The following is a 72,089-nucleotide window of genomic DNA, read 5'->3' as shown; positions in this document are numbered from 1 at the left end:
TCAGTTCAGACTCGTGCCTTTTGCTTAAATGGTGTAAATCAGTTCAGTAGTTCCTGAGATATTCAAAAGGCCAAAAATTATTATTTTTTTTTTTAAATCACGGGATGCGCTTAGCATAGCATCCCGCTCCCGAAAAAAAAACAAAGCACGGACTCCCACGCTTCGTTTACAATAAGCCCCCGGGGGCCAAGTCCCGGGGGCAATGTTTTATAGTAATGGGGGCCCAGAGGGGCCCCCCAGCCCCGGGGACTGCCACCCCCCGGGGCTTTTGTAAAATATGTTGGGGGGCTCTCAGCCCCCCCAGCCCGGGGACCGCCACCCCCCGGGGCTTTGTAGAAAATGGTTGGGGGGCTCAAAGGCCCCTCCAAGCCCCGGGGACCGCCACTCCCCGGGGCTTTATTTACATATTTGCGGGGGGCTCATGGCCCCCCCGCAGCCCCGGGGACCCCCACCCCCCGGGGCTTGCTTAAAAATTAACTTAATAAATAACTTGTGTGGGGGGGCTCGAGCCCCCCCACACGCCCCAGGGACCGCCACCTCCCTGGGCACTAAATATTTTATATAGGGGGTCCGTTACGGACCCCAAGCCACGGGGACCAAATTAAGTGTGAGGGGGGCCGCGTGGCCCCCCCTGGAGCCAATGATGGCCCTGGGGACCGCCACCCCCCAGGGCCGGCTCCTGCAGTGTCCGGGGGTGCCTTGCTGCTCCCACCCTGCCATTGCAAACTGCTTTGCTTCATTGAAGCGAGAGCAAGGAAACCTGCTCTCGCTTCATTGAAGCAAAGCAGATTGCTTTTCCACATGGGGAGCAGCATGTTAGCTGCTCCCCATGTGGAAAAGCAATGCCGGCTCCCGCAGGAAGCGGGAGCCGGCTGGGACCGTGGGGGGATTTCTCTAAAATTAGCCGAACTACGAATTCCGATTTACTTACCTGTTATCAGGAGAGACCTCAGTGCTGCATGTTTAAGCCCAGTACTTATCCTGAAAAGTAATTCTAGGCGTACTTACCAGTAACTTGAATTTCCTTCCATAGGATATCATTGCCTCCCACCCCTGTTCCTGTTTAATAGTACTCCCGTGAGTCATGGAGCTGAGGAGCTCGTGGATGAAGCACCCGCTTGCCTGTGAGAGGTACCTGACCTGAGAAAGATGTTGGCAGCCTACTCAGCAAGCCCCAAATTTCAAAGACTGTAATCTCTACTGATGACGGTTAAAGAAACAGAAACGCGTGTCTAGAGATCAGCACTATCTGCGCCAACTGTGGCGAAACACTCAAACACTCTTGAAGCAAGCAAGTAACCGAAACTGCATTTACCACAATGCCAGAGGTGAATCTTGTTGGGAGGTGAAGCGGTGTGCTCCCACCCATGTTCCTGCTTAATAGTACTCCTGTGAGTCATTGAGCTGACGAGCTCGTGGATGAAGCACCCGCATGCCTGTGAGAGGTAACTGATCTGAGAAAGATGTTGGCAGCCTACTCAGCAAACCCCAAATTTCAAAGACTGTAATCTCTACTGATGATGGTTAAAGAACCAGAAACACGTGTCTAGAGTTCAGCACTATCTGAGCCAACTGTGGCGAAACACTCAAACACTCTTGAAGCAAGCAAGTAACCGAAACTGCATTTACCACAATGCCAGGGGCGAACCTTGCTGGGAGGTGAAGCGGTGTGCTCCCACCCCTGTTCCTGTTTAATAGTACTCCCATGAGTCATTGAGCTGACGAGCTCATGGATGAAGCACCCGCATGCCTGTGAGAGGTACCTGACCTGAGAAAGATGTTGGCAGCCTACTCAGCAAACCCCACATTTGAAAGACTGTAATCTCTACCTATGACAGTTAAAGAACCAGAACCACATGTCTAGATTTCAGCACTATCTGCGCCAACTGTGACAAAACACTCGAACACTCCTGAAGCAAGCAAGTAACTGAAACTGCATTTACCACAATACCTGACCTGAGAAATATGTTGACAGCATTCTCAGCAAACCCCACATTTGAAGGACTGTAATCTCTACTGATGACGGTTAAAGAACCAGAACCACGTGTCTAGAGATCAGCACTATCTGCGCCAACTGTGACAAAACACTCGAACACTCCTGAAGCAAGCAAGTAACTGAAACTGCATTTACCACAATGCCAGGGGCGAACCTTGCTGGGAGGTGTAGCGGTGAGCTCCCACCCCTGTTCCTGTTTAATAGTACTCCCGTGAACATGGAGAGACCTCAGTGCTGCATCTTTGAGCCCAGTACTGAGCGTGAAAAGTAATTTTAACCGTACTTACTAGTAACTCGAATTTCCTTCCATAGGCTAACATTGGCTGGTTTCACTTGGAAATTTTTTTAAGTGTGCAGTTTTGGAACTTTAAAATATTCATCTAAATTCAATCGCACTACAAATTCCGATGTATTCACCTGTTATCAGGAGAGACCTCAGTGCTGCATCTTTCAGCCCAGTACTGATTCTGAAAAGTAATTCTAACACTTATAAATTCACCCAGGCACTCTCCTTGCAGTATTCTAATCATTCAGTCAGCATCCAAGTACTCATGCAGCGAGCCAGGCATTAGCACATGGACTGCCTCAAACCCCTATCCACTATGCATGCAGTATCCTAACTAACCAGCACACTTATAGTTCTGCACTTATACATTCAACAAAAAAAAACAATATTTCAGTTTCAATATTTTAAAAAACATTTTTATTTCCATTTATATTAAAAATGTATAATGTAATTTAAAAAATAAAATATGTAAAAATAAACAGTTTAAAAACTGTAAAAATCAGTATAAAAAATATATATAACTATTATTGCATTTGAAAAACCTTCGAAATTCACTGAAAAAACATAGGTTTCAGACATGTTTTAGTTAGGAATTAGCATTTAAAAAACCTTAGAAATTCACTGAAAAAACCATAGGTTTCAGGGCTGTTATAGTTAGCTGGACATTTCACTCGCACAAAACCATTGAAATTCCTCCGTTATAGTTAGTTGTACTCACTATAACTCGCGCGCCCACAATCCACTGATGATGATGTCACATATTACATCATTCATGACATGGTCAGTGACATCACTGATGACATGTTATAGTTAGAAATTATCATTTAAAAAAACGTAGAAATTCACTGAAAAAGCTATAGGTTTCAGGGACGTTATAATTAGTTGGACATTTCCATCATACAAAACCAGAGAAATTCCCCCCGTTATAGTTAGTTCAGCTAACTATAACTCGAGCCCCCGCAATGCACTACTGATGACGTCACATATTACATCATTCATGACATGGTCAGTGACATCACTGATGACATCACTGATGACATCTCAAATAACCTCACTGATTACATCACTGATGACATCATCCAGTGCCTGTGTTTTTCTTTGAAGTTTAAATATGTATTATATATAGGCTGTCCGGATTTTTCATAGTTGACGGGGGAGAGGAGCTGTTGTGGACTGCCGTCTCTCTGACTGCGGCCGCACCCGAGTACTTCACAGGTCTTTAAAAAGACCATTTAGATAACGAGGCTTTGTTGTTCTTTCGCCCCTTCTCAGAGCCCCTGTTGGCGGGGCTGAGCGAAGAAACGGTCTTCATTGCCAGGTTTATGCAGATCATCGCGGCACCGGAGCGACCTGTCGGACCTGACCGCCAAAGGCTGTGGTGCTGCTGGGATCGCTTGAGCGAGGCGATTTGTTGGAACAACTGAGTGCACTCTTTCCCCTTCTGCCCTGGAGCTGTGTTGGTGCCTCGGTGTGTGGATCGCCGTGTAGACCCCCCCCCCCCGTGGTGGCGGGCGTCTAGGGGGCCCTGACAGCCAACGGGGAGCCTAAAGAAGCGAAGATGAGGCGGTGAGTGCGTAGCGGGCCCCGGAGCTAACTTGCCTCCCTGAGCAGCGGCTGCCGCGATGCGCGATCCGCGCCCCCACAGTGACAGGTCTGGCGGGAGGCGGACTGCCCAGTTAATCCCGTTTTTTTAAATATGCGCGATTCCCCGGCTTCATTGAACTGAGGAAGGTGTGGCTTACACACAGCGGGTTACGGCTTCTACATCATCGAGTCCCTTGAAGAGATTCCCGACACACCTGTTCTGTTGTAGTAGTACCATCATAGATTTGTAAAACTCGCCCTCCTCCTCTCTGGAAGAAACAGAGATGGTTAATAGAGAATTAATTTCCCTAGCTAATACTACCACTGGCACGGGATTCCCTGCAGCCCCTAGGGGGTCGGGCACTCGGGAACTGCTGCTATCATTGGGCGACGAGCGGGGCTCAGGGTCACTGTTCTATGGGGCACTTAAAAGAGAGTTGGGCAGACTATTCCGGCGTAGGAAGCCTGGAGGAGGAGATGTGTAGATGATATGAATGAGAGAGTGGAGGAAGCCTGCGCACTTACCCGGAGGGTGTCTTGTAATGCCAGGTTCATATTAATGTGTTTTAATTACTTGCATCACATTTATCGGACACCGATTAAATTGAGCAGAATGTATGCTGGCAGGACTGCGGACTGCCCAAGGTGTGGAGCGGTGGCGGCCTTCTTTCTACATGTGGCCTGTCTGTCCATCGGTACAGGCATTCTGGACGGTTGTTCAGGGGAGAGGGTGACATGGGTTGATTAATGACAACTATAAGACTGGTGGCAGCAGGGTGGCTTGGTGGGAGACCTCCCTCCATGGCCATATGGTGCAGGGATACATCTGAGTGGGCCGGGGCGGGGGAACAGCACATCCGGATGACTAGGATGAACAAGAACGTGGGGGAGTGTCTGGGCGGGGTAATTGGAGGCTTTTCAGGAGATCGAGGAAGTAACAGGAGACTTGAATGCGTGAGTTGAGTCTGGAGAAGGGAGTGTTGCAGGGGAAAGTACATGGGGAGGTCAGGGGTGGGTGATGGAACTGTGGAGGTGTTGGGTGCTGCTTGCTGGGAACGAGGAGTGACTTAGCGATTTCAATGGGGGGTGCAGCACGGAGGAGTCCTCTGGGCAGTCGGTGACATATAAGAACAAGATGTCAACATCTGTGACTTGATGTAGAGAGGGGGATGGGCCTACCTGGGAAATGTTGGCAAAGATTAATATAGACATGGTGTTGTTGACTTTGTTCGTGCTGAACAGTTATGTACCAGTGAAAACAATTTCTTTTTTTAAAGTACTACCGCTGGCTCGGTAAAAAAGAACTGAGGTAACTGCCACTTACTGGGCATGGTGGGTTACTTGTGGGCTGTGAGCCCTTAAAGGCACACTCTTTTCATATCTGCAGAGTTGCAGCCTAGAAGTGTACATTGTCCTATTCCTTCTTCATCTTTTTCCTTTAAATTTACACAACTAATTCACGAATCTCCATATTAATCATAACCTGGATACAGAAATCAGGGCAGTGGGGCCTGCAACCTAAAAGACCAATCAAGAGTTTTGTGATGCCAGAAAGAAGGGACTACTTGGCACCCAAGAGTTTTGGAACATAGGGAGCGTTTGGAAATATAGTTAATTCATGTCTTCATAATGATTTCAAGGCAGGTTTTATGGGGGCGGTCTGTTAACAATGCAGAGACTCTCAAATCGAACGGATGGCACATTAATGAGCCTCGGGGTCGCGTCCACATCCTGTGATTCTGGGCAAATCACTTAATCTCCCCGTTCCTGAATGTGTAATGTAAATACGGTGCTCATGTAAAGCGCTCCAATACCTTCGGGTCGAGTTTGCGCTATATAACATATGCAAAAAATAAAATAAAATAATGAAGGGAATAAAGCCCTATGGTAATGGGGTATTCTCATGGCCTCGCCACTGTGGTCCAGATCATATGATGGCAACTGAAGGAGACCTAGCTTGGCAGCATTGCCATACGTAAAATCTTCCAACTCCGTGTCACCTTATACATTGCTTTTTAGGGTTTTGCACTCACAAAGAGTACTACTTTGCTCAGTGTTATACCATGCAATATCAAAACCAGGCTAGTAAATGTGGCTCGTGTTTACAAATCTTGACTTCAGTGCCGAATTGCTATAGCGGTGCCTGTGAGTTCTCAAACAAATTATAACCCGGTAGCTCAGCAGCCAGGGCTATGCTGCAAAATCAATCTTTGCAAACCCTTCTAATCCTGCACAACACAGTCAAGTCTCATACAAACAGCACATCCATCCCCGGGTGGGATCTCTCTTGGGGGACTAGTGCCTACGCACACTGGGCTCATGAGCGAAACTGTCTCTTCTTCAGAGGGTGTAAGTAAGGTAAACCTCTCTTCCAGGTATCAATTCACTTTAATAACAATACAAATGGTAGCGACTCTGGAACACAGACTTTAACTTCCAACTTGCTGAGTGACCAATTCACCCGTTCATTTAAAACAAGCATTTGCAATGCAATAGGTCTCACATTTAAGGGTGTTTGAGCTATTGACATTGCAAATAACAATGCCTTAAATTTTTGTTTTAGTTTTTAAAACATAAATAAAAGGCTTTGTCATTTACAATGCGAATAGCTTAAACTTGCAGAAATGCGAGACCCATTGCATTGCAAATGCTTGTTAAATCTGAGCTGCAGAATCAAAGGACAATGGAAAGTATTTCCTGACTGTATTAAGCTTCTGAAAAGTAGAGCACTATACAATTTCTGAAGAAAAATGGAAAAAGCAATAATAAAAGCAAAGCGTTCCATAAACACCGGTAAAACACTGTTTCAGTTGATTTTTATTGCGCTAAAATGAGTAACCACTGAAAAGCACTGTTTTTTTGAGGTATTGAAATCACTGGAAAACACTGAAAAAACACCACCAGAATTTCCCAAAAATAGAAACTGAAAACAGGAAAGCCTAATTATATATATGCCAAGGTGAATTGAAGAATGAGTGGACGAATAAGTGTCTGAATGGAGGATTTAGTAGGTGCGTGACTGACTGTTTAAGTGAGTGATTAAACGTGTCTTACTAAATACATGGGTTAGTGACTAAACAGTGTGAATGTCTGTATCAGTCTGTCTGTTGTTTTATAAGCTGCTGCATGGGTTGCTCTGTAGCCACATGAGTGTCTACATGGGTTATCGATTGGTTGCCTGAGTATTTGTATGTGTTCCTGTGTGTGTGTGTGTGTGTGTGTGTGTGGGTGGGTGGGAGGTATGTGAGTCTGTGCATAGATGTTTGAGTGGTTGATTCACTGTGTGTATGGGTTCAAGAGTGCATGTGGAAACAGCTGTATGGGTGGGTAAGTGTGTGTATGGGTGTGTTGGTGAGTGAATGGCTGTCTCAATGGTACATGTCCAAGTAACTACATATGTAAATGGCAGTGTACGTGAAAGTTGAAGCATTTAAATGACTACACATGAGATTCAGTGATTGTGAGAGTGGCTGTAAGGATGAGTGTGTACTTGTATCAGTGATTGTAGAAGAGAGTAAATATGCATTTGTTTCTGTTTGAATAAGTGATTTGGTGTGTGTATAACTGTATAGGTCAGTAAATGGAAGTGTAACTGATTATTTGCATGACTGACTAGGTGTCTGAGAGTTACTCTGGATGAGTGGTGGTGCATGAGTGTCTGTATAGGTTTATGAGTGCATATGATAGTGTTCTACTGATGAGTGACTGCATGTATGAGTGATTGAATGGGTGAATGAGTGGATATGTTTTGAGACCTAGGAATCAGTGAGTGCGTATGTAGTAACTGGTATTGGTGTGTCGATGGTTTTGAAAATGGTAGTCTGTATATTACAGTGGGTGTATCAAAGGTTATATTAGAGTGTGAGGAGGTGGATCAGATTTTCACGAGGATGATGCCGTCAGTGATGTCATCAGTGATGTCACTGACCATGTCATGAATGACGTAATATGTGACATCATCAGCAGTGCATTGTGGGGCGCGAGTTATAGTTAGCTGAACTAAATATAATGTGGGAATTTCTCTGGTTTTGTATGAGAGAAATGTTCAACCAACTTTAACGTCCCTGAAATATATGTTTTTTTCAGTGAATTTCTAAGGTTTTTAAATGCTAATTTATAACTATAACGTGCCTGAAACATATGTTTTTGTCAGTGAATTTCAAAGTATTTTTTAAATAAAACTTTCTTGCTATAATGTCCCTGAATCCTGTGTTGTTTTCAGTGAATTTCAAAGGTTTTTTAATTGCTAATTTTTAAGTATAATGTTTACAATACCTTTCTTTTTTTATGTAATTCCTTTTTTTTTTGTGATATTTTGGAATTGTAATGTCGTTTAATTATTTATTTATTTTTCAAAATTATGTAATGTCTTCTGTGTTCTAATATATATATATATATTTATTTATTTATTTTTAGGAAAAAGTCGCGCACCCATCGTGTACCCATCTCGGTGGGTGCGCGGATTCAAGCCGCAATATTACTAAAGTCGTAAAGGATGCGTGTTTGGTGTGCGATGGGTGCGCGGTGTCTGGCCCCGCGTAATGTCATATGTGTATGGGATCGCTTCGTGTGTGCATTTGGTGTGCGACAGGTGTGGGGTGCCTGGCCCTGCATAACGTCATATACATATGGGATCACGCCGGGTGCAGGACCCCTGCACATTTTTGTAATGATTTTACACTATATGTATTTAACTTTAATGTATACATGAGGGCAAGATATTTTCTAAACTATTTAAAATATATTTGTACTAAACCTATATTATTGTTAAATATATTTTCGTGAATTCGAGTCGGGTGCGCTGGTTGTGCGCCGGGTGCACGACTCCCATCTGACTTTAGAAGACAGCATTTGATTGGTTTATAAGGTTTCCCATTCTAAGAGTTGAAGGATCCCACCCACTTTATTCATTCACTCTGCAGCTTCACAGGAGTGACACCTGTTATGTTCTTGCAGCTAGTCTGTACATTTTTGGGGTGTTTTTTGGAAAGAGTTGGAAATGGCTTCATCCAATCCTCAACAAGAACATACTTCTGATGACAAAGAGATAGAAGGACCACCTCCCAAAAAGAGACCACAATTCATCGTCTGGAAATTTTTCACTATCCCAGATGGTGAAAAGAGAGTCAACGCAAGGAAGGTCAGTTGTACTCTCTGTCTACTGATTTTGTCTAGAGGTAGTGACAAAAAATACTCTTGTGGAACGTCGAGCATGTACGAGCACCTCCAGACAATCCACCCCAGACATTTTGCACGGGAGCAGATGTGACGTGAACAAGAAAATATGCAACAAGGTGACCAGGGAGCTGGTCCCAGCACTTCAGGAACGTCAAGTACATCATCTCGAGGGCCGGACATACGCTCAGAGTTTGGAAACTTAAAACAGCTATGCATATAATACAACACCATCCTATATTGTGGTGAACAATCTGTGGATGCTGTTTGTCCTGCAGCAAGGAACTATAGCTGCTAATTTTTTTTGTTTTTGGAATGATTTTAGAATTCCAAAAGTTAGGACTTTAGCCTGTTGCTTTTTTCGGTTTTACAAAAACACATAAAAAAATTACAATATAGTTTAAAAACACAACAAAAATGTAAAAACAAAACAGAAGAAAAAAAGAGTTCTTTTCAGAATTACATTATCTGGTTTAAAAAGAGAAATAACTGCATGCTAATGTCTGCATGATTGCTGGAGTATATGTGTTGAGCATGATTGATTCAAAGAGTGCATGGGTAGCGCATGGTAATTGTATGAGTGCATTAGTACTGCCTACATGATTGTACAAGCGCATCTTTAATCCGTGAGTTATTGCATGAGTGGATGGATAATACGTGGGTGATTGCATTAGTATATAAGTGGTGGTTGAGTGATTGAAAGAGTGTGAATGAGCAGTGTCAATGTGGTTACAGGAATGCATGGATCGTGCACATGTGATTGTAGCTGTGAAGTGTTATTGCCTGGGTCACTGCATGAGTACATGGGTAGTGACTGGATGATTAGAGTACTGCAAAGAGACTGCATAGTGAATTTATAATTGGGTGGGTATTGACGGAGTGATTGGATTAGTACATGGTAGTGGCTGGGTGATTGAAGAAGTGCATGGAGAGTGACAGTGTGATTGCTGGAGTGCATGGTTAGTACCTGGGAATATGAACGTGTAAATGAGCAGTGTGTAGGTAGTTAGAGGACTGCATGGGTAGTGCCCATGTGATTGTAGCACTACATGTGTTCGTGCGTGGGTGATTGTATGGGTACATGGGTAGTGACTGGATGATTGTACTGCAAGGAGAGTGTATGGTGAATTTATAAGTGCTTGCATATTGATGGAGTGATTGGATTAGTTTATTGTACTGGCTGGGTAACTGGAGGAGTGCACATGGAGTAACAGTGTGATTGCGGGAGTGCATGGTTAGTACCTGAGAATATGTGTAAATGAGCAGTGTGTAGAGGACTGCATGGGTTCTACACATGTGATTGTGGCACTGCATGTGTTAGTGTCTGGGTCATTGTATGAGTTCATAGGTACTGATTAGATGATTAGAGTACTGCAAAGAGAGTGTATGGTGAATTCATAAGTGCTTGGGTATTGACGGAGTGATTGGATAGTAAATGGAACTAGCTAGGTGATTGGAGAAGTGTACGGGGACTCACAGGAGGGTTGCTGGAGTGCATGGGTACTACGTGAGTAATTGAAGGAGAGCATCAGCAGTATCTAGAAAGGTTAGAAGACTGCATGGGTAGCACACAGTTGATTGTAGCAATGCATGTGTTAGTACCTGGGTCATTGCATGAGTACATAGGTAGTGACTGGATGATTGCAGTGCTGCAAGGAGAGTGCGTATTAAAATTTATAAGTGCTTGAGTATTGGCAGAATGATTGGATATGTACATGGTGCTGGATGGGTGATTGGAGGAGTGACAGGGCCATGGCTGGATTGGAAGGGTAGTCCTCAAGGGATTGTAGTAGTATGAATTACTGCCTGGGTCATTGCATGAGTACATAGTTGCTGACTGGATGATTAGAGTACTGCAAAGTGAGTGCATAGTGAATTCATAACTGCTTGGGTATTGGCAAGGTGATTGGATAAGTACATGGTACTAGCTGGGTGATTGGAAGAGTGCATGGGGACTGACAGGGGGATTACTGGAGTGCATGGGTATTACCTGAGTAATTGGAGGAGTGCATGAGCAGTTTTTAGGTGGTTAGAAGAGTGCATGGGTTGTAGACAGTTGATTGTAACAGTGCATGTGTTAGTGCCTGGGTCATTGCATGAGTACATATATAGTGACTGGATGATTAGAGTACTGCAAAGAGAGTGCTTGGTCAATTTATAAATGCTTGAGTATTGGTGGAGTGATTGGATAAGTATGTTATGCCCTGCATAGTATTTTAATATCTTGCAGTTTCCCAGTTCTCCTGCTGTTCAGCCACAGCAAGTGTTTGGAGTAGAATGTTGAGAATGCTGTGATGCATAGAACGTTGGGAGTCTGACTGGGTGACAGATGACAGTTACAGATGGGCTGAGCAGCAGGCAGGCTGCTCCTGGTGGGGTTAGATACTACCAAGGGGGTTTGATACATCAAAGGTGTTTGCTGTGACATTGTACCAAGGACTGACCACTGGGCTAACCTACTTACCTTATCCAGTTACTTGTTCTAGCTGTTTGATGTACCTGTGAACCAACTTGCTGTACAACTGGAATAAAGGTACTGAAGATCTTACATGGCTGACAGCGTCTACTTCATGTGAGAGTACAACATATTTTTGGCGACGAGCGAGAGTTGGAAATGTACTCACTGCCTGGGAGATGGTACAGTAGCAAGAAGAAGAAAGAAGAAGAAATTTCTTACAGCGCAACTAAAGAAGTAACTCAAGATGTCACTAGCAACAGAAGAAAGTGGCACAGCACTCTTCGCTACCCCACCAGTGTCCTGCACATCGGACAGCCCCAACGACAGAGTGCTGTACAGTCTGGTTGTGTGTACACCTTCAAGTACTGCATCTGCATGTAATGTTTACGTCTTGAAAATGATTCTTTATTGGTTTACATGGTACTCTGGCGCAGATAACCTCAAGATTTACGTGTACAGCTGTTCAGCGCCAATTGGGAGGTGTTTGAAGGATCACCGTGAAGGCAACAGGTTTACACAATGGGTGCTGACGTTACCCTGGGTCGAAGTATGACCGCGAAGGAAACAGGTATACACGAGGTGTGTTGACTTTACACATGATCTGGCACAATTGAGTCTCTTTTCAGCAAAAGGTCAGCGGGGGATGTTTGCTACGCTGTCACGTCACACGAGGGTGAGCATGGCATAGTGACTCTAACGATGATGTCTGCACAAGGTTTTAGTGGCGTCTGCACAGCCACAAGGAGATGCGTGTATCTGGAGCATTGGGACTCTCACAAGAATGGTCGCTTGGAGGTTCATGTCCCAGTTCTGATGTCAACATTTTGTTTTTGGTCACACAAATGAAGTTTGCTGCGTGTGGGGGCTGAAGTGATATTTATCGCGCTCCCAGCCATCCACTTTTCTTGGACGGAGGCATCGCTTTGGCTTGGGACGGTGAGACATTTTAATTTATTATTTATTTGGCGTTTGAGGCACTGCTTTGGACATCGTCAGTTAAACCATGTACGGTTTAAACAGGTTTGCGCGAGCCTCTTTCAGCGCATAACTGCCATTTACCTGCATCGTGACGACTCCTGCTCTGCGCGATCCTCTGTGACGCCTGCTCTAGCCTGAGTGATAGCTCGACTTGTTTTGGTGCATGTTGATGCCGGGAGCCACCCGGTGCGGCGTGAAAAAACGTGCCGCCATCTATGGAAACAAATTTTTCCTCAGTTTGTGATTGCCAATCACGCATATCGCCAACCGCGTCTCTGTCTGTTGGATTATTTTCAATAAAGTTTGAGGAGTCATGCTGACAGGTTCGCCGCCGTCGCGCGACGATGTTCTTCACTCTGGCGCGACGATGCTCTTCACTCTGGTGTGAACTTTCACGGTGGTCTTCTGGATTCTAGGTCTTGTTTATTTACGTGTTGTTTCTAATTTGTCTTCAAGCATGCCATGTGTTGATTTTGTAGTTTTTTTAGGTAATTTGTTCCAGCAGTGTGCCTTCTTTTTCTGTGCAATGTGTTGGGGGCAATGTCAAAATTTTAACATGTCTTGTGTTTTGAACATGTCTTGTTCCTCAAAGTGTTTTCACAATGGATGTGCTTACAGTCAGTGCTTTCTATGCCTGGTTTGGTTAGTGAGAGTAAGTTTGAGGTGTTTTGTCCTCAGTGGTTCAATTACCACAGGTTTAGTGCCCTTACGCAAGGGATGCCCTATTAGAGTTGTTAATGGGCAGTGGTTACACGTTCCCTTATTTTAGGGATGGGTATGGGTTTGGTTCTAGTTCCTTCCCATTTAGAGTTATTGGAACCCCTGCTCTGGGGTGGGTATGTGGTCATGTTACACATTAAGCGGTACACGCGGCCTGTTTATTGAGGCGAGTTGGTGAGTGAGATTTCTACTCACAGTTCCCATTTTATAGGGATGGTCATGGTCTGGGTACGAGCCCCTTTCCATAGTGCGTAACACGCAGCCTTTACTAAGGTGAGTTATGGGTGTTGTTCCCATTAAAGGTTTACAGATTAGTTCCTTTTGGTAACCCGGACGCGGGTCATGTTTTCTTGGTTTCCACCAGTTAACATAACATTTTACCCTTTCAGGGTTGGTTTAGATTTATGGGTACGGTTCCCCTACACAGGGTGTATCTTCTAGTTATATGGTCCCATATTCATTGTTAAAGTCTTAGACCCTTGCATTAGGGTGGACTTTAGGGTCATAATCCCGAGTTTTGTACCTCACAAGAGGAGTGAAGGTTTGCTTTTAGTCATCTTCACAACGTAGGTGAGTTTCCTTATGCTAGGAACTGTGTTTTTCATTTGTTCCCTTTCTTTAGAGTTGGTATGTGTCGGATGGGTCCCATGTTTTTCTAGGTCAATCCTACTCAGGATGTGCATGCATGGGAGTTAGACTCGAATACAGTGGAAAGGTGGTTACCTTTTGTCTAACGCGATGACACTTTCTCATTTTTGTTTTTGGGAGAGGATGGGTTGTTATACTCAATTTTTACTATTGTTGTATTTTATCCGTTCTCTACTTTGAATGGTTCATTATCTCTCGTGATGTTCTTATTTGAACATCCCTGGTTTTGATTCATTCTTTTCTTGGGTAATTTTGCTATGTTTGAGACTTGGCAATATGTGCTTTATGCGGGTTTGTTCCCCTTTTGCTATATGCTACCTATTGTCTCAATCTATTGTATTTATTTAATTACTAGTGTATTTTCTTTTGTGTATGGCTTGCTCATATTGCATGGTTGCATTTCCATAGTACAAATGTCACTTTTGTTTTTCATTTTAAAAGAAGGGGGATATGTTATGCCCTGCATAGTATTTTAATATCTTGCAGTTTCCCAGTTCTCCTGCTGTTCAGCCACAGCGAGTGTTTGGAGTAGAATGTTGAGAATGCTGTGATGCATAGAACGTTGGGAGTCTGACTGGGTGACAGATGACAGTTACAGATGGGCTGAGCAGCAGGCAGGCTGCTCCTGGTGGGGTTAGATACTACCAAGGGGGTTTGATACATCAAAGGTGTTTGCTGTGACATTGTACCAAGGACTGACCACTGGGCTAACCTACTTACCTTATCCAGTTACTTGTTCTAGCTGTTTGATGTACCTGTGAACCAACTTGCTGTACAACTGGAATAAAGGTACTGAAGATCTTACATGGCTGACAGCGTCTACTTCATGTGAGAGTACAACAAAGTACATGGTGCAAGATGGAGGAATGCATGGGAAGTGACAGGGGGATTGCTGGAGTACATGGGTACTACCTGGGTAATTGGAGGAGTGAATTAGTAGTGAGTAGGTGGTTAGAGAACTGTATGGGTAGTGCACAGGTGATTGTAGCAGTGGATGGGTAGTGCTTGGGTGACTTAATCTTACCTGTTTTGAAGTAGATATTAAACTGATTGAAACATTTTTTTTGTAATGTAAATTAAAAAAAAATTGAACTTTAGTAGTAAGAACTGTAAAAAGGAACATAACATTATTTTACAATTACATAACATATTCAGTTTGCCTTTTTTGCTATCTTCAGATTCTATTGAATTTCACCATACACAATGATTTCAATTTTGATCATCAGTTGACAGCGGGTAAAAAAATACATTCAATAAGATTGTTAAAAAAAACAAATCTGTGTTCAAAATAGCTACAACAAATTCAACTATCTATTTACATTTTCACAAATGAACAGCCTCATTAACATTGTTTATAATACAAAGATCAAATATATCAGCACCTTCTTTTGAACACAATTTTCCAAATGCAATATCAAAGAACAGAATCAATAATTCAAACCGTATTCTCAACACCTTCCCAATAGACCGAATGATGTTTCTAAAAACATTTGCATTAAGGATATCCAAGATAAACTTCTGAATTCAGATGGACATCTTCCCAATAGGCCGAATGATATGTCTGAAATCATTTGTAGTGAAAATATCCAAAATATATTCAGTAATTTATGTTGACATCTTCTCAGAATATTAGATATGAATTTGGTAATTCATTAGGCAACCGACATTTGAACTCTAAATGTGCATCATTGCAAAGTGTCCATCCTTTATTGCATTTTAAATACACAGTATAGTGTCCAGATGTTGAAGTAGGTCCATCGTGGAAAACAATAGCCACTGTTTTAAAAGTTTTTCCTGAAATTGACACTTGACCTGCCACACATTTTGTAATTTTGGTTTCCAATTTTGTTCCATCTGCTCTACAACGTTGCAGCATTAAAATTATATATTGTCCACATTTTTCTATAAATTATGTTGACAACATTTCCAATTTGCACTGAGTACATTCCATATCTTGATTAGCTGATTTCACTAATTCATTGAAAGACACTGTTTTGCAATCTGGTATTGTCAAATGTATGAATCGTTCAGTGTCTATTTTAGTGGTAGATGAAAATGAACAGCTGTCACATGTATGATCCCATCAGTAACGTAGTCCAAACAGATTTTCAATTTGTATTCCTTCATCTTCCAATACTGCAAGCATAAACATAAGAAATTCCTGAGCGTCTTGCTGTACATTCTGTGTAAATTGTGAGGAACCAGAACATGTATCCACATTATTACGCACGCCAGAAGCAGTATGAATTGTCGTTTTATCAGTTTTCAACTTTTCATAAACATAATGTAACAAAGAACAGAATCTTTTTCCTCGATTTTCCATAATTGCATGCTGTAGATTTTCTAAAAAAAAAAACCACTACGTTCACGATTACATTAGCATAGCAGTTGATACCTGAACTATTTTCTAACTAATATCCTACAATATTAGCAACCATGTCCACTTCCAATTTCTTTCCTGCCTCATCATTCTTTTCAGCTCTTTTCTTCTTTGTAACCTCACTAGAATGTTTCTCATATTTTTGTTTTGGACTTATGAAATGTTTTTCATAAATAGGATATTCACCTAAGTTAGGAGCATGGAGTCATCTTAACCTATTGTACTCTTTTACACAATTTACATCTGCACTAACTTTTTCCTCATCAAAATCAATCAAATACAATCCAGATAATGTTCTTACTCGATACAATGCAACATATGCCATACCCTCTTTAAACACAGAACTTCCAATATTTACCAAAGCACTGTCAACACTTCAACCTTGAGATTTATCAATGGTAACTGATTATGCTAAACAAACAGGAAACTGTTTTCTATGAACATACAAATCTTTTACAAGCAAGAAAAGAACACCACAATGTGCAATCTGTTTCACCTCTTCAATCTGATCAAATTTAATCTTAAAAAATTCAATTCCATCTCTATTTGGATAACTAACAAAGTCAACAACTTTCCCCATTGCTCCATTTACTAAACCTTTCTCAACATCTAAATTACGCCGTGATATTACCCGATAGTTTAAAGATACATACAAGGTCTTTTCCAAACCAGCAGTCTTAGATATTGATTTTTCCAAAGAGTTTAAATTTAACTGTATTTTCTCTGACAGAAGAATAGTTACTCCTTCAAGTTCTATTTTATCAGTGACTACCATTTTCATTATCGGTTGTTTCTCCAGTTTCAACAGTTCTTCATTGAATGTAGAGCATTCTTTCAGTGTTGTCATAAGGCAAATGATAGACTTCTTTTCTGCAATTTTTTGGTAGATAGTTTCAGGTGCAATATTTTCTATTGGAAACAAGTTTGTTAGTAGTCGACTTTCTAAAGCTTCTTTGCCATCTTTTGTTAAGACACCAATTCTAATATTTTGGAGAATGTTTCCATTATCATTGTCATCTGCTTATCACATGTTCCTAATAAGTTCTTTATATTCAAAATAAGTCCAAATGTTCACATTTCCAATACTTCTGAATGATGTTTTTAGTGCCTTCATGAAGAAGGGTGTTAAAAACTGGTTGGCCTTTCACAGGTGTGAGAGATAGTAGATCACTGAATACAATTACATATTTTCCTCTATATAAAACATCGTAATTTGTTTTTAAAATCTGTTGCATTCTCAAATGTACAAACGCAAGCATTAAGTTTGAGACTATGTTCGCCTCATCAGTGATCAGAAGTTTCATTTTCCTTCGTACTCTTGAAACTTCCAAACGAGCTTCTCCAGAAAGCTTGTGATATTCCAACTTATTTTCATGTTCTACTGGTAACATAAGTAAATGATGTAATAAAATCCCTTTGATAATGTGTGCAGCTAATCCAGTTGGAGCAGTTACTACACACAATAAATGTGAATCCGTTGTTTTCTGTAGATAACTTGACAAACATTTAATCAAGAAACTTTTTCCTGTACCAGCTTGCCCACTGATGTACACAAGAATAGGTTTAAATTATGTACATTGGCAAACACTCTTTTCATGTAGTATTCGGTGTTCTATTTGTTGTGTAACTTGATGATATATTTCTTTCTGTTCAGTATTCAGTTGTTCTTCTAAGTTTTTCACATCAATATTGTCCTGTTGTGCTTGTTGCATCACTGTTTCCACTTTACTCATTGCTATTGCCACTTCATTTTCAAGTATGGCTTCTCCTAGTGGATCTTGACTTTGTGCAGCAGAACTCTGACTATCTTGAGAACTATCTTTAGCTATTTCAGCTGCAATAGTACTTTCTTGATTAATCTCTTCGTTCAACATTTGTAGATAATTTGGAAAAATTGTACATTCAATGCTATCTTTACATGCATTGAAAGAATCTTCATAGCAGTCAAATTCTCCAAGTAATTCCATTTCACTCTGCCAAGGTTTGGAGAGTTGCAGAAGAGCTAAATAGAAACACTCCCTTTTATCTGGAGTATCGCAACTTAGTTTCCTGTGATTAATCAAATTTCCTTTGGCATGTTTTACCAAGCATCCTTCAGATCCAATTACAGCATATTTTCATACATTTATATTTTCCGTAACTTTTTTTTAAAGCTGTAATGTTGCAGTACTTCATACAGACATTCTATTTGGATAGTACGTATCCAACATATTTGTTTTAAGAATATCTGTACTTTCTGAATCATTCAATGCTAAGTATTCAACTTCTTGTACAGATTTCAAAACTCGATTTCGTGTCGCAGCAAGACCTAGACTTATCCAGATGATTCCTCTTGACTAAGAATATAAACTTGCAGTTATCAATCGATCCGAACATTCATAGGATTCAATTTCTCAATGTGAAAGCATCTTCAAGCTGAAGCTGTACAATTTTTTGCTAAGTGTCTTCTCTTGTGAAATGTCTTCCCACATTTCTTTCAATTCTGTCTTCTCAGATTTCGTAATATATGATGTAACATAGCGAGCAAAGCAATTGAGTTATCTGCAACATATTGCATGTCCATATTTGCATTCCACATCGTCAAAATCACTGGATTGTAATCATTAATGTACTTTGATTCTTCTTCTTTTTATATTATAAGTATTTTTTTGTGATTTTCGAGTGATAGTATGCCTCACTGCTGACATAAAACTGTTCACTCTTCCTCTGGAAATTACTGGACGTGGAAAAGCAAATCGACATTTTGTGTAAAAGTTTTCCTTTGACTTGTATTTCCGTCGACAATATTTTCCACATCGATGATTTTGAAACCGTAAAACTTGCTGTCTCAAGTTGTTTCCTGCTTTTTCTTTTGATATGGTACAGGTAACATATTGTTCAATAAAAGACAGAACAGTCACATCACTGTCATTTCCAAATTTTGGTGCATTCTTGATCCATACCATATGAATATGAGGTGCACCTTTAGCTTGATATTCCTTTCTCAAAAAGAAATCAATAACTTCGCCAATAGGTGGATTCTTTTTATTACAGATGAAAGACATCATAAATTCAAACCTTATGATTAAAATATCTGCACACATTTACAGGATCCAGGGAACACAGTTCCCCAGCTGTTTTCAATTCAATATTCTCTATATTTGAATTTGGTTGTCGTAGAAAGTCTAGTAAATCACCCCATGCGTACTCAGCACAACTAAGTGTAACAAACCACGTAGGGGTTCATAAATTCCTTAACATACATTTCAGTTCCCCATGACGTCGATATCAATATTCATTAGTGCCTCGTTGACATGCATTCAAATTAATTAACTGTGTTTCTGATTGTTCGTCTCTTTCTTCAACTTTGTCCAAGAATTGCTTTGCAGAAACATCCGAAAAATGAATCCCTGTTTTTAATATTTGATTTACTGCATATGAAAGTGCAGAAAGGTCACTTTCAAATAAAAGATGAAACAAATATGGAATACATTGTCTATATCTTGCCTCTTCTGAGTACAGTCATAAAGTACGATATGCTGAGGCTGGAATCTGAACTGGTCGTTCATCATATCGTCCACCTTTTCCAGTAGGGAACAGCTGTGAAAAAAACGAGCTTCCAAACTTTTTTCCAATACACTCTTGGGAGTTCCTTTTGCTTTTTTCATCTGGAACAATTCAATACTGTCTCCTATCACTTCTTTTGAGTGTAGAGGGTGTATAGTGTAGTGTTCATAAATTACTTTTCTGCATTTCTCCACTTTTTCTATTTGTCCACTTACAATGTCTGTTTCATCTTCAAAACATATTTCTCGTTTACAGTTTTTTCGTAAATATTGTTTTGCACCAGATATAATGTAGCCTTTTGGACTTTGGTGATATCTACTAACGCTTGCCATATTTTCCTACTCTTTGTAGGTACACCATTAACAAGAATGACTACAGGTTCACTTTCCTCTCTTTCTACACCAACAATTTCAACATTTTTCTTAAAATCTAAAGGTAAATACACAACTCTTCCTTTTAAACCTCTTTGTAGATCTGTTGGAGGCCGCTTACCTGTTTTAGGCTCCATAAGAATTATTGCCTGAAACGGGTGCACAGATTGAATAAGGATGGACTCATGTATTTTAATCTTTAAATTCTGGAGGTATTGCTACTAATTCTAGGTCATTATGAACAGCTCTAGCTAGCTTTTTGTTCTATTCTAATTTATTGTAACAATATTTACAAATACATTGTTGACTACCCAACTCAAAATGACCTTCCACAAACAAATAAACAGCAAATTTCCTTCATTTATCATTGTTTTCCTTTTCACTTTTTAAAAACACATCTACATTCCTAGTTTGAATTTTATAGTGAGTACATCGGCAACAAATACAAACATAGTTGGGAATTTCACCAGAAAATAATTTAAACTTTGTTATTTCTTTTTCAAACTTCAGATCAGTATTATCTTCTATCTCTTCTTCAACACATACACTTATCAAAAACTCACTTTCTCTACACTCCTCTTGACCAGCAAAGAAACGTAACTCTATATCATCACAACTTTTTTTATATCCAACACTGAACCATGCAAAAGAGCTGTATTAATTTCATTTGGACATAATGCAGGACTTTTCACGTAGTATAATCTTCTAACATCCGCATTTCTGAATGATGTACTGCTAACATTCTTAAATGATGAAAACAACTTTGACACACTTTCCTAGAAAGACAAGCAAGTGAATGACCTTGCAACCCTGTATTTTTCCTACTTTGCAAGGATCCAGTCCTTGTAATATCTTAATCTTCTGTTTCACAGTTTTTTTTCCATATTCTCTTAATAAATGTAGTAATATATCAATAGATTCCTGCCCTATACTACAATGCCATGTAAACACAGGAACCTGGGTACGTCTTCCTTGAACTTCCTCCGCTATTACTTCTTCCACATTTCTAGGAACCATCTATTCTTTTTCAATAGGTGAACCATTTTTAATTTCGGAACAACGACCACAGGTATCAACTGCGTGAACTAATGTATTTTGTTGAAAATAGCTTCCTTCATTAAAAAAGGTTCCGTACTAGAGTATGCTTCCATTCCCGACAAAATATTTTACAAAAGTTAGTTCTATTTCTAATTCTTTTTCTTTTACATTTGTCCTGTTTTTACATTCACTGGAGTGGGAATAGTAATTTTTACCCCTTCGCTATCCAGCACTTTCCCTACTGTTGCACTCATTGGAGTGGGAATAGTAATTTTTTCCTCTTCGCTATCCAACCCTTTCCCTACTGTTAAACTCATTAGAGTGGGAATAGTAATTTTTTATATATATATTTTAAATTTGATATTTTTTACATCTATATTTTATACTTCAATATTTTTGAATCGATATTTTTGTACTTACCAGTTTAAGTATAGGGAGTCGATATTTTAGCATTCTATATTTTTTTTCTTCGATATTTAGAACATGGATGTTTGTTACTTCGATATTCTATCAGTGAACTCTGTAACACTTGTTGCTGCATCTTTGGTAATGTTTGAGCTGTTTGAGCTAGGAACAAGGCTTTTTTTGTACAAATCTGCCAATTAGAGAGCAGATAATGAATGATGTACCTATTGCAGAAAATGTATAATTGTGCGGAAGTCGGTGCAGCTAAACAGTGACATAATTTCAGTGGCCCTGCTCATACCTCTGACTAGGTACACAAGTGCTCCTAAGTGAGTTCATAGTTGAGCTTCTATGGAAATCAGGAAGACTAAACCTGAGGTTACCACTCCACAACACAGACTACCATACCACATAATTACTCTCTAACACATAATCCCACTCTACATAATTCCTATACACTAAATACCACATACTTTCTATCCACATAATTTCACTGCACAATATACCACATAATTCCACTACACACAATGTACTTCCAGTCCACTCAAAAAAAATTAGTAAAACACTTTTACATTTACAACGCCAATAGCTCTAATTCTCGCAAATTCGAAACCTATTACATTGCAAACACTTCTTTAACTAGTAGTCGCATTTGCAGAGTGGTTGAGAAAGGGTGCTGGGCCTCCGACCTGCGCTCAGGAATTCTGCTGCGTAGGACTTACAGGAGGGCTTCTTGGCCCCCTAAATCCCTCAGGAGTAAATTGGACTTCATCCCCCATCCCGTAGTCTGCCAGGAGGCATATTTGCAGAGTGGTGGAGAAAGGGGGGCATGGCATCCGAAGATGTTTTAGCAATACCACTGTGTGGGACTTACTGGAGGTAACAAGAGGGGTAGTTGGCCCCCAAGGAAATCCTTAGGGGCCAACTACCCCTTCTATTACCTCCAGTAAGTCCCACACAGCAGGATTGCTAAGTTCTCATAGCAGGCCATGCCCCTTTGCTCACCACTCTTCAAACGCGCTCCCTGAAGCGCTCTTGAATGGGGATTGAAGTCCCCTTCCCTACTGGGGGTCCTTTATGGGCCAACTCGCTTACCTTTTACCTCCAGTAAGCCCACACAGTGGGATTGCTGACAGGTGAACAAAGGCCATGCCCCCTTTCCCCACCACTCTGCAAACACGCCTCCTGGCGTGTTCTAAGTTGGGGTGTTAAGTCACCTTCATTCTTAAGGGTCCCTGGGGGCCAACTAGCCCACCAGGTACCTCTAGTAAGCACCATACACCTGGATTGCTGAGAGTGGTCTGAGGCCACGCCCCCTTTTTACACCACTCTGCAAACGTGGCTCTTGGCGCACTGCTGCTCAAAGGATGAAGTCCACATGTGTCCTGAGGTCCTCAGGACACAAGTGGACATCATCTCCCCACCAGTAGTGTGCCAAGAGGCGTGTTTGCATAGTGGTGTAAAAAGGGACATGGCTTCGGACCACCTCTCTGCAATCCAGCTGTGTGGCGCTTACTAGAGGTACCTGGTGGGCTAGTTGTCCCCCAGGGACCCTCAGTATTGAAGGGTGCTTAATTCCGCAACTTAAAATGCGCCAGGGGGCACATTTGCAGAGTTGTGCAGGGCGGGGCCTCCGGCGAGATGCTGGCTTTTTTTATTTTGTTTTTGGTAGGGGGGCTGTTTGGCCCCCTTACCTTAATTATTTTTGGGCCTTGGTGACCCCATGCCCAGGGCCTGAGCATTTGGCTTATTTAAAAAAAAAAAAAAAAACAGGAAGGGGCGGCATGGCCCCACTTCCCTCAGCCACTATTGGCCATGGGGACTCCATCTCCCGGGGCCTGGCCTCATTTTTTTATTTTTATTTTAATTTTATTTTTTTAAGGAGGAAGTCTGCGTGGATCACCTTCCCTGGGCCATTTTATAAATATTGCCCCCGGGACCTGGCCCACCCGGGGGCTTACAAATAACGAACCATGGGAGCCCGCTCTTTATTTATTTATTTTTTTCAGCTGGATTTGCGCATGCAGCGCGAATTCGACTGTTTTTTTAAAAATATAAAATGCTTAATTTGGGCCTGGGTGTCCTTGTGGGACCCCCTGAGCAGACCTAGGTGGTCAGGGTGTTTCTACCCTGCCCCTTTTCTTGTTTTTCATCTTTTTTTCACAATTTTTCTTTTGACTTGGTTACTTAGTCACAATATGGCTGCCAACACTTCATGGTTTGGAGTGTTGACGGCCAATCAGAGTAAAGCTCATGCCCGGGAGGGTTCGCGAATACTCCTCGGCGCTCAGATATTTATTTTCAATTTTTTTTTATTTCTCAGCAACTACTGAATGGATTTACACCACTTTAAACAAAAGCACGTTTTCTGGACCAAGACATACCTTTTTGCCAAATTGGGTGTAATTCCGTTCAGCAGTTCGGGCTGTAGCCTGTTTCAAAATCCCTATGGAAGTTAACATAGGGAAAACACGTTTTGGGACTCCCCTTTTTTCTTGGCCCCCGCTTGACGAACCACCCCAAAACTTTCAAGACCAGACCTGACCTGAGCGAACCATTACTTTTGAAAATTCGCGAGATTCGTCAACCAGCACCAAAGATATTGGCAAATCAAAAAACTCTTTTCCTATGCATAATAGTTCCTAACTATGACTACCTACTGGCGACTGCCAGTAAGTAGTTATAGTTAGGACCTAGTTTCCATAGGAAAAGAATTTTTTTTTTCCCAATAACTTTGGCGCCGGTTGACAAATCTTCGCAAAATTTTCAAAACTAAGCTCCGGTCAGCTCCTGTATTGAAATTTTCAGGGTGAATCGCCAAACAAGGGCCAAAAAAAGGAGGTCCCAAAATGCATTTCCCCATGTTATTTTCCACAGGAAAGTTTAGACAAAGTTGCAGCCCGAACTGCTGAACGGAATTACTCAAAATTTGGCCAAAAGGTAGCCCTTGCTTCAGAAAGAGTCATTTTTGTTAAATGGTGTAAATCCATTCAGTAGTTCCTGAGAAATTAGAAAAAGAAAAAGTTTTGATATCTATGGCCTCGGTGGATTCGTGAACCCTTCCATCCATGAGCTTCATTCTAATTGGCTGCCAACACTCCAAACCAGGAAGTGTTGGCAGCCATCTTGTGACTCGGTAGAACAGAGTCACAAGAAAACAGTAGAAAAAAGATTAAAAAAGGAGAAAAGGAGGCAGGGTAGAAACATCCTGACCCCTAGGCCTGCTCAGGGGGTCCCACAAGGACCCCCAGGGCCAACAAAAAGCATTTTTTAAAAATAATTTCAGTGGAAATCGCAAAGGGGGCCGCGAATATCGGCAAAATTATATTTAAAAAAATGAAGCACTAGCTCCCGTGCTTCGTTTAAAAAAAGCCCCCCAGGTGGACCAGGTTCCGGGGGCACAATGAATTCATTAGCGGGGACCACCACCTCCCCGGGGCTATTAAAAAAATGCGAGGGGGTTCACAACCATGCGGCCCCAGGGACCGCCACCTCCCTGGGGCTTTTACAAATAACCACGGGGGTCCCAATCCCCCCACAGCCCCGGGGACTGCCCCTCCCCAGGCTCTATTTTTAATAAAATAACCAGTGTGGGGGGCTCGAGGCCCCCCACATGCCCCGGGGACCACAACCTCCTCGGGGCACTACAAATGTAAATGCGGGGGTCCGTTATAACAGACCCCCAACCCCCAGGAACCACCACCTCCCCGGAGCTTTGCAATGGTTGGGATGGGGGCCCCTCCTGGAGCCCTCCATGGCCCTGGGGACTGCCACCCCCCAGGGCTGGCTCAGGCAGTGTCCCAGGGTGCACACCCACGGGACACTGCTGTTTGCTATGGCAGGGCATGAGCCGTGCAGCTCCCTCCCTGTCATAGCAAACACAGGTTTGGATTTTGGAAGCGAGAGCAGGTTTCCTAAAATACAAAGCAGATTGCTTTTCCACAAGGGGAGCTGCATGTCAACAGCTCCCCTTGTGGAAAAGCAATGCTGGCTTCCCCAGGAGGTGGGGAGCCGGCGGGACAGTGGGGGAATTGGCTCTCCCCCCACGGTCCCCAACGGAGAGGCCAGATCCTGGGGATGGGGTCCCCGGGGCCAAGAGTGATCTGGGAGGGGGGGCCATGCGGCCCCCCTCTCCTTTAAATATTTTTTTTTTTAAAAGGCAGGCTGGCCACGGGGGATTGGGTCCCTGGGGCCATAATTGGCCTGAGGAGGGGGTCCTCACTGCCCCACTCAGAAAAAATAAAAAAAATAAAACGGATGGCCAGGCCCTGGGGGATGGGGTCCCCGGGGCCATAATTGGCCTTTGGTGGGGGAGGCCACGCGGTCACCCTCCACATTATTTTTTTTTAAAAGGGTGCAAGGCCCCAGGGGATGGGGCCCCCAGGGCCAAAAGTGGCCAAGGGGAAGGGGGCCATGCAGTCTCCCTCCCCCAAAAAAAGGAACCAGCAAATCGCCGGAGGCCCCGCCCCCTCCCTGCACCACTGTGCAAACGCGCCTGTGACGCGTTTTAATGAGGGGAATTAGTTCCCCTCGAATCCTATCTAGCCCACCAGGTACCTCTAGTACAAGCCACAGGACTGCGTTGCAGATGTACCTGGTGAGCTAGTTGGACCCCAGGGACCCTCAGGATTCAAAGGGACTTAATCCCCCAACTTAAAAATGCGGCACGGGGCACGTGCACCCGCAATGCACTTCTGATGACGTCACATATTACATCATTCATGACATGGTCAGTGACATCACTGACCATCTGGGTGACTCGTCAAGGAATGGGGCGAGAAAAAAGGGGGGTCCTAAAAGCATTTACCCCATACAATTTCCCATAGACATGACTACAGGCTGAACCGCTGAACGGAATTACACCAAATTTGACAGAAAGCTAGATCTTGGTCTCGAAATATCTCTTTATGTAACTTGGTGTTAATCCACTTAGTAATTGTTAAGTAATTAAAGAAAAGATTTATGTATATCTAGGGACACAGAGGGTCAGCGGATCTGTCAGATCTTATGTTGAGATCTGATTGGCTTCCACCACTTCAACCAGGAAGTGGTGGCAGCCTTCTTGGGAGTTGGGACTCAGCACGCTTTCCAGGAAAAAATTTTTTTTTAAAAAGGGGATGACCACCCTGACCCTCTAGGCCTGATGTGGAACCTAACTATAGTGTCCCTGTAACCTTTTAGTTTTCAGTGAATTTCTAGGGGCTTTTTAATTTCTATTTCCTAACTATCATGTAACAAACTCTCCATCCCCAGAGCATTTCAGCAATGGCCGGGCACACAAACCAGAACTGGAAAAAACATCATTAGTAGACCGCCACCTACAGATGTCTGGAAGCAGCTAGTCTGGGTGGAGTAGGCTAGGAGGAAGAGTTCCATCATGCTGCGGCAGCCCATTACTCATTATGCGTTCAGGCACATGGGCCAACAAGCACCCGGCCACCAATGCTCCTACTGGCCGTGGCCTCCTGCCCCAACAATACAAACAAAACATGGCAAGCTCCAAAGGTCCAGAACCACCCCAGGGCATCCAGGGTCACCCCCCCACACAAATCGTCAGCCCCAAGCGCAGAGTCTCCAGGCAAGGAGGCACAAGTAGCAGCCCATCAGACTAGGTCATCTACCGATTGTGGGGTCACCAAAGGTAGGCTGTCCTCATTAGACAAGGAGGCGTTTGATTCCAATGCCACAGACCTGTGCTGACAGAGAGCTAGTGTCAGTGTCTGTCTTTTGAGACTTTGCGATCTCGGCCCCTGCAATCAGTCCCGCCACCTGTTCCTGTTCCATCTGGGAGGGAGATGGCTTCTTTGAGAGTCTACTATGGGACAAACCACAGGTATGTTTCCTGGGCCTGCCTCTGGTAGGCCCCGTCCTGGGCCTAGGCCTAGGAAGTGTCAACCCAGCCATGTCCTGCTGGAGGGTGACCTTAGTATCCATCATAGCCGGCACTACTTTGTCAAGATGCACATGCAGACAAACCTTAGAAGAGTCAGAGCCTACATTGTCCGCAGTCATCAGTGGGGGGGCTCCTCCATTCCTGTCTGCATTCATGTCCTGCTGGAGGGTGACCTTAGTATCCGTCATTGCCGGCACTGCTTTGTCGAGATGCACATGCAGCCAAGCCTTAGAAGAGTCAGAGCCTACATTGTCCGTAGTCATCAGTGAGGGGGGTTCCTCCATGCCTGTCTGCCTGGCTCTTGTCTTCCCCACACCCGTATGTTTCCTGGGCCTCCCTCTGGTAGTCTCCGTCCTGGGCCCAGCCGAGTAGGCTTCCAGCCATTCTCAAGCCACTCTTGGGTCCTCACAGAAGCAGGCAGCACCCATTGTCCAACCACGTAGGAGCCTGCAGTGCAAGCCCATTGAAGAACAGTGTCCCTGTCCTGAGCGACTACTAGCTGTGGTGGGCGACCAGGTGCCAGAGGGTGGGCCAGCACTCTGTGAGTTTGTTCCAGAAGAAAAAATTAGGTAAGGTGATTTGGAGAAACAACAGTCTGAAGGTAATGTTCCATGTAGGAGACCATGTCGCAAACCTTAACCTCCTCGAGGAGACTCGCAACCCTAATGTTATTGCGGCAGTTCCACCCATCTGCATCCTTAGCTCGCTGCTCCGTAGTACGCACTCTTTCAGTTAGGCTATCACTTTGTGAGCCAGGGATTTGTGTTCCAGCAGTAATGCCCCCAACGAGGCCGCTACCTCCTTAACTCGAACCACCAGTTTCTTGAGAAGGCCTAAACCAACTACAACTGCATTCATGTCCTGCTGGAGGGTGACCTTAGTATCCGTCATTGCCGGCACTGCTTTGTCGAGATGCACATGCAGCCAAGCCTTAGAAGAGTCAGGGCCTACATTGTCCATAGTCATCAGTGAGGGGGGCTCCTCCATGCCTGTCTGCCTGGCTATTGTCTTCCCCATACCAGTTATGAGTAGGGCTCCCACAAACGCACATGTCTGCGTCTAATGGTAAATGCAATGAGCACCATCCCAGAGACGAGAGTCCAGAATAGGGGGCCCCAGAGACCAAATGGCTCAGTCACCACCCTAATAATAAGGCAAACAGCAATCCACACAGCCAGCAGACTCAGAGCAGATAGTCCTCAGTGACTCTACTCGGTCACAGCCTAGCATGATCCAAGAGTGGGCAGGCCCCCAACAGCACAACAGCAGATAGTTTCCTGCTGCGTTCGGAGTACAGCAGACCCCGGGGCCCAGCATCAACAAGCCCGGCCCTACTAGCATTCTCCCAAGCAGGGCCCCACAAGGAAGCCTGCATGCCGCCCACTGCACAACTCCTCATCCGGGGCCAGACCATCATGCCAGGAGCCCACCCACCTTCTCTATAGTTCACTGCATCTCAGCAGAATGAAAAAGAGGGATACACAACTGTCTGGCCCTATGTGGGGGAGGTTGGGATCATTCAGGCAGACTCTCCGGTGGTCCTCAGCAGGTCAGATTTGTTCCTGAGCATCTCAGCGTGGGGAGACGCACAAGCCCCCACCACCGGCAGTAAAGGCCCTCAATGGAGTACCAATTGTCCATTCCTGGCAGGGGGAAGCAGCAGAATGGGGAGGCAGCAAAAAGATCGTTCAGTGGGTATCTGGGCCAGGCCATGATCAAGGCCAGAGAAGTCCAATAGACCCCACAGCCTCAACACTACCAACACCCAGCCGCGCAGCCCCCCCACCAAGGCCACCAACTCTAGTCCTCAAAAGGGGTGTGGGCTCTTAGCTGCTGTCACTCCGCACACACTACAGGGGCTGTGGCACCCCCAAGCATCTGCTGGAAGCCTTGTGGTCTACAGTCATGTGCTGGGTAGGACCAAACACTGGCCCGCGGAGTGGCTCATGCCGCTTCAAACGAGTGACACCCATCCAATACAGTCCTCTGACCAGGGGCTCTAGTACCCACCACCTATCAGGCACCTAAAGGGTCATACCATGCTGGGGCTATTCTCGCCCCCAACGTCCACTGCAACACCCCTACAAGCCCAGACACAGGCTCCACAAAACCCCACTGTGGCGTGCCTGTCAGACATCTGCTCTGATGCCCAGCCACCTGGGCTACAGTAGCTGCAATGCCCGTCGCTGTCTACAGGGTCTACAGGGTCACCAGGGGGAGCACCGGACTCCTACCAACAGTAGGTGCTCCATGTGAGCAGTGACTCTCCTCCTCCGAGGAGCAGTGCTCTTCTCAGCTGCAATCTATCCTCCTGGATCCATCGGCCATTTTACCACACTCGTGCCCACCAGTGATCATAGTCCATGTGGACTCAATCAATCCATCACAAAGGTCATTGATTCCCAACATTGTTCTCGGGGGGGATCCCTAGGCCACCAGAAGGCCTGGAGGTGTCCCCTGCTTGTCCCAGTGAACCGATGGAGCAGTATTACTGCTGGCTGGCATGGAACTACAGTCCCAAGCGACCGCCATCTTTGACTTCCAAGACACTCTCCCCCCCCCCCACTCATTTACCTATATATTTTTGAAAATGTTTTGATTTTTTTATTTAACAGAGGAGGAGATGTAGTGCCTTGCAAGTTAGAAATGATAGAACCCTTTTGGCTCCTGATGAAATTCATAGAACTGTGACATAAGTGTTAGAGCATACTGCAAGCAATGAAATCTGATTCAGAATATTGAGTTCGCAGTTACATGCAGGCGAAAAAATATGTTCAATACGAAGCACCATGCATGGCGTAGTCATTGGCAGATGCCCAGGCTGGGGAAGACGCTGCAATTAATATTTTTGAATGGCCACCTTTTCTTATGAAGCACAAAGTCACATTGATCATGCCTGAGATTAAAGTAAGAGTTTTATGGTGGCCACGGAGCACTGATACTGTGTCAGTGTCAATGTAGGAGCGGCTACATTTTTGCTGACAAAGTAAATTATATGGTTCACTGTGCTATTCATCTATGTATGAGGGTTCCAATTGGGTCTAGACACAGTTCTACTTCTACACTCTCATCTAAGCAGTACAACATACACTGAGGTCCCCACCTTCCTTACTTGGAGGTACCAGTAGACAGCAAAGGATCATATACATGGCATCTCTCACTGATGACACCTAGCACTTCAAGCATCATGATTTATCTCACTTTCTCTGTTCAAAATACTAAACTCTGGATCTCCCTTTTAGCCTGATTAAGACATTCGACAACATCTCGTATATCGGCAATCACAAACATTTGACTTTTTCTTTCAACTGGATAAATCTCACAGCATGCTATCAAACATGGACCTGGTCATTGACGCACACCTTACAATTTCATACACCTCGCCAGCACTTACAAGGGAACATAGAGTCCACACCTTACACAATTCTAGACAGGAGCCACCCCAGACCCAAGTATTATCACACGTAAAATGCTATCCACCAAATACTTCTCTCAATTAGTCCATGGTTACATACAGCATAATGTTCACAGCAGCAATGCAGTGGCTCACTCACATTCGTACACAACTCAAAGGCTGCATCAATAAAGGAATCATCCCATCCTTGTATGCAAGACTAATCCTGTAACAACTGTAGAAGCAGAGAGGTGTAAGTAGCTACACTAGTGGCTGCATCCTAGGGCCCGATTAGGATGGCGGGTGGGCTTACGTCTGCCCACCACCCTATCATAAAAAGGACTGACCGACTAGCCGTCGTTGGTCGCGTCAGAGGGATTACGATGAGACAGCCTGCAAGGTGGTCACACTGTGTATTCTTTGCATTGCAGCATCAAGGGATTAATGGACACATATTATTCTGGGACCAATAGGGGCTTTATATATTTCAGCTGTGGCGCTCCCATTCAGGGAATTAACACTTACTATATATCCCACAATGCAGCGTTCAAACTCATGTGAGTTTTATATTAAAAGTGTTAAGCGCCAAGGACAGTCGAGCCTCTGATGATGAGCGAACGGCTCAGAGACGCCTCAGGCGAAGAGTGACTGAAAGCTGACACTGGTATGCTGGTGTGTCTTTTACCCGCTGGATTGCAGTGCTGCTCGTGTGTAGCCTTGCCTGAGGGCATGGTGTTTTACAATTGATACGCGGCGGCCCTGCCGTGGAGGCATGCACTACCCCGATCTGATGGGGGTCACGGACTTGGAATTACTGAAGTCTGAGGTGAAGCAGCATCAAGGGATTAATGGACACATAGTATTCTGGGGCCCAATCGGGGCTTTATATTTTTCAGCTGTGGCGCTCCCATTCAGGGAATTAACACTTACTATATATCCTACAATGCAGCGTTCAAACTCATGTGAGTTTTATTTAAATAAATAGTGGGAGTGTTAAGCGCCAAGGACAGTGCCTCTGATGACGAGCGAACGGCTCAGAAACGCCTCAGGCGAAGAGCGACTGAAAGCTGACACCGGTATGCTGGTGTGTCTTCTACCCGCTGGATTGCGGTGCTGCTTGTGTACAGCCTTGCCTGAGGGCATGGTGTTTTACAATATTTATATATATATATATTATCTACTGGCGGTCGCCAGTAGATAGTTATAGTTAGGACCGTGTTTCCATAGGAAATCTGCAACATTCTATTTGGAATAACTTTGGCGCCGGTTGACGAATCCTCGCGAATTTTTCTAAATAGGTGGGGCGCTACGCTCCGCTCCTACCCTGAAAGTCTCGGGGGGATTCGTCAAGCGGGGGCTGAGAAAAAAGGGGGGTCCCAAAATGCGTTTTCCCCATGCATTTTCCCATAGGACCTTTAGTCCGAGCTACAGCCCGAACGGCTGAACAGAATTACTTGAAATTGGGCAGAGAGGTAGTCCTCAGGTCAGGGATGTGCCTTTTGCAGGTCTGGTGTAAATCTGTTCAGTAGGTCCTGAGAAAATAGCATTTAAATCAATATATATATCTGTAAGCGCACTCCGTGCGCTTACGGTAAGCTTACCGTACGCGTACGGTGCCGTGCGCGAGCTCAATTCTGATTGGTGGTTACATGACTGTAAACATTCGAATCGGTCAAAATCAGAAAGTGTCGGCCGCCATTTTCTGTCTCTCGCTCTGAAAAACAAAGGTGGATAACGTGAAAAGGGGGCAGCGAAGAGAGTTGCAGACCCCCTAGCGTTTGTCAGTGGGTCCACGAAGGACCAAAAAGTACGAAAAATAAATGTAATAATTTTTTTTAAAAATCGCGGAGTGCGCGTACGGTAAGCTTACCGTACGCGTACGGTAAAAAAAATAAAAAGAATTAAGAATCACATTTAATATATAAATGTAAGGACCCTCAAGGGAGAAAAAAACAATTGATATTTTCTAAAAAATGGCGAGGCGTGCACGGCACGAAATGCGCAGGGTGTGTGCACGGTGAAAAAACAGAATTTTTTTTTTAAAATAAATACATAACTTTGCATTTAAAAAACCTTACAAATTCACTGAAAAAACCATAGGTTTCATACATGTTATAGTTAGGAATTAGCATTTAAAAAACCTTGCAAATTCACTTAAAAAACCATAGGTTTCACACAAGTTATAGTTAGCTGTACATTTCACTCGTAAAAAAACAATGAAATTCCACGTTATAGTTAGATCAGGTAACTATAACTTGCGCGACCGCAATCCACAATGTGTCATTTCAGATGTCATCATTGATGTCATGAGTGATGTCACTGACCATGTCATGAGTGATGTAATATGTGACGTCATCAGCAGTTTATTGTGGGCGCGCAAGTTATAGTTACCTGATCTAATCTATAGTAACATTATTGCTTCTTAATCCTCACCCCAGTGTGGTTTTCATACAGCAGACATTGTTCTTCATTGTAGTTTTAGATTTGCAGCTCAATTGAAGTATTTGCCATAGGAACACACAATTTGGTCAGACAGGAAAGGCGGGATTTGAAAATAAGTTTACTGCTTTTGCTTTGTGCTGTTAAGCTACTGGATGAAAATCGCTTCTTTTTTCCTTTTACCACCAAAGGTCAATGTTATATATTTAATTACTTCATGACCTAAATTAATACAATCTGATAAATAACTCCAAATATCATATATTACTTAAATCTTGCACAATTCATGAATAAACTTTGGAAGTGGGAGAGGGTCAGCATATCCAGGACAGTAATTACATTGTATACGCTGGCCTACGCACACACTATTTGTATCTCTACTTGCAATGAGTATACAGTAAGTTGTACAGGTACATAATCAAAGGACATAGTAAATTGAGCTCTTTGAATAATCGTAGTCGTTTTTGGTGTTCTTTTGTTCTTTTCTTCAAAGGATTTGCCCAACAAAAGAACACCAAAACATTAAAAGAGACTGCTAATTAAAGAAGATTTTGCTTCTCTGGTGAAACAAACATTACAGAATATAAAACACAAAAATATGAATGTTCCTTTTGTATTTGCTCATTCTCTTTCAGATACCATTTCTAACATTTTTACTCATTTTACATTGTTATTTTGATATAATTGTTGTTATATATTTGAACAATGTCAGATGAAACTGAAGATTAACTGAGTGGAGTCTAACAACCGTAAATACAGTTGGGGTGGTAGAAGAGTAGTGGTAGAATGTAGGTGGTAGAACATTTGGGTGTTCATGGTACAAAGAGAGGGGTGGGTGGCCATTAACAGATGAGGAAAAACAGTTTGACCATTGATGCTCAAGAAAGAGGAGAGCAGTTTATTAAATTCTAATGATAGAGGAGTGGCATAGTGAAGGGATGGAGAGGACATCGGGATCCGATAAAGAAGTGATTAATATGGAGAATACAAGTGAGAATAGTGGAACACTGCGAGGAGAGGAAAGAAGGGGAGACAGTACTTGGTGGTTGTGGAAGAGAACAATTAACGGAGAAGTCTTTAGAGAAGACAATGAAGTTACAGGAAGAGGCAGAGAAAGTCAACCAGGGAATCGATGTATACTTGACAAAAATTCTGGTTTTTAGATAAGACATTTTTGGTGAAGTGATATTGATGCTGGACTTGAATTGGAAAGACTAGCAGAAGAAAACAGAATGCAAAAAAGAGAGCATTTTAAGTACACTAACAAGTTTTTTTGAATGAGTGTTTTACTAATTTCTGGAAAATTACATAAAAACAATTGTACACAGGAGAAGGAAAGATGAATGAATCCAGCAAAGACATCACTTTACACCCTTGTGATCTTGCAATATTACACATTTCAATTCAGCTAAAATATCAATGGCTTACTTCTAGTCGAACTTTACCTAAAGCAGTATTGGTGTAGGACATCAAAGAAGAAGAAGAGACACGGGTTAGCAAACAGTTATGCTAATTTTAGATAGTCCACTCCCTGCTCAGATGAAGAAACCCACAATACAATGTCAAACCGGTAGCATATATGAGTTTGGATGTTGTGGCAAAATATTATTCATTTAAAAATAATGGATAGCATTATAGAGAATTACTTACTCTGTGCAGGAAATTGTCGTTGGGGCCTCTTGAAAGCTGGTATTAGGGTCAGAGTGCTTCCAATGGACAACTATCAATCCTCCTAAAACAATATCTCCCTCTCTTAGGAAGGCTTTTGTGTGCTGTGCAGGAAGCTTGCAGCTCTCTTGTGAAGACTGACCAAATGCCGGCGACATCAAAAGAAGTGAAATTACAATAGAGATCACCATACTGATGCAGAGTCACAGAGGATGGCAGTGTTCAGCTTTAGACACTTCTTGGAAGATCGGCTGAAAAAAGGAATTCACTAGTAAAATGCTAAATTGGAACCATGATCATGGTTATCCATATTTCTCATCTAACCAGATGAAGTAGAACCTTGTGCGATCTGGGACCATAGATATTGTGTGCTGTGGGAAAGGCTATATAATCAGTCTGGTTTCCAGCTGTAGGGGTGAGAAATCCTGGAGGACAACAGGTTAGTATCCTGTGCTCTGTAATTATTCATCAGCACACCATCATGCTTGTTCAAACCTGAAATTATTAGATAAAAGTCATGTTTTGTCAAATGACTGGTTGTTTTAATAATAGTGCTGCGTAATTTGATGTCTCAGCTTGTGACTGATTTTCAAAACAATTGTTTAATAAAATCTACATAAACACTTTACACAAAAGTGTAATTTGTGTAGGATGCTTAGAAGGTTAACGTTAGGCTTTAGAAGTACAATATTTACTCCTGAACCTACAACTACTTTTATGTAAACATCTGGATTAAAATATGTTTCAGGGCATTATAATATGAGTCGACAATTATCAATGTTACAATTTTAATCTGTATTCTTGTGTAAATTTGCAGATTTTTATTCTTTGGTTTAGTTTTAGCTTTTTTTAACAATTGATATCATACTTGAAGCCTGGTACTGTTTTGATATTCACAAGCAGAGATTTGGGTCTGTCAGATAGTCTGAAGGGCCAAAAGCATAGATCCTGAAAGTGTTTCTAGAAAAATCACTGAAACCCTTTCATGAAATTTAAAGGTACAGTGGAAATTAAATGAACTACTCCTCCACCACTTATGAGTCGTGACATCTGGAAAACAGACATCAAATAGCCTTTGACCTTAATGAAGTCATATCAATGAAAAGTAAAACACTGCTCAGTAAGTGTAAAAACAATCTGAAAAAATAACTTCTAAACCTCGACTTAAAACAGCAGTGCATACCATATTCAAGGGGGAAGGGAGGAATTAATAGTCATGGTTGCAAACTCATGTGCTTCTGCAGTAGTGTAAATAGTGAGATGCCAAAGATCTTGTTGAAACCCATGAGACATCTAGGTTGAAATGGATTGGGATGTATGGGGATGGAAAAGTGGTGATGCGTTCCCTGATGACCATTATACGAACCAGGAGGATACCGGGACCTACCTGCTTGCCAATCCACCTGAGGTGCATCACCTGTCTGCCTCACTCTGTAGTAGCTCCAGCTACATTGTTATCCGTAGCAAATCATGTTCTGAGGCTATTTGTTGAAAGGGTATCTGGCCTCCTGGGGCCCAGGTCGGCTACAGCCTGAAACTTTGTAGTAGTCTTTCTAAAGTATGTATTATTCAATGTCTTTTGATCTGTTCAAAACAGTCTATGATGTCACTGTCATGGTAATGGAATGTGATGATTTGAACTCTAAGGGGCAGTTGTCAGTTGTCCCTAGGAGCTGTGGAGATGGACTGTCATTAAACTATGATTTCTCACACTTACCTGTCTTGGTGTGATTACTACAAATTTGGCAACAAGTTGGACTGCCCCTCTATCCATCCAAGTGTGCTGTGCTGCAGTCTCCTGTTGTTTTCCATTGTTCCTGTTTCCTCTGGGGTAAAACGTTCAGATTACTAACTGATCACAAATCGCTCATTCCCTTTCTCAATGGTAACATTTTCATGGATCACACTCCGAGAACTGCAAGATTAAGTTCTAAATTGTTACAATATGATTTTGAGGTGGCATATATCCCTGGCAGGAAAAACACAAGAGCTGATTTTCTTTCAAGGTCTCCCTTACCTTTGGGAAAACAGGAATTTTGTGATGAGGATGCTGATGAAGAATGTCTGATCGCTGCTGTGGATGTTTGCAGTCAAGGTTGTTTTACTGAGCGTGAGTGGTTCTGTGCTATGGAGTCGGACTCTGTACTCAAGAGTCAGTGGTTTCATTGTGTCGGGTTGGCCCAAGGAAAAACATTTGGATGGTGAGCTTCATCCTTTTGCTAAGATTGCTAATGAACTTACATTGGAGGGTGGTCAAATGATAATGAAGGGGCTAAATTTGTTCCTCCTAAGTCATTGAGAGAATGTGTTATTGACTATGGTCATGAGGGTCATCTTGGACAAACAGGCACAAAAAGGAGGATTTGATGTGTGTACTGGTGGCCTTCCATGGATCGCCAAGTAAATGATGTTGTGGAGGGATGTATGGTGTGTTCCTTCCCATTGGTCCTTGGTTGAAGTTAGCCATAGAATTTGTGTGTCTTTTTAATGTTTTACCCAATAAGTACAAATTTACATTGGTTGTTGCTGATTATTTCAGTAAGTGGTGGGAGGTTCAATTCATGACTGATCCCAATACTCAGGAAGTTATCACACTTCTTCAGTGTCTTTTTGTCAGAGAGGGTTTTCCCAAAGAGATTGTATCTGACATTGGGGTACAATTTACTTCCAAGGAGATGTCTGATATTTAAGTCAATCTGGGATCTCACATCGCCGTGTGGCTCTGTATCACCCACAGGCCAATGGTTTCATTGAACGCACAAACCGCATTTTAGTGGAGTGTTAGTTCAGATGGCTGTTTCTACTAGAATTGATATCAAGGAAGCAGTCCAAACTATGTTGTGGACACATCGCACTACTCCCAGTCCCATCACGGGTTCCAGCCCCTTCCTATTGCTTCATGGAAGTGTGGCTTCTTTTCTTATGTGCCCTGCTTGGATGAAATAATTGGGTTTACGGTCACTGAATGGGAATTCTCAAACTGATGTGAGGACGCATGCCCATTCTGTTGTTCCTGAGGAAGGTGGTTTTGTGTCTAGAGTTTGTGTGAAAGATTGGGTGAGGATTAAGTCCCCTATCAATGTGGAAAAGGGACTGTCAAAATTTGGACCTCCTGTTAAAGTGGATGCCACTTCACCTTTTGCTGTGAGGATCAATGGAAGGAGTTGGTGGAATTTGTCAAGAATTTATAAAGTTCCGAGGAGGGTTGTGCTGCAATTGGGGCTTGAGTCAGGGCAGCGATCCTGTTCATGTCCAGCAAGCTCGGAGGGGGTGTTCTCTGCAACCTTCTCAACCTTATTTTTGGAATGTTACTCACTGCAAGAGTGGAAGAAGAATTGTTCTGCCTAAATGTTTCGATTTGTAGTCATTCATCTTTATTGTTTGGATTTGAAGTCAAGTATTCATTATAGCGGTTATTGCTATGTTTGCTTTTTCATTTTGTTTTTTTTGCTCTCTTATTTTTTTTCGTTTCTTTTATTTTTAGTTTTGTTTATGGAAAGAAAGGAGATGTTGTAGCAGTCTTTCTAAAGTATATATTATTCAATGTCTTTCTATCTGATCAACACAGCCTATGATGACACTGTCATGGTAATGGATTGTGATAGTTTGAACTCTAAGGGGCAGTTATCAGCTGTGCCTGGGAGCTATGGAAATGGACAGCCATTAGACTATGAGTTCTCACACTTACCAGTCTTGGTGTGATTACTATAAACTTTTTCCCACAAAAGGTTTTTGACTTCTTAAAAAGAGACTAATGGCCTACGGGCTTGATTTATATATTGGTGGAGATGATACTTCATCAGCACGTACGCCCTGACCTCCACCGACCACATCCTCTTCGGAGACCTGAACTTTCACCTTGAGAACAACAACGACAGCAACTCCACCACCCTGATCGATAACCTAACCAACCTCGGACTGAGGCAACTTGTCACAAAGTCTACCCACTCCGCAGGGCCACACGCTCGACCCCGTGTTCTCCTCAAGCTCCCAGGTCTCCTTCAGCCACACCACTGAACTCCTCTGGACTGACCACCGCTGCATCCACTTCACCTTCCAGAAACCCACCACACACCACTGCACCCAACAGATCCCCCGCCGCTGCTGGAGCAAAATTACCGAAGACCAACTACACGCAACCCTCACTCTCAGCCCACCCACTGAATCCTCCAACACCGACGACGCTGCCCACAGCCTCAAACGCTGGATCGACGAGTCCGCCAACACCCTCGCCCCGCTGAAGAAACCCTCCCACAGAGACACCAGCAAGAGGGCCTGCTGGTTCACCCCAGAACTCCTAGCCTCCAAGCGAGCATACCGGAAACTAAAGAAGAAATGGCACAGTGAACAGACTCCGGACAGCTACGCAGCCCACAAGGACGCCATCCGCAACCACCATCACCTCATCAGGACTGCCAAGAGGACCTCCTTCAAAGACCGCCTCCACTACAATGCACACAATAGCAAGGAGCTCTTCAACATCGTGAAGGAACTCTCCAACCCCAACCCCAGCTCCAACAACATCCCACCGCCGCAAGCCCTGTGCGACTCCCTCGCCACTTTTTTCCACCGCAAGATAGCAGACATCCACGACAGCTTCAACACCCAGACAGCCCCAACAGACATCAACACAACAGACTCTCCGCACACCATCGACCACAACCCCCTGCTAGCCTGGGCCAATGTGAGCATCGATGACACCATCAAAACCATGAGCACAATCCACTCCGGCTCCCCGTCAGACCCATTCCCACACCACATCTTCAATAAAGCCAGCAGCTCCATCGCACCCCATCTGCGCAAAGTCATCAATCTCTCTCTCGAGACCACGACCTTCCCAGAGAGCTGGAAACATGCCGAGATCAAGGTCCTACTCAAAAAACCCAAGGCGGACCCGAGATACCTCAAGAATTTCTATCTGCTACCGTTCCCGGCCAAGGTCATCGAGAAGATCGTCAACAGACAGCTAACCCGATACCTCGAAGAAAACAGAATCCTGGACCCTTCCCAGTCTGGGTTCCGCAGCAACCACAGCAACGGGACTGCCCTCATCGTCGCCACCGACGACATTAGAACCCTGCTGGACAACAGTGAGACCGCGGCCCTCATCCTCCTGGACCTATCCGCCGCCTTCGACACCGTTTGCCACCGCACACTACTTTGCCGAATCTCATGCGACTAGATGTCCGCAGTTGGTGCTTTGATCTTTTAGGTGCTATTTTTCACTTTAAAATTTAAAAAATCATCACTCTGCTCTGCTAATTATGTGTTGTTGTTTTGGTGTCAAATGAACGATTACATTTTACTCTATTATGCTAAATTAGTGTGGTTTTTATTGTATTGTGTTTTCACGTTAGTGCTGTTGGAGAGCTGCATGAATACTTTATTGCCTTTAAGTTAAGCCTGACTTTTCTTGTGCCAAGCTCCCAGAGGTTTGGCAGAGGTTAATTTAGAGACTTTTGTGGTTCTCCCTGACAAGACGGTGTCCATTGCTTGAGAAGGGCTCAGACATCTCCAAAACAACATCCTAATATCTCACAGCCTCTAATTGAGCTCACTTGTCAATCTGGAGTGCTAATCCTTGGAATGCGAACCCAAATTTCTAAAACAATTAAAACCAATTAGACCATGCAGCTTTTCTCCCTTTTCTCCAGTCCTCTTATCACCAAGAGCTACTGCAATCCTAGGTGAACAACATGAACTGCCCTCACACCTGATGCATGAGCAGTGGCCCCGCCACACCAACCAAGGCTTTTATACCATCATTTTGGTCCTTATGTGCAATCATAGAACTGCTCATTTTTCTCAATTCAGGGCATCATCCCGTCTCAAGAAATCAGTCCAGATATCTGTTCTACCTGAGATACAGCCCAAGTCCACCCTACAAGCCCAATGAAAAGCTTTAAGCCAATATTCCGGAGAAGGGGCTTCAGAATCTAACCAGCATCTACAGATCTCCCTTCTCACTAGTAGCAAAAAGTAAGAAAGTAGAGACCTCTGTGTCCTACCCAACAGGCTGTGCGACTCCATATTTGTTCCCATCAACACCAATACAGGACTCAACACAAGTCTGAGACCAAAGAGGTCGGCAAAAATGTTGCTCCCAATATTCTAGAACCTGATGATCGGGGTGTAGGTAGCAAACATATGCTCATCATTTGCTTTGGGGAGAACACGACTTTTGCATCTTGGTATCCTCTGAGGAGTCCAGTATAGTCTATTAATAGTAAAGAAGTGATTCTATTTTAAATTGACTGGCTTAACTGTAGAGTACAGCAGTTTTAAAGAGCGTTGCCATACCTGAGGGACAGAATCTGGGGTCATTCCATTCCAAACCACATAGTTACCCCAAGCTTTCATCCTCTGCCTCCAAGAGCTTCCAATACCACAAGGAGACCTCCTTATAGGCTGTATATCTTGCAGAAGTGCTTTAACCTCCCAAGCACCACTGACCTCCAAATTAGCACTCCCATACCAGGATTGAAACTGTACATATTTGAATCTAGAAAGGGAACTCCCAGTCTTTTCTTTAAGTGCCTCACAAGGTGAAAGCCATTGTACTGTAAAGAGATCCCCCAGTGTGTGATCCCAGCATCCCTCAGAGGGTGACTCAACCCATCCATTAAACACTCTGGAGCTCCCAGATAATCCCTCACCGGAGAAAAATCGGAATAATACCAGCTACCCAAAGTCTTCCAGACCCTGCACCAAAGGCTGAGTGCAGCTTTCAGCACCTTCAGGCGGACCTTTTTGAATAATTTATGGGGCCAAATTTATATAAAAAAAGCGACATCCGGCAGTTCTTAAATTGAAACGCTATACAGTAAAGATTTAAATCCATTAATATCAGTCCCCCTTTCATCAATATCCTCCCCAATGTTTTCCAAGAAAGTCCCCTAGAGGTGCAGGTGAAACTAGTGATTTTCACCTGTAACTTTCCCAGCTCCTTTTTAGGAAACATAAGAAGAATAGAATTAAAGAGATGGCTTAGATAAAATTGATTTTTTTTTCAAATTCACCCTACCATAAATTGACAATAGCCGGTTCACCTAATGAGCAACAAACTCCTTTGCCACCCGCCTTAAATTATGCGCTGAAACCATCTCCAACAAATGCACTATTGAGATGCCTAGGTACTTAAACTCGCCCACCACCCGATCCCAGTTACTAATAGTCCAACACATAATCTCTGACTTGGATGTAGTCACAGAGTAACCTGATATCACCTCAAACTCTTCCGCTAGTTTTTCCACTCTCAGAATACTTTGAAAGGGAACTGATGTATATAGAATAAGATTGTCTGCATATAGTGCTATCTTGTTCTTGAATTGTCGCGCTGTCGTAAATAAAGTATTACGCACTCATAATTTCTATAGGTATCAATAGGATCATGCATAAGGCAAGAGGCTGAGTCCGTGGTATCAGGTTCAAAAGGGCTTTATTCCAATAACTCGAGTTATAGGGAGAATGGTTCCATCACCACAAGGGATCAGGAAGGGTCTTCTGCTCAGAATTCTCAAACTTTATTCACAGAGTACAGTATATATACATTCCATATTATACGTAAGCAGGAGCGCTTCAGGCAGAGCAAGAGAGAATGAGATAAGAGCATGTGGGCGTGTAAGTAGGCGTGAAGGTGGGCGTCCATGTGGGCGTCCATTTGATGAGTCATAGGTGAGTGTCATAGGTGGGTGGGTACCTGGAGGGGGTTGCGTGATCAGCTGGAACTTTACTGGAACTTTGCCTTACTTGTGCTCAACTCGAGCATGACGTGTAACTGACGTGTAACTGGGGGAAGGCTGCTGTGCAGTCAGGGAGTCTGGAAGAGAGGCCTTCAGTGTCAGGACGACCAGCACATCTTGTATTATCTGATATCTAAAGTCCGGAGCAGGAACTGATCTGTGACATAGGTTGCCCATCACCAAGAGCCGATGTGGCTTCTATTTCTTTATTCACTGCGTGGGCCTTACATGGGGGCTATGGGCTTTTCACTGACGTGAGCTTTGCAATCACACAAAAGGAGACAGAAAGGCTAGGCTCTCTCCTTTGCATACGGGTTGTGTTTATTCCTCCTTATCCAGGCAGGAATGTGATTCAGTAGGAGTAAGCAGATAACCGTGCTCAATACTGTCTCGGCACCCCGGACTGGGCCCCTTTGGCTGAGGCCCAAGTGTGCGAGGCCAAGGATACGCAGCTGCAGCTCTCAGAGCGTCTGAGGCCTGAAACCTCTTTTCGGCTCTGGCTGAGCCACAAAATGGGCTTTCATGAAAATGACACGAGTGCAGGAAAACATGATGCAAAACGTGTAGGCCTCAGTGCAGATTTGTCGTTTCTCTCATGGGAGACTTGATGGCAGGCCATGTTATAGCATAGGCATCATGGTTGACAGGCCATGGAGGGAAAATGCATGGCGTACATGCATGTGCACAAAAAATGTTGGGGAACACATAGGGGACACATAGGCTTTGTCATAATCTCTATTTTTCTCATTCCCTCTTTGTCCCCTAGTGGACCCTTCATGTCACATCTATTCTCATGAGACAGTCGATCTGTTCTTGCAGCATTATTTTTCCATTTTCAATGCTTTGTATATGGGGACGTGGAACACATGCAGTAGCACACAGGCCGCAAATGGCCGGGCCACACTGCAGACATAGACAACAACTGAATACCATTAGTAGTATTAACCCACAGACGGTCAACACTTTCCATCCCCATGCCGATATTACTCCCCAGAGCCAACTGGACCAAGTCCACGTGCCTGGGTCTTGATGTATGCTTTGGGCAATCTTGTGGAGCCTTGTTATTGCTTTGTATACAGATGGTGCGTTATTAGGAATAAAAGAAATGATATGTAGCACGTCCCACCCCAGTCTAAGGGCAGCTGTTCATAGGCTGTCTGGCCACAAATAAAGTAGGTGTGTCGTGATGCTCTGAAATAGGACTTTCCTTTGTCTTTAAACTCTATTATAGTATTACACTCGCTGTGCCCCAAATGTACTGAGCCTTCTTTTCTGACACACAAGTCCCCTTTTACTGGCAGGACTGTAATTGAGGATGGACCTACATTGTGTATGGGCTTGATATTCAACATTATAAAGTCGAGGGTCGCATTTCCTTGCTGATACTCTTCATTTTCTAGATCTGTACCTTTTCTTAGGGGAAGACCTTCTTTGTCTGGGAAACATGCTTCATTCATGACTTTATTCAAGTTACCCCATACCCAGTCACCCCTACACTCCTTGTCTTGACATTCTTTGGCATCACCGTTGATGGATGTCATTAAGGCAAACCATGCTCCGCAAGAACCATTATGGGAGAACAGAAAAGGGAAAAGAGGCAACACTCCCTTCACCTTCTGATAGGGGGGGAAGTCGGCCACAGACCCAGCAGTCTGTAGCATTGCTAGTCTGATGTGAATGGTGCAGCATCTGAATAAAGGTATTGTTGCGCAGGGCAAGTCGATAGGATAGCTCATAGGATGGCAGATCAGTAAATGTGTGCTTTACGGTATCATTAGTGGAGGAGTGTAAGAGTGAGGCAATAGGAGGAAAAATAGCATGTAGTATTAAGCTGATACATATTATCGTGATGCACAGAAGAGATAGAAAAATCAAAGTCACTATACATCTACTACGTAATATTTTACAGTATTTGCTTTTCATCTTGCTCTTTTTATCATTATTATTGTCCGAGATCTTATGCAAGCCAGAATACATGTTCAACCGATTCACCACCTAGTGGACTTAATTGATCAAACGGGGTCTGGCTTTCTAGATCTAAGTTTAGCTTTGTACTCCTGCTGAGGAGTCTCCTCTAGTACAGGGGGCTCAAAGTCTGAAAAGTTTGTTTCCTTTTTAAAAGAGTCGTTATTCCCGAAGTAGCGCTTGCAGTGATGTATATGCAGCCATCCTTTCCGTCCTTCGACTTTAACGGCTGTCCTTGTGGTCAATAGCACTAACTTCGGCGCCTTCCACCACGGCTCAAGAGGACTCGTCCTGTCAAAGTTCCTTATTAATATATAATCCCCAGGAGCGATGGAGTGTTCCTTGACCTGGGTGTTGTCAGGGAAGGCGGCGGCAACCTGCGAACGACAAGAGAGTAGTGCAGACATCAAGGAAGCCAGGTAATCTGTCAGCATGTTACTATCAACATCAGTAATCTTTTTAGGCATCGGAGTGCCCCACATATTCGGTGGTCTACCAAAGACCACTTCGTAAGGGGATAAGCCTGTTCTAGAATGGGCTACCATTCGCATGTAAAAGAGGGCAACCGGCAGGGCTACCATCCAATCTACACCTTTTTCTGCACAAATCTTTGCTAGTTTTGTCTTTAAGGTCTGATTGTGCCTTTCTACAAGGCCTGCTGCTTCAGGATGTCGCACACAATGAGACTTCCAGGTATACCCTAACAGAAGGGACACCTGCTTCATGAGTACCAGGACATATTTGTAACCTCTACATCTGTTCATTTGGATATAATCCATTTGGAGGACTTCAAAAGGATGGTCAGGTGGAGAGAAATCCACCTTGTTCCACCGGAATGCCTTTACCTGGATTGAATTGGCAACAGATCAAACATGTTCTGACTTTTTGTTTCGCTGCTGCACGCAGGTGCTTGTTGAACCAGATATTCTGTAAGCTGTCTAGCATTTCTTTCTCTCCTAAGTGTGCAGGACTATGTGCGGTATTTATGATCACTTGTACCATTGAATCAGGAAGAAACCATGTTGCTTTGCCCTTAGTCATCCAACCCTGATCAGTCAGTACCCCTCCTTGTTCCGACCATTTCTTTAATTCGTCTAGAGTAGCATGTGTCTGTATATCTTGTACATCCCTGGAAGGATCCCTTACTGTCATGGCTTTGGTCATTGATGGTATCTGTGAGTTCGTCATGTCTAGTGGGGTCTGAGCTGTCTGTTTAGCAGTTCGGTCTGCCAGATCATTGCCTTGAGAAATGGTATCTGTGGCTTTAGTATGTGCTTTGCATTTCAGGATAGCTATGGCTGTCGGTAAATGTATCGCTTCCAGAAGGGCTTGTATAAGGGGGCCATGCTGTATCTTGGCCCCGTGAGAGGTCAAGAAACCTCTTTCTCTCCATAGTACTCCGAAATCGTGAACTACCCCAAATGCGTATTGTGAATCGGTGTAAATGTTTACTCTCAAGTGCTTAGCTCTTATGCATGCTTGTGTCAGAGCGATGAGCTCTGCTGCTTGTGCTGACAGTATGTCTATTCTTTTAGTCTCTATGATTTCAGTAGCAGTGGTCACTGCATATACTGCCACTAATTCTCCCGCCCCCGTCCTCATGCATGAGCCGTCAACATAGAGTGTTAGGTCAGGGTCTGGGAGTGCAACATCTGTCAAGTCTTGTCTTGGTTTAGTCACGGTATGTATCACTTCAACACAGTCATGTGGTGGAATGTTTTCTGTACTAGAGGGCAAAAGAGTAGCAGGATTCAGTATGCTGCATCGTCTGATCTCTATGTGTTGTTGAAATAACATCAGCTCATAACCTGTCAGTCTCGCTATAGTCAGGTGTTGGGTTTGTGTCCGGTTCAAGAGAACCTCCACTGCGTGCGGTACTTGTACTGTCAGGGGGTGGCCCAGCACTATCGAGTCACTTTGTCTTATGGCTAAGGCCGTTGCTGCAACAGATTTTAGGCACGCAGGCAAAGCCTGGGCTACTGGGTCCAATGTACTAGAAAAATAAGCGCAGGGCTTGTGTTTTCCTGCATGATCTTGTGTGAGGACAGATAGTGCTGTTCCATCCCGCTCTGTCACAAAAAGCATGAAAGATTTGTTGTAATCAGGGGTCGCTAAAACTGGTGCTTGACATAAAGCTCTTTTTAATTCTTCAAATGCCACAGTGTGTTCTTGTGTCCAAGGGAGGACATTAGTAGAAGCTGCCTCCTGTGTCGTCAACTGTATTAGGGGCCTGGCTATGTAAGCATACTGGGGAATCCACTGCCTACAATATGAAGTGAGGCCAATGAATGCACGTACCTCCTTTTGTGTCTTGGGCTGTGAAAGGCCAGTAATCAATTGAATACGTTCCGGTGCCCACAACTAATTCCCCTCAAAGATCACAATAAAACATGAGAAAAAGGGAAGAGCGAATTCCGGTTCCTTCACCAGTGGAAGGTGTATCCCAGTATGCACTCTTATTAAAAAGGGAAGAGCAACATACCTATTTCCTCGGCTTAATTTCTAAGGGGGCTAATTTCTAAGGGGCTAGCGGGAAGCGAACCTCCTCAGGGGCCAGCAGGATGCCAATATTCTCCTCAGGAAGCCAATATTCTCCTCCTTCCCCCCTTTTTGACAGGAGGAAATCTGAAACAGATTTCACTGCTGTCAAACACTATCAAACCCTGTGTGTAGCAACTGGGCGTAAGCAAAATTATAGGAGATGCACAGCGCATTTGAAATGGCGAGAAATCCTTCTAGCAAATGTACAAACCTCATTGTGTGAGCTCATAGGCTGGCCAAGTGACATCTCATATGCAAATGTCCCTATTATGTGAACCTACACCAACCTGAAGTCAATATTAATGCTAGGAGGCCCTAATAGGAACGCTAAGCTTCCTAAATATTTGGAAAACCAAGTTTAAGAACATTTATTAATGTTGATAATTTCATAATTAATAATTTATCTGCTAAAGAAACCAGTCATTTTGCAATAATTTTCACCTATACAATAAGCTGCATCCCTCGCCTTTCATATTCAAACGTCTCCCTTCAGAAACCCAAACCCAATAGCCTAATTTAAAAACATGTCAACTTTTGGCGCCACCATTTACAAGAATGGGCTTACTAAAGCAAACTTGAAAAAGGAAATCCTGTCAGATATTTTCTCATTACCCTAAATACCGAGCCTCATTTGTGGAAGCCCATTTACAACATTCTAAAAGGCAGAGTTGTCACTCTGGGGTGGCAGTCCTTATTTAAAACAGGCATTTCAAGAGTTAAGATGCGAGTGTACAGATCATAATCGTTCCTTAATGTCCAATCTGGAAACATATGACCGAGGCTGCCTGTCTATAAGAGAAGGGCAGTCATGTGACACATATTTTAGTCTTGCATAACTTTTTTTTTTTATTCATCTCTGTTAGAAAAACACTCCCACACTGGAAGGGTGGTGGTGTTCTCCCAGACATACACTGTGGTAGCTTGGCTCGAGCGGTCGGGGATCAGGCACCGTGCTAAGCATACGTCATACCCACACAATAACCATGCGTGCATCCATTCCAAAAACGACACTACACCTTAAAAATTATACTGAAAATATATCTCTTTATCTTCTTTTCTCTTAGTTGCTGATTAAATAAATAATAATACAATCACAGTACACAAGGCTTTTCCTGTGGAAGGGTAAGTCAAATAAATAATACTTCAACGATTCAATAAATAAGGTAGATCATAAATAATCAAGGCATAAATATAAGTGCATTACATAACAGGCAATTAAATATTATGAGGCAATAAACACTGCGAGACAATAAATATTGTGCGACAATAAATACTGTGAAACAATAAATACTGTGAGGCAATAAATAGGATGAATACAATAAATACAATGCTCTCAATAAATAATAGAAGCCAACAGTGACACTTGAAAATCAGTTCACATTCCTGAGGTACTATGGGATGATTTGACCCAATCCCAGCTTGTAGAGATTTGGATGGCCTGAGGGGTATACTCCCTGGCTTGGACAAGGCTGAGGCCTAAACTGAGGTAGATCAAGGGGGAATTTAGAGATCTGGCTCTCCCACACTACACAACCCCTCTGTATTAGTCTCAGCTCACCCCTGGCACTATCAAACTGGTTCCAGCACCTCTCTAGCCTCTAGGATGGTCTCTTAGGGCTTCACAGGGCCTTAGGCGCCCTCTATTCCACTTACTGCCCTTTTTATGAAGTTCCGACGCCGCTGGAGTCGTGTCGACGCCGTGAGGCGGTTCCGGTTCGATGTCGGCGGCCTCGGCTCAGTGACAGTTCTTGTCGACGCCGGTAGGCGTTCCGGTTCGATGTCGGCGGCCTCGGCTCGATGTCGACCTCCGGTTCGATGACGTCGGGCAGTCTTGGCTCGATGTCGACTTCGGGCGGCTCCGGTGTGCGATCTCCACTCCCGACCTCCGGTGCTCCTTTCCTCGGGTTCCGGCGACTCCGGAGTGCGACCTCCACTCCCGACCTCCGGCACGCTTCACCTCGGTCTCCGGCGACTCCGGAGGGCGGACTTCACTCCCCCGTCGTCGCCGCTCACTCGACCTCGGGTGACTTCCTCCTCGACCTCTGGTACTCTCCACGACCTCCGTCGGCGCCCTCTCTCGCTCTCTGGCGGCTCCGGGTACGACGTCTGCTTTCCAGTCAGCGCCGCTTCTCCACCTCGGGCTCCAGGTCTCCAGGCTTCACGACGTTGGACTTCAAGAAGTTACCAGTAACCAGGTCAGGAACTTGCTGTTCTTTACTTTTAAGGCCTGTTCCTGCTGTCCAGGTCCTTAAGATGGTTTTCTCTTGCTTTCTCCCACACAGGGCTCCAGGCTGGGCTCAGTCAGTAGGGACTAGTATCAAGGGTGGGTTTATGGACCCCACTCCAGGCACAAGTTTCCACCCCTGCTGCCTCACTCCTTCCTCCTTCAGGTTTCTGCTCCTCTCTCTTCACCAGTCAGGTGCCAACTGCCAGCTCCAACTGTCAACTCTGGCTTAGCTTCCCAACATTCTAAACCGCCTCCAACTGTCCCAGGGTTCCAGAATGTTGCAGAAGGTTCTAGTAGGTTCCAGTGATGTCACAGGTGACAATGGGTGGCCACCATTTTGTGCTCCAGGCCCTCAGACAGAAGTTCCAGGGGTAGATAAAATGGCTCCCTGAATCTGCATCAATACTAAAAAGTCTGGTGGTTCCCAAAAAGGAAAAATTCTAACAGGGTTTGAGGCAAAAGGGGGACAAAATAAATATTGATGAGGAGGGACCACCCAAAGGGCTGACAGGTCTAACACGCGTCCCCCCCAGCTGAAAGTGGGGAGAGCTACCCAACCCCTTGGGAGTTCTCATCACTAAGGCGGAAATACCTTGAGAGACCGTCTGCATTGGCGTGGTCCACTCCAGGCCGATGTTCCACCTGAAAGTCCATTCCCTGTAGGGAGATAGACCACCTCAACAACTTGGGATTCTCCCCCTTCATCTGCATCAGCCAACGAAGGGGTCTGTGGTCGGTCTGAACTAGGAAGTGCGAGCCAAACAGGTATGGCCGCAACTTCTTCAGAGCCCATACCACTGCAAAGGCTTCTCGCTCTATTGCACTCCACTTCTGTTCCCTGGGAAGTAGTCTCCGGGATAGGAAGACCACGGGTTGATCCAGACCCTCTTCATTGAGTTGCGATAACACTGCCCCAATGCCATGTTCCGATGCATCCGTCTGGACAATGAACTCCTTGGAAAAGTCTGGGGCCCGTAGGACCGGGGCCTCGCACATGGCTTGCTTCAGTTTCACAAAGGCCTGCTGACAAGCCTCCGTCCAGACTACCCGTCGAGGTTGTTTCTTGGACGTAAGCTCCGTGAGGGGGGCCACGATGGTACCGTATTCCTTCACGAAGCGGCGGTAGTATCCGGTGAGGCCCAAAAATGCTCGAACCTCAGTCTGAGTCTTGGGGGGTTCCCAGGCCATGATGGTCTCGATCTTCGCCTGGAGGGGTTGCACCGCTCCCCTACCCACTAAGTGTCCAAGGTACACTACCGACCCCTGCCCGATCTGGCACTTGCTGGCCTTGATCGTTAAACCAGCTTGTCTCAGGGCCTGGAGAACAGCTTGCAGGTGATGCAAGTGATCCTCCCAGCTGTTACTGAAGACGGCTATGTCATCCAGATAAGCAGCAGAGAAACTCTCCATTCCAGTGAGGATCTGGTTCACCAGACGCTGAAACGTGGCAGGTGCGTTCTTGAGCCCAAAGGGCATCACACAGAACTGGTAGTGGCCATTGGGCGTGGAGAAGGCTGACCTTTCCCTTGCTCCATCAGTCAAAGAGATCTGCCAGTACCCAGAAGTAAGGTCAAAGGTACTTAGATATTGGGCAGCTCCCAGCCGGTCAATCAATTCATCCGCCCTAGGGATCGGATGAGCATCAGTTTTAGTTACTGAATTCAGTCCCCGGTAGTCCACACAGAACCTCAGTTCCGGTTGGGCACCCGGTGGTGCAGCTTTTGGTACTAGTACCACCGGACTGGACCAGGGGCTGCTAGAAGGTTCGATCACTCCTAGCTCCAGCATCTTAGTGACTTCACTGTGAATGCTGGCCTTCACCTTGTCTGACATCCGGTAGATCTTGGACTTCACAGGTGGGCTGTCTCCTGTGTCCACATCATGGACGCACAGGTGAGTCCTACCCGGGACAAGGGAGAACAACGAAGAGTACTGCCCCAGGACCTGGCGGCAGTCCTCCTGCTGTTCAGGAGTTAGAGATGGGGAGAGAATCACTCCTTCCACCGACCCATCCTTCTCTTGAGACGCAAACAAATCGGGGAGAGGCTCGCTTTCCACGTCCTCTGCTCCGTCAGTCACCATCATCAAGATGACTTCGGGCCTCTCGTGGTGGGGTTTGAGGCGGTTGGCGTGCAGCACCCGTAGGGGCTGACGAGGGGTTTTAAGATCCACCAAGTAGGTAGCCTTACCCTTCTTCTCCAACACCTCAAAGGGTCCTGGCCAGCGATCCTGGAGGGCGCTAAGCTCTCCCGGTTCGATCACCCACACCTTCTGGCCAGGCTCCAACTCCACCGGGTGAGCGTTGTGGTCATACCACGCCTTCATTACTGCTTGGCTGGCTTCCGAGTTGTCAGAAGCTTGCTTCCACAACTTAGCCATTTGGCTCCGGAAGGCCAGCATGTAGCTCACCACGTCCTGGGGAAGCTTTCTGGGAGTTCTTTCCCATCCGTCTCTCACCAGGTTGAGAGGTCCACGCACAGGGTGCCCATACAGAAGCTCGAAGGGGCTGAAGCCCACTCCCTTCTGTGGCACTTCCCTGTAGGAAAACAATAGACAGGGTAGGAGGACGTCCCATTTCCTCCGCAGGCTTTCAGGCAGACTTCTAATCATGCCTTTCAAGGTTTTGTTAAACCTCTCCACCAGACCATTGGTCTGGGGGTGGTAAGGAGTTGTGAACCGGTAGGTCACTCCACACTCCTTCCACATGGCCCGCATGTATGCTGACATGAAGTTGGTCCCCCTGTCGGACACAACTTCCTTGGGAAAACCCACTCGGGTAAAGATTCCCATCAGGGCCCTAGCCACAACAGGTGCTGTAATGGTCCTTAGAGGTATAGCCTCTGGGTACCGTGTGGCATGATCCACCAGAACCAGGATAAACCTGTGACCAGCTGTAGTAGGCGGATCTAATGGACCCACAATGTCGATGCCCACCCTTTCAAAGGGGGTGCTAACGACAGGAAGTGGTTCCAGGGGAGCTTTCAGCTTCACCCCTGTTTTCCCACTGGCTTGGCAAGACACACATGACCGGCAGTAGGTGTCGGACGACACTTTCATTTGAGGCCAATAAAAGTGTGGGACAAGACGGGCGAAGGTCTTGTCTTGCCCCAGGTGTCCTGCCAATGGGATCTCGTGAGCCAACTCCAGAAGGAAGGCTCGATAACGTTGAGGGACTACTAAGGCTCGTGACGATCCATGTAGGGGTGCCTTGGCTTCACTGTAGAGGAGGCCATCCTCCCAGTAAACACTGTAGTTCCCTTCAACGTTCCCTGCTGCCCGGGCTTCGGCCTGTCGCCTCAGTCCCTCAAGGGTAGGGCACTCCCTCTGGCCCTGGCAGAATTCCTCCCTGGTCGGGCCTCCCTCCACGTGCCACTCGGCCGGGATGGGTAGGTCCTCCAGTTTGGTAACATCCCCCACCGCGGACTCCTGGTCCACCACCTCCGGTGGCCTATCCGTCACACGGGGCGCGGATGCCGAGGCAGGCTCCTCCCGTCCTCGGTTCTTCCCTTGATCGGCAGCTGGCTGGGCCTTTGTTCCAGGCTCCAGCCTGAACGAACTCCCTCTCCGGGTAGTCGCGGACCCTGTGCTCACACAGGCCCAGTCAGGTGTACCCAGCATCTCAGTATGAGTCCGGTATTCCACCTCCTTCCAAGCATTGTGCTCCATGTCATTCCCCAGCAGACAATCAACTGGCACGGCAGGGCTTACGGCAACTCGAAGTGAACCTGCAACCCCCTCCCATTCAAAGGGAACCTCGGCCACCGGATAGTGGCCTGTTCTGCCGTCAGCCATCGCGGCTGGGTGGAGTACATCGGGAATTACCTGCTCTGGAGACACCAGTTGGCTATGTACCATAGTCATACTGGCTCCTGTGTCTCTCAGAGCCTCCCCTCTTTGGCCGTTGATGGTGACCCACTGCCCATACTTTGCGGTATTTGCGGGCACCTGGATCTTAGGAACCATCTCCCGTTCTCCCAGGGACACTAAAGTGACACCCGCCCACTCCCTTCCCTTAATTAAAGGCATCTCCTCCCCGAGCACTACACTAGCTACTCCGGGGGCCTTTACTCCAATGGGAGGGGGTGGTCGTTTTGGGCACTTCGCATCTCCCTTATAGTGTCCAACGCCACCGCACTCGAAGCAATGGACAACCCTTGGCTGCTGACTCTGGCCAGGATTAGGGTTTCTGGGTGGGTTAGCCCTAGGGGTGAACCCTGTTCCCTTTCCTTGGAAATTATTTTGGGGGCGTTTGGAGAACTCCTTTTTCTTTTCCCCTCCCTCTTTCTTCTGGGGGGCGCCCTGTCCGGCCTTTTGAGTATCCCCTCCAGTCCCCCTTGTGGACACCCGGGTAATAGCCCAAATGTCCGCCTCCTCAGCAAGCTTCCGGGGATTGGTCAGCTTGCTATCCACCAGGTGCTGACGCAGTTCAGGGAAACATTTTTCGAGCAGGTGTTCCTTCAATACTAAATCAAACAACCCCTTGTAGTTCCTCACTTCACTGCCCTGAATCCAACCCTCTAATGCCTTCTTTGCATAATCCAGGAAGTCCACCCAATTCTGTGTGCCCAGTTTGTGGCTACCCCGAAACTTCTGTCTGTATTTCTCGGGTGTTAGTCCAAACTTTCGTATGAGCGCCACTTTCATGGTGGGGTAGTGGGTCTGCTCATCCTGCTCTAGGGCCAATAATGCATCCCTACCAGCTGGAGGCATGTACTTGTACAATCCCCCTCCCCAGTACTTCTCTGGAACCCCATGGGCCCTTAACGAGACCTCATAGGCCGCTAGCCACTTGGCGATATCGTCACCCGCCCCATAGCTAGCTACTATGTCCTTTGGCAGGTAGGGTTTGGGTTCCCTGGTGATTTCTTGGTCTTTGCTGCCACCATTAGGAACAGTGTGTGCCCCGACTCTTAGGATCTGAAGATCTATCTCCCTTAACCTCAGCTCATGAGCCATCCTCTGTTCCTCCTTCTCTTTCTCCAGCCTTGCTAAGTCCCATGTGAGCTGTCTTTTCTCCCTCCGGTCTGTTAACTCCACTTCAGACAAGCCACCGCTAGAAGCACTGCTGCCCTTCCTAGAAAGTGTCCTGGGCCCCGCTAACAGGTTCCCCACCTCAGGTTGGTACAAACCAGCTCCCTCACTGTCGGGCTCTCTATCCCTGTCCTCCTCCTCAGCCTTGCTTTCTCGTCGTGCCTCCCCCCAAGCCCTTAAGCTGGTTTGGAGTGCACCCTTCTTTGCTCCTGGGGGACAATACACCCCCTCCCGCTGACAAAACTCCCTGAGTTGGGCCACAGTGTACGCTTCTAAATTCTCCAGTACAAACTCCATCTTGCCCACTCAGGTCAGAGGACAGTTATTTGCAGAAGCTATGCAGGGGGGTACCTTTTATAATACCTCCTCCCACCACCAGAGTAAATTTGGAAAAAACAAAAACTCACAATTAGGAAGTCCGCTTGGAGAAAACTCCCGGTGTAGGCCTATGGACTACCCACAGTTATTGTCGAGTATACGTAGGCACAGCTCTATCCCACCACTGAGCACCAATTATGTTAGAAAAACACTCCCACACTGGAAGGGTGGTGGTGTTCTCCCAGACATACACTGTGGTAGCTTGGCTCGAGCGGTCGGGGATCAGGCACCGTGCTAAGCATACGTCATACCCACACAATAACCATGCATGCATCCGTTCCAAAAACGACACTACACCTGAAAAATTATACTGAAAATATATCTCTTTATCTTCTTTTCTCTTAGTTGCTGATTAAATAAATAATAATACAATCACAGTACACAAGGCTTTTCCTGTGGAAGGGTAAGTCAAATAAATAATACTTCAACGATTCAATAAATAAGGTAGATCATAAATAATCAAGGCATAAATATAAGTGCATTACATAACAGGCAATTAAATATTATGAGGCAATAAACACTGCGAGACAATAAATATTGTGCGACAATAAATACTGTGAAACAATAAATACTGTGAGGCAATAAATAGGATGAATACAATAAATACAATGCTCTCAATAAATAATAGAAGCCAACAGTGACACTTGAAAATCAGTTCACATTCCTGAGGTACTATGGGATGATTTGACCCAATCCCAGCTTGTAGAGATTTGGATGGCCTGAGGGGTATACTCCCTGGCTTGGACAAGGCTGAGGCCTAAACTGAGGTAGATCAAGGGGGAATTTAGAGATCTGGCTCTCCCACACTACACAACCCCTCTGTATTAGTCTCAGCTCACCCCTGGCACTATCAAACTGGTTCCAGCACCTCTCTAGCCTCTAGGATGGTCTCTTAGGGCTTCACAGGGCCTTAGGCGCCCTCTATTCCACTTACTGCCCTTTTTATGAAGTTCCGACGCCGCTGGAGTCGTGTCGACGCCGTGAGGCGGTTCCGGTTCGATGTCGGCGGCCTCGGCTCAGTGACAGTTCTTGTCGACGCCGGTAGGCGGTTCCGGTTCGATGTCGGCGGCCTCGGCTCGATGTCGACCTCCGTTTCGATGACGTCTGGCAGTCTTGGCTCGATGTCGACTTCGGGCGGCTCCGGTGTGCGATCTCCACTCCCGACCTCCGGTGCTCCTTTCCTCAGGTTCCGGCGACTCCGGAGTGCGACCTCCACTCCCGACCTCCGGCACGCTTCACCTCGGTCTCCGGCGACTCCGGAGGGCGGACTTCACTCCCCCGTCGTCGCCGCTCACTCGACCTCGGGTGACTTCCTCCTCGACCTCTGGTACTCTCCACGACCTCCGTCGGCGCCCTCTCTCGCTCTCTGGCGGCTCCGGGTACAACGTCTGCTTTCCAGTCAGCGCCGCTTCTCCACCTCGGGCTCCAGGTCTCCAGGCTTCACGACGTTGGACTTCAAGAAGTTACCAGTAACCAGGTCAGGAACTTGCTGTTCTTTACTTTTAAGGCCTGTTCCTGCTGTCCAGGTCCTTAAGATGGTTTTCTCTTGCTTTCTCCTACACAGGGCTCCAGGCTGGGCTCAGTCAGTAGGGACTAGTATCAAGGGTGGGTTTATGGACCCCACTCCAGGCACAAGTTTCCACCCCTGCTGCCTCACTCCTTCCTCCTTCAGGTTTCTGCTCCTCTCTCTTCACCAGTCAGGTGCCAACTGCCAGCTCCAACTGTCAACTCTGGCTTAGCTTCCCAACATTCTAAACCGCCTCCAACTGTCCCAGGGTTCCAGAATGTTGCAGAAGGTTCTAGTAGGTTCCAGTGATGTCACAGGTGACAATGGGTGGCCACCATTTTGTGCTCCAGGCCCTCAGACAGAAGTTCCAGGGGTAGATAAAATGGCTCCCTGAATCTGCATCAATACTAAAAAGTCTGGTGGTTCCCAAAAAGGAAAAATTCTAACAGGGTTTGAGGCAAAAGGGGGACAAAATAAATAATGATGAGGAGGGACCACCCAAAGGGCTGACAGGTCTAACAATCTCCAATACCAATTAGACATATACTGATAACGTGTTGTCTGCCATTTTGACAGCATGATAATGGTAATATCATGTCTGTGAAATTTAGTAATTGTGAACAAGTTCCAGTCAAGCGCTGCGCAAAGATTGACGTCGTCACGACCATCTCCGCACCGCACAGGAGAACTTGTATTAATGCTAAACAGACTGGTCAATACGACACAAAAACAAAAAAAAAACAAAAAATACATATGCCAAGCCATCAGTATACCAAGCACAGAAAGCATAGACAAATTACAATAACATATATAAATGAGCAATGATGCGCAATTACCGTATCTACAGCTCATAGGCGAACATTCTGGCCTGCTTAATTTGTCAGGCTTATAATCAATAACTGATTTTCCTTTCCTGCCTTACTCACCCCCCATCTGACAGAAGGTCATCTTAATGATGAGCAGCTGTCAGCTGGACTGACTGTGTTATTTCTGACACACAGGACCAGCAAGAATAATCAAAAATGAAAAACACACAAACATTTCTTTTTGGAAAGGTGTTATGCATCTATTTCAACATAATGTACCCTGATTTCCTATTTGAAGGCGCACATCTCATGTTTCTTCTCATACTTGTAACCTTTGGATCATTTTGCCAATCCAACTGGTGGCAGCTTTGGGCCACAATTTCCACTGTGAAAATTGTCTGAATTTGAAAATCGTTTTTATATAGGCATATAGCCCTTAAAATTTCAAGCAAGAGCATCATTTTACTTTTTGTTCTATAATCAATTCAACAGTAGTTAAGAAAGTAAAACAACAGTCTTCCATAGACATTTCCTCGGGGCACTAGTCTTGCACAGAATCTTCTCGAGTTTCATTTCTCAGCTGCCCTGTCTGTATCAGAGAAGCTAAAAATAGCCCCTCAGCCCGGCTTGAGCCTGGGCTGCCAGCCATCTGTTGTCTATCTACTCCTGGCCCTCAAGGCTCTCCGGCTGCAGGCATTACACAGATGCTATGTCAGAGAAGCTTTCTAAGCTGTGATTTCACCTCCCATTTTCCGCTCCTTTTCCTAGCCCCCACCTTACAGGCTTCAAGGTCAGAATCTGCCTTCGATTTCTGCATCACATTCTGCGCTCTTTAGCCCCCGCCTTCTCCTCACTCTGAAGCTGTCAAAGACAAAAAGTCTTCCCAATTCCATATAAACTGCAATAATTCGCCCTATTGAAAAATTGTTTTTGATATACAATTTGTTTTCAGGGGATCGTAATCTTATTTTTCCAATCTCAGATTAGTAAAACGCTTACGGTGAATAATGTACAGCACATAACTTACTAGCACAGAGCAGAGATTGGGTATTACTTCGCACAATGGTACTTATTTTATCAACCTCTAATAGGTGGGAATCTCTGCATGTTCAGCGTGAATCAGGACCCACAACCGTCTGGACCCAGCACATTGGCTCACTGAACCACCAAGAACACAAACCTGTATTCTTGAACAATTTGCAAATTCGAAATACCCACAATTTTTTCTCAAGCTAAACTTTTAACCGATCACTAATTATTTTTCGTTAACACTTTGTACATTAGGGGTGTCATCAAATCACAGGTGTTGCTCTTTCTCTAGCTACACCCCTCTCAATTTCCTTTTGACAACGTAATCAAATGTTGGACCATGTAAACACCAGCTATGCGCTGTTCTTTTGGTGGGAGGCTCAAGAACCTTTGGGCTACTATATCATTATTATATGTATCGGGGTACTTGCGGTGGCACTCTAACTGGTCTTTCTACTGGGGCCACTCTTGCTAGTTCCTCTGAAAGGACGGGATAAATACCAGCAACAACAGTATTTCTTTCTCTTTCAGTCTGTTCTCTTTTTACCCGCTCCCCTTCCTCCTGTAACTTCTTTTCTTTGGCTTTTTCAGACTCCTGTCTACTTCTCTCTGCTTTGTGGAACACTTACTCTGTTCTTCTATGTGACTCCTTGCGCCAAAACTCAATGGCATCCTTCTGAGCAGGTCTACATTTTCTCTTCCATAGCTCATCCTCTACCTTCATGATGCATTCCGCATCCCACGTTCCCGTGATAGGCCATCTATACTTTGTCTCTAAATCCTTCGTGTAATCCACCCATAGTTCTAAAAACAACACAGCATCTAAACCATGCTTACAGTACATGAAATGTCCAGGTGTGTCTCTAGGCGGAATGTTAACTGGTTCCTCTAGTACACCTTTTCTGGTACATATCTTACGCAGTTTCGAAAACAACGACATGTTGGAATGTAACCGAAAACAAAAATCACAATGACCCAAAAAACAAAAATCACAATGAAACAAACTTACATAAAAACCTGACACATTCAAACCTAACTGAACCTGACTAAGACAATAACATTCATACAGTTAAATCGGTGCACCTGAATACTTGAATACTTGAATTCTTGAATACTTGAATACTTGAATACTTGAATTCTTGATGCATGCTCTTGAATACTTGAATACTTGAAAACATACCGGTCTCACAAGTGAGACACGTCTTTACCGTGTTCATTAAATGAACCCGTCTTTATGCAACCCCCATGAAAAACTCACCGGGAAGCAGAACTTGAAGGCCTCGGACACTTGACGCTGCGCAGGGAATGGCGCATCTTTGGTGGATCTCTAGAAACCTCGGACACAGCTCTCTCGCAGGGTGGGCTCTGGGTCGGGACGATCCGCAATCCTCACCGCCTCGTATGGATGCCTGGTCGCAGTCCGTCTCCTTCGTTGGCCTGAGGGAGTTGGCGGGAAAACCCGCGACGTGTACACTTGAAGTCCGTCACGGCTGTGGAAGGGGGCAAAACTGGACCTTCATCTCAGGCGCGTGGGGAAGGGGATTCGTCCCTGTTCGGGCGCCATTAAATGTCGTAAATAAAGTATTACGCACTCATAATTTCTATAGGTATCAATAGGATCATGCATAAAGCAAGAGGCTGAGTCCGTGGTATCAGGTTCAAAAGGGCTTTATTCCAATAACTCGAGTTATAGGGAGAATGGTTCCATCACCACAAGGCATCAGGAAGGGTCTTCTGCTCAGAATTCTCAAACTTTATTCACAGAGTACAGTATATATACATTCCATATTATACGTAAGCAGGAGCGCTTCAGGCAGAGCAAGAGAGAATGAGATAAGAGCATGTGGGCGTGTAAGTAGGCGTGAAGGTGGGCGTCCATGTGGGCGTCCATTTGATGAGTCATAGGTGAGTGTCATAGGTGGGTGGGTACCTGGAGGGGGTTGCGTGATCAGCTGGAACTTTACTGGAACTTTGCCTTACTTGTGCTCAACTCGAGCATGACGTGTAACTGACGTGTAACTGGGGGAAGGCTGCTGTGCAGTCGGGGAGTCTGGAAGAGAGGCCTTCAGTGTCAGGACGACCAGCACATCTTGTATTATCTGATATCTAAAGTCCGGAGCAGGAACTGATCTGTGACATAGGTTGCCCATCACCAAGAGCCGATGTGGCTTCTATTTCTTTATTCACTGCGTGGGCCTTACATGGGGGCTATGGGCTTTTCACTGACGTGAGCTTTGCAATCACACAAAAGGAGACAGAAAGGCTAGGCTCTCTCCTTTGCATACGGGTTGTGTTTATTCCTCCTTATCCAGGCAGGAATGTGATTCAGTAGGAGTAAGCAGATAACCGTGCTCAATTCTGTCTCGGCACCCCGGACTGGGCCCCTTTGGCTGAGGCCCAAGTGTGCGAGGCCAAGGATACGCAGCTGCAGCTCTCAGAGCCTCTGAGGCCTGAAACCTCTTTTCGGCTCTGGCTGAGCCACAAAATGGGCTTTCATGAAAATGACACGAGTGCAGGAAAACATGATGCAAAAACGTGTAGGCCTCAGTGCAGATTTTTCGTTTCTCTCATGGGAGACTTGATGGCAGGCCATGTTATAGCATAGGCATCATGGTTGACAGGCCATGGAGGGAAAATGCATGGCGTACATGCATGTGCACAAAAAATGTTGGGGAACACATAGGGGACACATAGGCTTTGTCATAATCTCTATTTTTCTCAGCGCAGTGAAAGGGGTCACCCGGGAGTCTCCTTTGAGTAGCTGAGCAAATGGTTCATTATAATATCAAACAAAAGAGGAGAAAACAGGAGGATTCCATTGAACAAGATATGGCAGATGAATTTGCATATATTCTCTAAAGGGCAAGGTGAAACATGGGCTAAACCCTATTATTGCCAAGACCTCCCACAAATACGCCCAACAGACTCTGTTGAAGGCCTTGGCAACTCTATTGTGATCTAATGCCTTGTAGCCAAATCAATACTTTTAATAATTAGCTGGGTGAGAGCATGTATCTGGCATTTAGGAACAAATCCTTTCTGATCAGGGTGAATTTCCTGGGGAGCCATTTTAGCAAGTCTTCCTGTTAAAATGCTGGTGAAAATCTTACAGTCAGCATGTTAGAGCTCAATTGTCTGATATGAATCTGCCCTCTTCCTTAGCAGGTTTCAAAATCAGCACTATCGTGGCTTCCAATCATGACTGCGGGATCTGGGCACTCTCAAGATAGATGGAATTAAACAAATTTGCCAAAAATGGTAACACCACCTTTTTTAGCTTTTTATAACTCCAAATGCCCCTGCATCACCCCTGCTTTCCTAGATGTTTTGCCCTGTGAGTTAATTACTAACCCGTTAATATTGTTCCTTGACCTCTCTGATCTTGCTTTCCAAGCTAGGTATGATCGTGTTCTCTCCACATACTCAAAAAGGTTGATGCTTTTGGCCTACCACCTATCCCTACACTCTTTTCTAGCATAAGCATGAAATTTAACTGAGCTTCTTCTAATTTTTTCCGTATTTGGTCCTTGCCTTAAGTTGAGTCTTGCATTTGAAGGGTGGTCTCCAGTAGCCCTATTTCCTGGTTTAGGACATTGCACTCCTCTTTCTCTGCTCTACACTTATCATACGTCAGGTTTCATAAGACCCCCTTAAATATAAGCTCTAAATGTGTCCCACATATGGTGGGGGAGGCAGACCCTATATTATCAGAAAAAAACTCACTATTAACTTTTTCCAGGACCAAGATGGTATCCTCGTCAGAGAGGAGAGCATGATTCTCCGTCCACCTAGAGATCTGGCTACAAGAGGGGCACTGGTATACCATAGTTACCGCCGAATGGTCAGAGACATATCCTGGCAGATGGTTAAGTCCTTTAACCTTATCTAATATTGTATTGTCAGCACAAAAATAATCAAGCTTAGAAAAACGGCTTGTATTTCTTACTATAAAATGTGTACCCCTTTGTCTAGCCCATTTGATGATGCCACAAATCCGCCAATCCCAGGTCGTGAAGCATACTCCTTAGTGTCTGTCTGGTTTTAGCTGTAGAGTTACAATCCATCTTAGTGGATCTATCGAGAATAGGATCCAGGAGTGAATTAAAATCCCTCTCCATCAAATTCCATTCCAGAGTGGCAAGATGGGAGGGGTCATCAGCATTCGGGCCATAAAAGCCTCCACAAATAAAATTGTAGTTGGAACATTGCACATCTGCCAAGACACATCTACCTATGCTATCCATTTTAGATGACAACATCTCCATCCCCGCCCCTTTCCTCAGAAGGATAGCTACTCTCTTGCAAAGCTCTGGCTGATCAGTGACTTCAAAGCTCTGGCTGATCAGTGACTGCAAAGCTCTCAATCCACCTGCATTTGGAGAAAAGTGCTCTACTCCCTATTTCTGTGAGATGGGTCTCCTGCAAAATCATTATATGGCCCTAGTCTCTTCAAGGTACTGAAATATCAATCTCTGCCTCCCTCTAGATTTGAGGTCATTGACATTCCAAGTTAGGAAACAAATCCTTCTACCTTCACCCATTTATTTTTAGTTTTAAGGAAATTCGATCTATTTTTTTCTAAAATGTAAGGTCAAAACGTAAATATGTGAACTATTAAAATAGTTGTCTGGTGAACTTGAGGCTATATTTTGGTTTGTTTTTTTCCACTGCTTCTCACCCAGTGCCCTTACCCAGACCCACCCATGAGGAACACTCCCACTACTATATGGCATTTTGAATGCCTATGGGCTTTCTCCAGAGAGGAAATACAACTAAAAACAAACAGTGCGCTGATTCACTAAGTGACCCCTCATTCCCTGCAGACCCCACCCTACCTTACCTCCCCAGCAGGAGACTGGGAGGTTCATGTATTTGCGTGCTTCTTAATTATATTCATCAGACCATCTACATCTTGGGGGCTATGCTAATTGTACATTTGATTATTCCACATTATTTGCATGGTGGCTGGAAACTTTAACTTTGTTTTAGCTTCCAATTTATGAAGCTCTTCCAGCAACCTGCCAAGTTGCCACTGCCTCTGGTCAGTGGCCCTACTAATATACAACCTAATAATAAAGTAATAACCTTTAACTGTGCATGACCCACTTTTCAAAGTGATGCCCAAAATAGCTTCCTTTACTTTGCTCTATATGCACCCTCTGAAACTAAAGATCTAAATTGATGTCTGGTCTGTCTTTAAGTACTGTATCCAAGAGTAGCGCGACAATGAAGGTCTTGATGTTGGCCCCCTCCTCCATCTCAGGATCACTCAGGATCTGGTGGTTTTTCCTCCTAGAATGGTTCTCAATCCTCTCTCTTTTTGAGAGGAGGAACATGGCGGCTGTGCACTAGGTGGCTGTGGGCTCCTCCCCCCACACCCATCCGATAAGCCTTTGCAGTTGCTCCTACCTCTTTGTGGCTTTGAGGGTCTGTGGAAGACGCATGTCGGTGTTGGTATTGGGCTGATGAATTTGTGTAGGCTGTGCCTGTCATGGGCAGGGGAGTGTAAAGCCTGAATCGGTTGTGGTGTGTCCGCGGTGCCCTGCTGCGTGGTGATCGACAGGGAGGAGGCAACTTTGCCTACTGTTTGGGCAAACTTTTACCTTTTCTTCCTTATGTTGGGGGTTTCTTTGTCACCCCCCTATGTTGACGACACATGGTACAATTCCCAGCTGAGAGCTTGCTGCGTGGGGGCTTCAGCGAGGCAGAACAGCTCTTTTCCAGGTCCCCAGGGAAAGAGCCAGTACAAGTCCAAGGAGGCAGACTGCCCAGGAAGATCACCCGAATCACCTTCAGCATAAACACCAGCAATTGCCTCCTGTGTCTATGGATAAGAGTGAGTAAAGACCAGGTGGAAAATCAAGGTATGCGCTGTATGCACATTCTGCCCGTTTTGTCAATAGTGAGGAGTGAAACCCTAACGCAGATTCTTTGTTAGTGGCTTCCAAGGTTACTCTTAAATCACACCAGAATATTGTTGAGGGGGCCAAAACCAAGGAGTGGAAAAAAGCTCTCGAAGCAGCCTAATAAGTCAGCTGGAGCAAACGACACGAAAATCTCCCCAGCACAAATAAAAGTAACTCCGTCCCTTAAGTCTGTTTTCAGAGTAATGGCTGCAACAGTATCAAATCAAGGCACCCAAGGGGGATGTTCAAATAACTCAGATTCACTCAGCGTAGCAACTAGTAAGTACTAGCCTGAGCATGAATATTGATACCCAGCTTTTTTACAGATCCCTACTAAACATGGATTTGAGGTATTAGCCACTCTGGAGGCTTCAAAGCAAAGGGGCAAGATGCCCAAAGAGCTTCAGCTGGATAACTCCGCCCCCCCAGGAGCTGCATACTGAGCTCGGAAGAGCAGTTGGCGCTGAAGCAATAGAAGTTCAGGAGGAAGCATATGACAATGATTCAATAGCTACAATATTACTGTTTAAATTTAATGATCCTCCAATCAAAGTATATAAGGATAAAGGGCGAACGTCTGTATTTTACGTTCGTGGACCTTTCATCGGCGTTCGATTGTGTATCACATGCCAAGCTATGGGCAATATTGAAAGAGTTGGGTGTGGAAGATTCCATTGTCTGCTTTCTTAAAGAATTATACTCCGGGGCTACTGCCTCGGTCCGTTATGGTAACGGAGGTCAGTGCACTAGAAGGTTTGAGGTGGGCCGGGGTGTGCGTCAGGGCTGCGTCCTGGCCCCTTTTTTATTTCTGCTTTACATAAATGGCCTGGAGCGTCACCTATTGCAGGAGTGCGTAGAAATGCCTAAGGTAGGGAGGAGGCCTATCCCCGCGCTCCTGTATGCGGATGACGCGGTTCTGATGGCCCGTACCCCCATGGCACTACAAAACCTGGTTAAATCATTTGAAATCTTCATGTCCAGTTTAGATCTGAAGGTTAATTGTAGTAAAACCTTCTCTATGTACTGTGGGAATGGATCTGGAAAGCAGATTAAAAGAATGTTTCTGAATCATGTTCCTTTGGAAATTGTCCCTACCTTCCCTTATCTTGGAGTCTTGTTCCATGATACTGGGGCATGGACTAGTGCGGTTAAGGCCAGAACATTATTGTTCCAAAAAACTATAATGGCCTTGAAAAACTTTACTAAAAAACTGGGTAAGAAACCGATAAAAGAAATTTTAACAATATATAATGCCACATGTGTTTCGGTAGTTACGTATGGCTCGGGCCTATGGGGGTATTCCAATATTGATTTAATTAAAAAAACTGAGAATAGGTTCTTGAGGTACATCCTGACAGTTCCTCAAAGTGTCGCGACCTACATATGTCACACCGAACTTGGCCTACCCTATATATCTGATATTATCAGAATCCAACCCATTCTTTTGTGGTATAGGGTATGGATAACAAGTGAGTGTGTTATGAATCAGGCCGTCCTACAGGATGTTCTAAATTTGGATAACGTGGGTAGACTTGATTGGCTAAACTACGTTAAAAAATTTTGTGTCAACATTGGCCGTCAACAATATTATGAAGACCCACTTTCAATGGATAGTATATCCAGAAACCTATTGGCTAAGTCATGTATGGAATACCTCGAGGATATAAGAAGGCAAGAGGAAGTGAAGAAAAAGTCAGTAACCTCGCACCTTTCTTTGTTAACTTGTATTAAAGTTCAGCCATACTTAACCTTGCCATTGTCAAACTATGATCAATTTCTTTTGACCCGTTTTAGATTAAACATTGTGTTTAGACTTCTGACCTTCCCAGTAATGAACTTATGGTCGTCAAATTTGCCCTTGTGCCCGTGTGATGATTTTTCGTCCCAATCTGACATCCATATTTTATTTTTTTGTAAATTTTATACTTCACCTCGTAGGCAATTCATCATACCATTCCTCAAAGAACAGAAATTAAATAAATGTCGCCCAGCTTTCTTAGATTTACAAAGAATGGATACTGTTCTAACGGTTACCGTAGTTTTAAGCTTTTTAAAAAATGTTGTTAAACTTCGTAAAACAATGGGCTTTGATGAAATTTAATATGACCCGTTGTTTTTCCCTTTTATACTTTCCCTGCGGGATTTGTAATCTGATGTTGTTGCTTTCATGTTTTTTGTTTTTTAAACCGAATAAAGTATTTTTTGATTCTTGATTCTTGAGTCTAAGGGTGAGATTAAAAACAAATTTGAGGTTTCTGAGGCCAATCAATCTGTGATTCAAGCCTCTTGCATAGCTCTGATTAAGAAACTGGATGAAGTGGCTGCAAGCACTTAAGTTTTGGAGGACGTAGTACTGATCAAACAAGATGCACAAAATAATGCTAGTGAAATTTCTCTGTTGATGAAACAAAATCAAGGCCTGAGGAAGGGTCTAGAAAGCAGCAGCTGTTCTCCTGAAATCCATTTTGGTTCTATGAAATCAAAGCTGGGTCTGGTGACAAGTATTTCTCTGACTGCCTTTTCATAACTTCAAGTAGAATGTTGCTGCTGCCACCATAGGATGCGTGGGTTCTGCCCCCATATCCTGAAATGAAGAAATTACGGCGCCTTAGGGTGTCGGGATGAGTATAACCCAATCCACTGTCTCAGGTGAGAAAGGCGCTAACTCTGTGGAGCATTTTGTTTTTAATTTTTTGATTTTGTTTTTGCTGTGGATTTTACAGAGGCTGGATTTGTGGCCCCAGCATTGCCACCAAGGTCCATGAATGCAGGTTAAGCATCTGTGAGCTTCCAGTAATATTTCCTCAATCTCATGTTGCACCTGTTGACTAGTTGCAGATGAGTACAGAATTGGCAAACTCCATGGCAGGTTCAACATGGGTATCAGAGTTTGCAAGAGGCTCTGAACCTAAAGAAAGAATCTGCAGACCCATAGATAGTGGATTTGCAGAAAAACAAATAGGGTCTGGACTCTGTCTAGGCCGTGTGTATATTCCCCGCTGTTCAAAGTCATGTGGGGTTTGGCCACCTTAGATGGGTTAGGCACTGAGCCTGGTCAGATTTCAGATTCAGATTTTTAAAGTCTTTATTTCGATAATAAAATCACAAAAGACAACGAGGTTTACACAAACAGTTAAGGTCATACATTATAAACACCACATACTGACCAATTTACACACAATAAAAACTATACATTTAAAAATAATCCCAGTTGAACATCCCATTTGTATTTAGACGATCCGTTTGTGTATACAGTTCCTTATTAAAACATAAAATCAATAAATAAAACCATCTTAAAATACTGTGCAATATCCAATTTTAGATTAAAACTTTTACAAATGAATCGTATGATCAAGCAACTCCTTGCTATTTATGGGCTCTGATAATCCAAGCCCAGCCCAAAAATTTCGCTGTGCTCACCACAAACAACTCTGAAGTATTGGTCTTTAGTACCGGAATAGCCTCAGCGGACCTACCACAAGTAAAGCGTTGGAACAAAGGTTTTAACCATTTTTTGCGGGGGTCGTGGTACTTGGGGCAGGCAAATAAAAGGTGGCCCTCTGACTCCTTGTGGCCAGGGCACCATTTGCAAAATTCGGTTATGCCTGTGCCCCAATTTTTAACAAATGTATTCAGGGGCAGAGAACCCACCCGAAACTGATGGTAGAGTTTCTTATCCAACGGCCTGGTAATAATGTCCCAATAGTTCTCGCGGGAAGGGTCCAGCTTGTTAGCCAGGAACCTGCCAGTTAGACTAGTGGAGCTGGAAGCAGACACTAGGGTTTGTCGGACCGAGGCCCAGTACAGTGCTTTAAATTCTGGTTTGGAGGGAAACACATTAGTTCCAGGAGACAACCACAACTGTTCCAGACCCATTTGGACCAAAATGGTTCTAACCGTACGTAGCCATGGAATTCTCCCGGATCCCTCCAGGGACCTAACTTCGGCAAGCTCCTTAGCAAATGAGACAAGGTCAGGGGAAGACCAAATCCGTCTCCAAAAGGCAACCAATCTGTACCTCGCCATCTCGTTGATTGGATTGCATCCCATGTCCAAACAAAGGGGTATAGATGGAGTTGATTGAGGAAGCCCCACTAAATTCCGCAGGAACTTGCACTGTGCTTTAAACAGGCTAGATAGATCCGTGTACGCCCAAAGATCCGCTCCATATAAAATAGCAGCGTTAATCTTTGCATCGTAGATTTTTAGCGCGGGGTGCACTCGTTTAGTAATGGATCTCTTTTGTTCCCTGACGAGACAGCCAGTTAGGCGGGCCAGTTTAAGCTGCTGTACAACTACCTGCTCCTTCCATCGCAGGCGAAAATCTAATGTAACCCCTAGGTAGGACATGTGGTCTACTTGTTCCAAGTTGGCACCGCCCATCATTACCGAGCTCCGAACCGAAGTATTCCTTGTGAATACCATGAACTTAGTTTTGCTCACGTTAACCTTCAGGTCGTTGATGACACAAAACTCCTCGAAGCGGTTCAATGCCCGTTGTAAACCGCTTCTGGTCTTAGAGAGGAGCAGGGTGTCATCAGCGAAGATGAGCATAGGGAACTTCTTCCCGGCCAGGGAGGGAGCGTCTGTTGGAAAAGTATTGAAAAAGTTTACTACCTGGTCAATAAATAGCAAAAAGAGAGTGGGCGCCAGGACGCAACCCTGACGAACCCCGCGTGTTACTGGGAAACTGTCCGTCACTTGTCCTTGACTGCCCCATCTAACCCTGGCAAAATTGTCCTCATGCAATTTAACGATTACATCCAGAAGTTCCAGGGGTAAACCTAGGTCTCTCAAGACGCACCACAGTTTGACCCTCGGGACCATGTCAAAAGCAGCCTTTAGATCAATGAAAGCGGCGAAAATCTTCCCCCCACCTAACAGCACCACCTTCCAGTACATCAGGCAAAATCTAAACACCTGGTCGATGGTACTGATACCAACTCTAAAGCCTGCTTGCATAGGGGACAAAATGCACTCTGAAACCATCCATCCCTGAACTCTGCCTAAGATCATTCGAGCGATGACCTTTTGGAGAGAATCAATAAGGCTGATCGGGCGGTAATTGCCCGGGTTGGACCGGTCCCCTTTTTTATATATTGGGAGGATCTCGGCCCCCTTCCAGCTCATTGGGATTCTAGCTCCTTGGGCAATTGCATTTGCTAGCCTAGTAATGTACGGAATCCAGAGTCCTTGGTTGGATTTAAACAGATCAACGGGGATTAGGTCCATCCCAGGAGCCTTCCCCCACTCAGTCAAACCCAATGCTAATTCTGTTTCCTGTTCAGAAAAGAACAGGACCCCACCTTGGTCCAACAGTGTGTACTCATCACTTAGCAGGGTAAAGGGTACAGAGATCTCAGACCTAAATTGGGTTGCATAAAAATCCACCCAAGTTCCGGGGAGGACATGATTAGAAGGTATTTTCAAATCTGGGTCCCTGCCCCATTTGACCAATTCCCAGAATTTCGTCTGGTTATTGGATGTCGATGCATCCAGAAGATCGGACCAATGCCTATCTTCCCACTCTCTTTTGGCCTCCCACTGGATTTTTTTATACTGGGCCCTGGCTAACTGAGCCTGGTCAATTGTCATGTGCAGTGAGGGTAGCAGCATGTGGAGTGTTGGATGAAAGAAAATTTTGCTTTTGGTATATGGTCAATAAATCCCATAAATCAGAGAACACAAAAAGATGAAAGTGAGGTTGTGATTGTAACACCACATTGTAAGTTTACAACACTTTGAAATTCACTTAAAAACACAGTCAAATTCAAAGACCACATTTTGGCTATGCAGTACCTGGGATTTGCATTTGGGGCCAAGGGAAGATCATTAAATCACTTGAAAAGATCAGTAAATGTTTTTATTACATTTGTCCCCAACAAGGGCCTCGTAGTCAGAGTTTGCCCAGTGCCCCCCTAATATGCTCTTTTTTTATCATTCAGAGTCCTGAAAGTGGCGGCCACAGCATTTTCACTCAATATTGCTTCCAGTCACTTGTATAACTTCGGTACTCCAAACCCTTTGTGGGACTCTCAGTACTATAGTCAGACATATCTGATTATATTTAGAATTTTAGGGCCATGAAGGCCAGCGTATATGGTATCATGAAGAGTCTGCCATTTAACTCTCCAGATAATAAATTCAGATCTAAAATATAATCTAATTAAGGCTAAACCAAGCATCTATTTAAATGCTAATTTAATGGATGTATAATGAACCAACAAAAGCACAATCCTTGAGATCTACCTTCAAGCAAATTTTGTGCTATTCCATTTAGCCATTTTTTCTATGCCAGAAGCAAAGAACCCTATAGGAATTAAAATGAGAAATGGCACTTTTGGGACCCCTCTTTTTTACCCCCACTTGATGGTGTATCACAAACCTTGTCAGGAATGACCCAAAGTGGATGCACTTGATTTAAACAAAACAAAAAATGCCTTTCACATGGAAATGCCCTAACTACACTGGTGCTAGAGGGGGTGGCATTTTCTTTTTTAACTCCCATGGGATACTTTGCTGCTCAATAAGGAAAAACTGGAAAAACTGCCCAATGGAATTATACCAAACTTGGCTAATAAAGTGCCTTTGCTTGGATTGGAGTAAATCCATTCAATAGTTGGAGAAATTATCACTTAAAAATTATTTTGGGCTGGGCATTATGTGGTTGTATTTTAGAGATATTTTGAACCTTTAATATGTGGATCCTCAGTGGATTCATGAATACAGTAAACAAATTAAAGGCATATCATTATAGTGAGGAGCTTTTACCACCCTTCAACATTGTGGATTTGTGAATCCTACTGTGGATTCTCAAATTCACCATGTTCCGACTGGCTGACCATCACTGAGGCATTTCTGTTTCTGGCAACATTACCTTTTGTGAATGCTCCAAGCTCTATGTTGGTAAGAGTTAAAAGAAAAGGGCATAAGATTTCAGGGTCAATGTGGGAACCCCCAAGAAGACCCGGGCAACAACAAAAATGATAAAATAGTTTAATTGTGAGATTTGCAAACCCTATGGGGGATTCTCAAATACTGGACCATCCCGGCACCTGCGTGACCTGTACACAAATTGAGAAAGAATGTTAATATGTTCACTCCTGTGCTTTACCAACGGCCACATGTGGGCATTGGCCACACTGGACGGATGGGGAGGAAGGGATGACCACAATCGCTTGGCCTTCCACACGCAATGGCGCCCAAAAGAAACCCCTGTTGAATACATCGAAAGTCCTTGAGCATTGGAGTTGGACAGGTGCTGCAAATTGGATGCAGGGCCTACCAGGCTGTAGCCAACCCCGTGTATGTCAAGAGGGTTGCCAAAAGCCAAGCTTTGAACTCCGATCCCACTACACATGGCAATGCTGTACATGTGTAGTGGGGTTGTGCCTCCAAGGAGGGTTGATCATTGGGCATGCTACTGGCAGGTCCCTGTGGAAAACCCGTAATGTGTAGGGTCGAAAGACATACACGGGAGGGGCTGGCTTCTGTTGATTTGGTTGGGCACAGGAAAACCTCCATGTAGTATATGGTCAAAGCCCACTAAAGAACAAGGGTTAAAGTGAAATTATGGCTAGCTTTGGTCATATCATGAGTACTTTATTTAGTGTATGAGTTATGATTTCACTGGCTAATGTGCGAGATCTGGATTGTTTACCTTTCATATTGCAGTGTTTTAATTTGTAGCCATAACTGCACTTTCACTGTGTTCTTTTAAGTGAGTTTCTAGGGTTTTATTAAATATATGTTAATGTGTGAACAGCAAAGCTAAGCATAACTTCACTTTAACCATCATTTTTTAGCAAAAACTAATATTTATTCACATATACATATCAAACTATGCGTGTGTGTTCATGCTTGTCTACTTTATTATATTTATGTTCTCTTTCCAAATTCAGATTTTTACACACTGTAGAATGTTATTGACAGAGATCCTCCTGGGCCGAGTCCCAGCTGCTGAGTTCATCTACATCGC

Source organism: Triturus cristatus, chromosome 2_2 (genome assembly GCF_964204655.1).
Source record: "Triturus cristatus chromosome 2_2, aTriCri1.1, whole genome shotgun sequence".
Lineage (NCBI taxonomy): Eukaryota > Metazoa > Chordata > Amphibia > Caudata > Salamandridae > Triturus > Triturus cristatus.
The sequence above is the reverse complement of the archived record's forward strand: the minus strand, read 5'-3'. Positions refer to the sequence as shown.